General features: G+C 41.4%; 2 protein-coding genes across 2 annotated transcripts; one reads left to right on the top strand and one right to left on the bottom strand.

Moving 5' to 3' along the window:
- The first annotated feature begins 206 nt into the window (after positions 1 to 206).
- Cdv3 (CDV3 homolog) lies at positions 207 to 11,617 on the top strand. The gene is given in 7 exon segments (XM_034484060.2): positions 207 to 661; positions 1,612 to 1,688; positions 6,721 to 6,863; positions 10,038 to 10,197; positions 10,529 to 10,531; positions 11,245 to 11,306; positions 11,309 to 11,617. Coding segments are annotated over 7 exon segments (921 nt in total). The 5' UTR covers positions 207 to 346; the 3' UTR covers positions 11,470 to 11,617.
- Positions 11,618 to 16,449: 4,832 nt separating this feature from the next.
- Topbp1 (DNA topoisomerase II binding protein 1) lies at positions 16,450 to 69,917 on the bottom strand. Its single transcript, XM_076918024.1, has 28 exons — positions 69,729 to 69,917; positions 68,907 to 68,997; positions 65,811 to 65,945; positions 64,671 to 64,814; positions 62,338 to 62,519; positions 61,118 to 61,314; positions 59,291 to 59,473; positions 57,271 to 57,437; positions 54,878 to 55,041; positions 54,482 to 54,732; positions 45,273 to 45,631; positions 44,297 to 44,469; positions 41,988 to 42,199; positions 39,654 to 39,937; positions 35,145 to 35,315; positions 34,946 to 35,055; positions 33,817 to 33,940; positions 32,468 to 32,614; positions 32,259 to 32,361; positions 29,982 to 30,174; positions 26,365 to 26,585; positions 24,656 to 24,804; positions 24,298 to 24,409; positions 23,552 to 23,715; positions 22,815 to 22,952; positions 20,414 to 20,503; positions 20,097 to 20,258; positions 16,450 to 17,164 (listed from the first exon to the last, which is right to left on the bottom strand). The coding sequence occupies exons 2-28, from the start codon at positions 68,988 to 68,990 to the stop codon at positions 17,033 to 17,035; spliced, it is 4,551 nt and encodes a 1,516-aa protein (XP_076774139.1). The 5' UTR covers positions 68,991 to 68,997; positions 69,729 to 69,917; the 3' UTR covers positions 16,450 to 17,032.
- Between the last annotated feature and the right edge of the window lie 2,172 nt (positions 69,918 to 72,089).

The raw sequence follows: 72,089 nt of genomic DNA, 5'->3' as shown, positions 1-72,089 counted from the left end.
TCCTCCCCTCCCTCCCCTCCCCGTCCCCTCTCCCCTCCTCAGGCCCGCGCGTCTTCCTCCCGCACGCGCCGTCGTTAGCCGAGCGCTCGCCGGTGCGCGCCTTCCTTGTCCCTCAGGCAGCGGGGCGGACGCGACCCTGCTCCACGCTCGCGGTCCCGGCGAGGAGCGTACCACCGTTCCCCGGAGCGCGGGGGGAGCCGGCCGCCCTGCCGCCCGCGCCTCGGCGACCCCGCGGGGCTGAGGCGACGCCGCACCCGGCAGCCTGAGCGCACAGCCGGCCTTGACCCAGAGCTCCGAGCCGCGAGCGCCGCGCCCTCCGCCGGCCCCACCCATCCGGGCAGCGGCCATGGCCGAGACCGAGGAGCGGAGCCTGGACAACTTCTTCGCCAAGAGGGACAAGAAGAAGAAGAAGGAACGGAGCAGTCGGGCGGCCAACGCGGCGAGCGGCGCGGGCGGGAGCAGCGCAGCGGCGGGCTCCAGGCCGGGCGACGGCGGGAGCTTGGGCTCCGGTGCCAGGTCGGGCGACGGCGGGAGCTTGGGCTCCGGTGCCAGGTCGGGCGACGGCGGGAGCTCGGGCTCTGGTGCCAGGTCCGGAGACGGCGGGACCTCGAGGTCGGGAGACGGCGGGAGCGCGGGCCCCGCCGGCAAGGCCATAACGAAGGTGAGGGTCGGGAGGCCGGCGGCCCGCCGCATGTGCCCGCCCCCGCCGGCCCGGGAGGCCACGTGATTCGGGCTTCGCACGTCGGGCGGGCTCGCGGCCCCCGGGGCTCGTCTGGCCGCCCCCGTCCGCCGTCCCCCGCGCGCCGCGCCCTCTGGGCCACGGGGGTTGGGGCGGGCCGCGGTCCCCGGGTGACGTGTGCCTTAGTCCTCGTCGTCCCACTTGAGCCTCGTTGGGACCGGATCTCCTTTTCTTTAGTTCTCTAAGTCTCATATGTGCCGCCGGTGTAGCGTGGTTTGCTCTCCCAGCCGCGGCCACATAGAGCTAGGAATTGAGTTGTGGAATTCCTGTCGGTTTGCCCCCGCCGCCCAGCTTGCCCTGTAGTTGGTTTTAAGTAAAAGCGGCGGCACGGAGGGCGTTTGGTAACTCGGCACGTGTCGGGATCTAGCAAGGACGGGCTAAACTCTAAACTTTACAGTCCAGCTACTAGACCTATTCTATTTTTTATATAAGATCTCACTGTGTAGCCCTGGTTGGCCTCCAGTTCACAAAGAACCTCCGGCCTCTGCCTCCCGAGTATTGGGATTAAAGGTCTGTGCCACCGCCTGCAATTTTTTTTTTTTTTTTAAAGATCACATTTATTTGCCTGTTTGTGTGCTCGTACTCATGTGTACATGTGCGGAGAGGTTAGAGGCCGGGGTAAATTCTTTACACCACGTGGGCCTGGAGAGTCAGACTCTGGTCCTCGGTGTTGACTGCCGGTTCTTATAACCGGCTCAAGAATTCTGGCAGCCCCTGGCCGAATTTTTCCTAGTCTGAAATCTGTTTACCAAGATCTCATGTTTTGCAGGTACCTTTCCCAGTTTTGGGAGTCCTGATGGCCCTTGATCCCTTTTTTCTTAGTCTGAAACGTGCTTACCAGATACTCTAATGAGATGTTGTTTCTTCCATAGGATGAAAATGAGTGGAAAGAATTTGAGCAAAAAGAGGTTGATTACAGCGGATTAAGAGTACAGGCAATGCAAATAAGGTAGGATGTGATTATAAGTGGGATTAGATAACCTTGTTGCACATGAAAGTAGTGCACACGGTTACTTTTCTTTAGGCCCTGATCTTGAGCAAAGGCTGCCAACTCTAAAATCCTGTGACCATTTCCCTATTTGCAGCTATGTGGATTTTTATTTGAGTTGACCGAAATGGATTTTTGTCATTTTAAAAAGTTTAACACTCAGTGTTTAAACTTAGATGGTCTTCCCTACCCCCAGTAAGGTCTCCTGTAGCCACACTGCCCTGAGAACTTATTGAGTAGTTCAGGATATGGACCTATTTTTTTTTTTTCAAAAATATTTTAAGTGTTTTGCCTGTGTATGTGTCTGTACTGTCTTCTGGACTTGGAGTTGCAGCTGGGAGTGTGGGTGCTGGGAACTGGACCCTGACCTGTGGAAGAGCACTGTGTGTCCCTGACCTTGAACTCTTCATTCGAAAGTGTCCACCGAAATGCACCATCAGATTGTGCTTGAACTTGTTTTTTTTTTCTATTACTTGTTCTTATTTTAGTAAAGTTGTTTTTTTAGTTCTCTCTATGGTACAAGTTAAAATGTTTTTGCAGTTGCAGAGTAGAATAGTTCTAACACAGATTTGTATTAACCGAGAAGCCACCTTGAACACTCACCAAGAAGTGGAGCATTCTGTTGATGGAGCTGCTCCCCTGAAGCCTTGCATCCCCCCCCCCCCCCCACACACACACCTTTATCCCCAAGAGTAGCTTACCCTCCACTCCATTTGCACAGATCTTAGCTGTGTTTTCCATGCGGAACTTGAGCTGCTGGAATTGCAGGCCCGTGCTACCATTTCAGCCTCTGAAGTGACTAGCTTTCAAAAATTCAGGAAAACAGTCATTTTTCACAATTGGATTGGTTAATTAATTAAGAGACTTTAAATTTGAGAACCTACATTGTCAGGTTTAATCTGTGGTAGTTCATTTTAGATTTGGTTTTAAAAGTGACATGTTTGGAAAGAGTTTTGAGGTAGTAAAGGTAAGTAAGGGAAGACTTCAAAGTACAAAAGTAGAAGTAGGGCTCTATTCAAAATCCTTAACTCATCTTACATGTACAAAATGATCAGAAATTGTCTTTGATTTGAAGCTTGCAATTTGAAGAGAATCCCAGTGACCATATGCGGCCGGTGTTGAGGAAATAACTTTTTGTTTGTTTGTTTGTTTTTGAGACAGGGTTTCTCTATATAGCTCTGGCTGTCCTGGAACTCACTCTGTAGACCAGGCTGGCCTCAAACTCAGAAATCCACCTGCCTCTGCCTCCCAAGTGCTGGGATTAAAGGCACTCGACGTGCCACCACTGCCCGGCGGAAATAATTTTTTTCTTATCTCTAAATTGTCTTTTAAAATCTAGATTATAGTATTTATGATCTAAGGTAACATCTATTGAAAGATCAGCTAATATTTTAATGTATAGTTAATGTCTGTACCACCATTAATGTCCCTAGATGTTCTCACTTGTGAATTTATCAAATTAAACATTGCTTTTTATAGCCAGGAACTTAAAAGGAATCTTCCCTTTTGGTATGGCTTCTTTTGTGTTTTGTTTTGTTCCTTTCTTAACAATTTAATTACGTATTTGTCTCTGGGATATATATGTACATCTGTATGCAGGTGCCTGCGGAGGCCAGAAGGGAGCATCAGGTAGGTCCCTTGAAGCTGGAGTTACAGGTAGTTAAAGTTATGAGCTGTCTGAGTTCTAGGGACTGAATTTGTATCCCCCTGCAAGAGCAATATAGTCTCTGATGAGTAAAGTTTAGAAAATACTCCCACTGGGCTTGGTGGTGAAAGCCATAACTGTCAGCTGTTGAGGAGGCTGAGGTGGGGAGAACAAGGAAAATCAGGACTGCATGGGTTAGAGTGAGTTTGAGGTTACCCTGAGCAATTCAGTGAGACCCTATCTCAAAATTTAAAAGAAAAGGTAGAAAATGTTCTTGTTTTCTTTGTCCTGAGGCTTGATCTATAAATATGGAGAGGGAGTTTATAGGTTCCTTTTATCTGGGGTGGTTGGTAGACTGGATGTGGTCCCTGTTCTGTGGTAAAGTTAGGCTCTTGGTCTGCCCTTGTAATTTTTGGTCATGTCGTCTTGAATTTTAGTGGGTAAAAGTAACACTTTCTGAAGGTGGAGGGGTGGCCTTCAAGTGTTTTGAGTATAAAATTTGATTTTGTATGGAGAACATTTAAATTGAACTGGTTTTCTAGCAGGATATAAAACTCTCGCCTTTTATCTATTTTAGCTTTTTTAGAGTCAGGAAGTTGTTTTAAAGCTCAGGCTGGCCTTGAACTGCTGTGATCCTCCTGCTTTCAGCAGAGCCCTAGGATTATAGGAATCCGCACCACTATGCCCCGATTAGTTTGGCAAACCTCCCCCTTTGTGGAAATGCTGAAAGTCAGACATGGTTTTATACAACATAAGCAAGCACTCTACCACTGAGTCATATTCTCGGCTCTAATTTTATTACCTAACTTTTTCTTTTTTTTGGTTCTGTTTTTGAGGCAGGGTCTTGTGTCAAAGATGGAATTAAACTCCATATACAGTCAAGATTGAACTTAAGCTACTTATTCCCCTTGCTTTGCTTGCTTTGTTTGTTTAAGACATAGGGACAGTCCTACTGGGTTCTTCCAGGTTGACTTCCAGGTCGGAGTGGTGAACTATCTGATCTGCAGTAGACTACTAGCTTTTGTGCTGTGCTTTTCATGTTTTTAGCAGTAGTTTGTCGTTGCTCTTCAGTAGTTATTCTAGAAAATGTCACTTTTTTGTTAATGGTTTATAATCTAGGTGTGTTTAAAATTTGTGGTTATTTTAATTATTCTAAAAAGTCTCTAAGGCTAGGTTAGAAAAAGTGTCCTGGCAGGGTGTGATAGATAGGACAGACATATAATCCCAGAGTTTGAAATTGAGGCAGGAGGATTATGGGTTCAAGGCAAGGCCAGTCTTTAGCTACATTGAGAGAGACATTGTCTTAAAGAAGTGTGACATTTATTTACCTGATGCTATTAAGACAAATTGAAGTTTTTCATTAAATTGTGAACATGAAGTATATGCCTGAATGTTCACTCCTGTACTCTTGGATTTGAAGGCTAGAGGAGTCTGTGGGAGTATCTTCCTGTATCTTTCTGCCTTATTTTCTGAGATAAGGTCTCTGAACCTGAATCTCACCATTTTGGCTAAGCTGGCTAGTTAGTAAACTCTTAGGATCTACTTGTCTCTGGCCTGCAATGCTGTCATGCCTGGCTTTCATGTGGGTGTCAGGGATTTGAACTCCACTCTTCTTACTTTTTTGGTTTTGTTTGGTTTTTCAAGACAGGATTTCTCTGTGTAGCCCTGGCTGTCCTGGAACTTACTCTGTAGACCAGGCTGGTCTCGAACTCAGAAATCCACCTGCCTCTGCCTCCCAAGTGCTGGGAGTGTGCCAAGGCGTGTGCCACCACTGCTCAGCAAACTCTTTTTACTTTTAAAGCAAGTGTTCTTACCATATATACAGCTGAGCACTGAGCAATTGTGACTTAGTGCGTTGGTGAGTACAGAAATTCAAAATGTGAATGACTGACTGAAGGCTACTGCTTCAGTTACGCAGGTGTAAGTGCCATGGAGGTGGGAATCTTTTTCACCCTTTTTGGATGGATTAGATGGATTAAATTAGACATTACCATTAGCCAGATGCATCCAGATGAGTACCTATTTGATCCCTGAAGCAGTTACTATAATGCAACTATATTGACATGCCTCTTTAAAGTTTTAAAAAGGCAAAAAACTCTTGAAAAAATTGTGAAGATTGGATAAGTATAAATGTATTAAATGATTTAAATGGCATGAATATTTGTTACTGACCAGCATCATTTTATCTGGCTGTATAGGTTATATGTTAAAAGGGAAAACTGAGATTTGGCTTGACCATATCCTTTATCTCTTTTTCCTTTGTCTTTTAAAAATTAGTTTATTTTATGTGAGCATGCTATGGCATGCGTATCAGAATAAAACCAGCAGGAGTTAGTTCTCTTCCACCTTGTGGATCCTGGGGATTAAACTCAGGTAGTTAGGCTTGGCGGCAAGGACCAAGTTGTGATGTTTAGTTTTTGGAGAAAGTATCACTGGAGTCACCATTCTTTTGCCCCAGCTTGTGTGCTGAGGTTACCAGCCAGTCTCCAAATGGCGATTACTTCCTATGCTTGTCTTTTTGAGTTATGGGGATCAGCCCAAGACCAAGTGAGCCTTGCCCCTAGCTCTTGAGAGGCAGTCTTAAATACAGATTGAAAATTAGGCTGTTCCTCTTTGTTGGCATAAGTCTGTAAATGCTGGAGTTAATTCCAGCTGGCGGGCAGTGTCTTTAAAGGGTCTTAATAAAGATGGGTGTGGTGGTTTACACACGTTTGATTACAGCACTTGGGAGATAGAGACAGGAAGCTCAGCCAGGATCATCAACTTGCTTGAGCATATAGTGAGTTTAAGACCAGCCTGGGCTACCTGAGACCTTGCCTCAAAATCAAGTTAAAAAGGTCAAGAAATTTGTCTTGGATTCTAGGTATGGCTCAGTTTAGCATGTTTTTGTAGCATACAGGATTATCCAAGTTAGACTCCTCAACCGAAGGGGAGGGAAAACCAAACAAGAACAACACTAAGCCAGAAGAAATTTGGCTTAAAGCTAGGACACATCTTGCTTTTTTATGGGGCCAGCAGGGTGGGTTACTGGGCATTGCTGTTTAAGTTGATGGGCCTGGGTTTATTCCCTAGAACCCACGTGTTGGAAAGAGCTGATTCCCAAGTTTCACCCTAGAAAGTTTAGCTGGGCATGGTGGTGCACTCACACCTTTAGTCATGGCAGAGACAAGCAGTTCTCTGAGATGTCGATCCACGTTGCCTAGGTATCTGAGTCCATGCCAGTCAGGACTATTGGATAATGCGACCAAAGTTCAAGAAAGAAATATTTTTTTGTAGACGTTTCTCATATGGTGGTGGATGCATCTAGTCCCAGTTCTTGTGAAGTTCAGTGTGCTTGTTTTTCAATAGTGAAAAGGAAGATGATGATAATGAAAAGAGAGAAGATCCAGGAGATAATTGGGAAGAAGGCGGAGGTGGCAGTGGAGCAGAAAAATCTTCAGGTCCCTGGAATAAAACCGTTCCGGTACAAGCACCTCCTGCTCCAGTAACAGGTGATCTTGTGTTTTCCCTTCTAAGAGGGGGATGGGGAGAGTGGATCTGGATGTATTGCTTTAGTGGAAGGAATGTAGAAATTGAGTGACATACTTTTTTGCCCTGTAGGCTGTCAAAGTTTTGTTTTTATTTTTGGTGCTATTTTTGGAATGAAGCCACATAGTTTACCTGCTGCCATCATCCTACCACTAAATTACATCCTTGGCACTACACTTAGGTCTTGAAGCTTAAATTCTCAGCAGAAGGCAATGAGTAAAAGTTCTTTGGAACTAAAGAAGTGGTTAGGGGTTTATGTGTGCTGTTGGAGTGTGTTTGCATGTTTGTAGAAGTGCTTGTGAATTGGAGCTGTCATTGTCTGTCCACTCTTATTTTTTGAGAGTAGGTTTTCTCAAGGAACCAGGAATTCAAACCAATTCTAGCTATCTTAGCTAGCCAGGTTGCTTTTAGTATCATGTTTCTGCCTCTCTAGTGAGGTGACTGCCATGCCTGCCTAGGCTTACATGGATCTGATCATCTAGCTCTGGTCGTTGTACTTGTTCAACAGACTATATCCATTGAGTCATTTTCCTAGCTCAAAGCTTTTGTTTGGTTTTGGCTGTGCTAGAAATTGAACTCTTAAGAGCTTTGTGCATGCTAAGTGTGTTATAGCACAGAGCTGCATTTTCAACTCCTAAGTCTAGTGTTACTTATTTTATATAGCTCAGGCTGGCCTTGAGTCCTCCGTGTAATACAGATGACCTTATGCTACCCTATTTCCCTAAAACTGAGATGACGGTGTGAGTTTTCCTGGAAACTGTCTAACTTGAAATTTTTTTTTTTTTAGTTTTTATTTTTTGAGAATGTCATCCATATATTGGTAATATTCATCCCCACTCCACCCAGGCCCACCAACCACTCTTGCTTTTTGAGACAGGGTCCACTATGTAGCCCAGGCTAGCCCTGAATATTGTGTGGGTGTGTTGTGTCATGTTACGTTTTGGTGTGTGGGTGTGGATATCGGCTGTGTCTTTTTCTGTCACTCTAAATGCTTGAGACAAGTTCTCACTGAGTTTAGAGATCATTGAATAGCTGTACTGCACACTCCTGGGATATTATTTTCTCTGTCACCATCCACCCACCCACCCATGCCTGTGCTGTTTATAGGGGCATGTTGCCATCATGCCTGGAGTTGTAGTGCATATGAGTATAAGTTCTAATGGTTAGGGCAAGTGCTGAAACGACGGGTGTGAGTCGCTGTGGTAGTGCTGCTTGATTCCCCCCCCCCCCCAAAAAAAAAAAAAACTTGATGTTCTTTCAAGCTACTTCTGGAATGCCCCAGATACACAGCTTCTACAGGCCCTTAGTTCTTATGCTTTGGGACTGTATCTTTCCTCTTTGTGTCAGGTGCCTGAAAAGCCAGCTGGCAGATAAGCTAGATGAGAGGACTGTGGCCTGCTGTGCTGCTGGCATGGACACTGACATAGATTTTACACTGAGTGTACCTGTGTTCTGCTGTTGGGCCAGATGCAGTTTGTTTGCTTTTTAAGAATTTTATTATTTGTGTAGTGAGTTTGTGGAGCTGGATCTTGCCACCAGGTTTGTATAGAGAGAATCTTTACCTGCCAAACCATCTATTTCACTGGCCTCCAGGTCTTTTCATGTTTGCTTAATTTTACCCTATTACTAAAACCTCCCCAAGCCCTTTTTTTAAAAATGTGGCCTCTTTGGGGCTCAGCAATTAAGAGTGCTAACCTCTACTCGTAACTCTACCAGCACCAGAACCACATGTTAGTAATTCTTATCAGGGTGCTCACAAGTACCTATGACTCCAGTTTCAAGGAATCCACTTTTCCTTCTGGCCACCAGGGGCATCTGTGTATGTACATAATGTGTGCACACATTAAAGTGTAGCTCCTTCTTACTTCTCTGCTGTCATTTTTGGAATGGCACCCGTCTCCCTTTTTGTCTCTTGTAGAGTATACTGCCTGTTAGCATTTTGGGAAGTGATGGATGAGCTCAGTGATATCGATGGCTAGTCACAGTAGTTGTTGAGTACGTAAGACATGGTGGCTAATGTGACTGAGGAGTTGACATCTAGATTTCATTTCACTCATCTAAAATAGCTACATGTGTTGCTTTGAATCCCAGTACTCAGGACACAGGTAGATGGTGTCTTGAGTTGAGGCAGCCAGGGCTACCAAGTGGAGACTGTCTTTAAAATGAATAAGTGAATGAATGAGCGAGCAAGCCAGCAGGCAAGCCTCACAAGTCACACCACCCACAACACAAATAATAATTTTTTTAAAAAAAGCCACACATAGTGGCTGAAATGTAAGGGTCAATAGTTACTTGGGTTTGGCCTGGTTTCTTTAAAGATGGGTCTGAGTTGCCCAGGCTGGCTTTGAACTCAAGATCCTCCTGTCTCAGCCTCCCATATTGCAAGCATGTTCCACTATTCAATGCAGACAGTTTTTCATGTGTGTATCTCAAGTGCAGTTTAGATACTCAGTAAATAAGCATGTGTGCTTTCCCTCTGGTATAATTAAGCCTATAGAAATCAGTCTTTTAAACTATAAGAACATTTTATTTCAGCTAGTAGATGATTACAGTGCTATCATGTTGAGCCTCCCTAGCCTGAAACTTTTGAGTTTTTGAAAAGTAGAGAACAACTCTGCTTGAAAACATCTCAAGGGTCAGTTGGGGAAGACAGGAGATAGGAAAAACCTGAAAGATTGTAGCCCCCAAATTAAGTCACAGTAAATTTTAAGCCGAGGTGCTTGTTCCTCTTATAAGCACATAGAGAAACTTAACATCCAGTGATTTTAAGAGAATGAAATAAAGATAAGTTAGCTATTTTCTTCATTATTTCTATGAATGTAAAATACGGCATGTGCATTTTATTTAATAACTTATATAAGAGACCTTGTTTAGCTTGCCTTTCAAGGAAGGAAAGTGGATGTCACATTTACTGATAGGAACACCAGTGACCACAGTGTTGTATTCCAAAAGGGAACCTCTTGAGACTAAGAGATGGGCAGGTTTCTACTTTGAGATGTTTTCTCACAGACCTTTGCTTTTATTGTCTAGTCCAATCCTTTCTAAATCAGGGTTGCCTTTCTCACAATTGTTAAATGATCAGGAGTGTAGGACCATGTTCTGAGGTTGGACATTTGAATCAATGGTTTATCTATTAGTTACAGAAACCCCGGAGCCAGCAATGCCTAGTGGTGTATATAGGCCTCCTGGGGCAAGGCTAACTACGACAAGAAAAACGCCACAAGGACCACCAGAAATATACAGTGACACACAGTTCCCATCCTTGCAGTCCACTGCCAAGCATGTGGAGAGCCGGAAGTAAGTATGGGAGGCTCTGAGTTAGGCTTTCTGACAGGCAGCTGGGCACCAGGTGGGACTTGGGTATTCAGGAGGGAAGGAGAAGGTGGGGGAAGAGTCCTTTTTGGAAAGGACAAAAGAAAGGATGCTAAAAATAGGTTTTGCTGTCTGCTGTGTTTCTGTCACAGCTCCATTTACATAGTTCTTTTAAGTATATTATTACTGGCTTATGTTCCTTTTAAATATGGAAACTAGAATTGTAGAAGTATTTATCATTGCATTCCCAATAAATGTGAGTAGATGAAAGATGTTAGCATTTACAAATCTAATACTATAAATAATCTTATTTCAGCAGGTACTTAAAATGAATACTACCTGAAGTTAAATGACCACATATGGCACATCTACATCTTATTAGGGACATGAATTTTCAAAAGTAAATAAATTGGGAAGAAATGTAAATGGCATCAGATGGAAAAATTTTTTTGGGTGGTTTTAAAGTAAATCCCAGCCTTTTTGCCTCGCTGAGAGTACAGCTGGCTTGAATTTAGACCTCTACTTCGACATGCTTCTCCGTTCTGTCCTCATGTGTGGGGGACTCTGGGAGAGCAGTGACTTGCCACACACATCTTTCTGTACCTGATCTAATCAGACCACTCCCCCAGAGCAAAAGGGAGGAGAAATCGTTGAATGATGAGAACATTACTTGAATGAGAAAATTGTTGCCCTTATGCATAAAGACGTATTATCTACTAACTGCGAAAACTTAGAAGTGAGTCTTAGAAGGAATGTCATTCTACAGCTTCTTTCTGGTTGTCTTCAAGTTGGTCCCAAAAATATTCTATTCAGAAGATGGGACCTCAGAGCTTCAGTACAGTATTACATGTTTTCTGTTCAATTGAAGCCTTAAAATGGTTTGATAAGGATTTTTGTATTCCCTTCCTGTCTCTCCAGGATTATTCTTAGGGTCTTTTTTTTTTTTTTTTTTTTTTTTTTTTAATTCAAGGAAGAATACTTTGAAAATTCCCTAGTAAAGAAGAACTATTGATTACATTTCTTTTCCCTTAGGGATAAAGAAATGGAGAAGAGCTTTGAAGTAGTAAGACACAAACATAGAGGTAGGGAGGAGCTTTCAAAAACCAGGCCCTTACACTTCAGCTAGACAACCAGGATGCTGTGCTTGAAAATCAGAAGTACAGCCACACACAGTACAGTAAAAGAATGGTCTTTGCTAAGCCTTCCAAGATAACTAGACCACAGCTAACCACCAAGGACAGCCATCCAGCGTTTTGATTTCTGGACCTACAGTGACTGACTGAAGACCTCGAGTCCAGTGACTGTCCCTGTTGCACTATGGAAGTTCAAGAGTCACGACTGATCTTGATGTGTGTTGGATTTAGGGGTGTTTTCATTGTCTTAAATATTTGTGAATTAGGTTCAACGGTGTTTTCCATAGTTGCTCACTCTACGTATAAAACCAAACTTGCAGCCAGTGGTCATTTCAAACATCTTTATGTTCAGATACTGAGCCTTTGCAAGGTTGACTACCTCAGATTTGCTGCACTTAATTGTGGATTTCATGTGGATCACCACTTCTCCGTAAGGTTACAGCTATTAGTGTCTGTGTGAACCTTGAAACCAACTCTACTGGATTCCTGTCAGAAAGCCTTCAGAAGTCAGCATCTGGGTTCTGATCCGCTGTAAAAGATGAAGAGTTAAGTGACCTTAATTAACCTGTTCTGTGCCCCATCCTAAGGAATACTCTATAGGCTGTGGCTATGTTAGACTTCCTGAAACAAGCTGCTGTCAGAAATAATGTGTTTGGATCATCTGTGTGGGGCTTATGATTTGTAATTTAAGTTTAGTTGTATGAGGTAACTATGGATTTAATTCAACCAAACTTGGGTCTACCAAATGGGGTGTGGGTGGGGGGTAGTCTTGTTTCTTTGAATAATTTTTCATTCAGATAGTGCTTGTTCGGTTCCACATTAAGACCTTGCTTTTGGAGTAAGTTCCTTGAGGGCATACTGTGGTGAAATAGAAGCATTGGAATTGTGAAATGCCCTATGAATTTGCCAATCCTTAGGTGGAACCAGATAGCCTTTGATACGTATAAAGGACATCGGATCCGCTCCACTCCAGGTGCTGCTCAAGCCTCCTAATCAGGTCTAAATTGAACTGCTGTGGATGGAGTGTGGTGTCAGAAGGAGAGGGTTTCACTGACCTGGCTTTTAACAGTTCAAAGCAACAGGAGCAAAACACAAAGTTGCTCGTGAATCTTGCATGGTGTCTGATAAATCCTTGTGTGTGCCCCAACTTTGAAGGCTATGGGCTGTTCTGTAGATCCATTCATTGTTTAGCCAGCTCTTGTCATTGACCTTGGGAGTATGTTTGTGGTATTCACTTAGAGAGGCAGGGGAATAGCCAGTAATGTAGCACTTCTGTTGTTAGTAGTTACAGTTTATAGTAATTGGCTCTCAGAAGAGGTTACTGCTAAATTTCTTTCCACCTAATGAAATAGTCTGACAGTTACCTACTTTCATGGTTCAGTACACATACTCTATATTGGCATATGACTATGATGGCAGTGCCTGGGTTTCTCTTTGTAAATGAATCCCTTTGCCAGAGTTCAGACTTGCTCACTACTGACAGGAGTGGAACAGGTAATGGGGGAAGTTTTCCCAGCTTGAGAATGTGTCTTCCAGTTTAGTGGATTAGTGCAGCAGTGTGGGAAGCAGGAGGTGTAGGCCAGTGTCTCCTGACCATACTGCCCACTTCTGGCCAATAATGTTGGCATGATCTGAGCCAGCCAGGAGGAGGTTGGGTGATTAGAGGCTTGAGATTCTTAAACTGAAGACTTAATTTGGGCACCAGAAACCTTAACAAGTAATCTCACACCTTGAGCCACAAACTTCCCTTAAAGTATGCTTTACCCCAGCAACACACATACACACACAGATTCTGTTTGGGGTTATGGTTTAAGAAGTGAACAGAGACATGAGGTTTGTTTAATGGCATACTGTACTGGAATGCTGAAGACCTGCAGCAGATGTAAATTCCAAGTCTTGTTATAATTTTTTAAGATTGTGAAATTATCAAAATGCATATGAATCAAGTTTGAATACACTGTCTGGGTGGATGAGGCTGTCCATTGCAACCATTTCTTTCTTTGGGTTCTCAGGCATGGTTCCGACAGTGTAAGACCTCTGTAACATTTAATATTGAATAAACAGTAAACCTATGGATGGTGGAATGTGATGCTTTCTGTTGAAACTCCTTAGCCTAAACTCTTGAGAATGGAGAACAGTGTCCAGTTCACTTGTGGAGATGACCCCGCTCTCCAAGATTGTACTTAGAAATGTTTGCCAAATTCTGTAGGTGATAAAAGGCATGGGTGAAAATGGCTTCACGTAAGAGATACTCCTTCTGAAAAACATGTTCAGTAGAACATGGGAGCTTCAGTAGGTTTTGTAGCTTTGTTATGATAAAGCAGGAATCTAAAGTCTTTTATCTGGTGAACTGATTTCAAGTCCCTTTTTTTAACTTATCAGAGACAGAAGATGGAAGAAAATGTGAGCCAGAGGTCAAAATCTATTGGGTATATTCCTCAGTCATGGCTCCATCTTTAAAGTGTACGTGTGTGTAGATTGAGTTGAGGGGACAATCTTTTCAGGTGATTCTCTTCCCATAATTGGGTCCCAGGACTTGAACTCAACTTGTCATACTTGAAGCAGTTCATTACAGAGAACGGTCTCTGGAGCTACACCAGTTTTTCCCTCTTGGCTTTCCTTTTGTTTACTTTCTGGGCCATCTCTGGGCTCCTTAGATTAAATGATTTTAGGGTTTTTTTTCCTCTTCTCTCAAATGTGTGTTTTGCCTGTGTATATGTCAGTGGTGCTGGAAGCCAAAGAAGTTACTGGAACTGCAGTTAAGGTTAGGCACTGTGTGTTTGAACACTGGAAATCAAACCTTAGGTCCAGAGCAGCCAATGCTGTTTCTCTAGCCTTTATACATCTTTAAAAGAAATAGCATTTTCCAGTTTCAAGATTTGGTTTATGGTCTTTTAAGTCAGTAAAGGTATATTTTAGGCCATTTTTGGTAATGGAATCTATATTTACTGTTTATTCTTTGTATGTGATTTTGGCTTTAAAATTCATGTATGTTTATGTAAACATAGAGACCAGAAAAAGTATATTGGACCCCCTAGAGCCTATGAGGCATGAACTTTTTACATGGGTGCTGGAAACTCAACTCTGGTTCTCAGCAAAAGCATCAAGCTCTCTTAACCATTGATGTATCTCCAGATCTAAGGGTTGTTTTTTCCTTAACTGCTTATTTAAAATAGAAAATACAAAACTTACTCTCCCTTGGGGCCACAAGCATGCAAGGCAAAGTACTCTACTCAGGCTATATACATCTTTTTTAAAGTGTCTTCCTATATACTACTATCTGTAAACTCAACACTTGTTTTGCAGGGGCAGGAAGATACTATTTTGTGGCCAACCTAATCTACATAGCTTGTTACAAAGCTAGGCAGGGCTATAAAACAACTCAGTTGACAAAATTCTTGGTTTTCTCAAGGGCACATGCCCATTGTAGTTGTTCATTCCCTGACTTCAACACCAAAAAAAAAAAAAAAAAAAGCCTTACCAGTGAATTGTCATTCTGCCTCACCTATTGCCCCTGTCCCACAATCTATGGCCTTTCTCTTAAGAGCATTCACATGAACAGTAGGTGTTTTGTGATTGGCATTTCACAAACATGCTTTTCAGGGCCATCCATGTTGTACTGTTAGTACAATTTGCTAAGTTAACGAGTTGTATAGATGAAACATGCATGTTCCTAAGTGGACATTTGGCTTGTTTCTGCTCTGTTCCTATGAGTTGCCATGACCAAATTTTAGTGTCAGCATGCTTTTGCCTACCTTTGGTATATAATATACCTAAAGATAAAATCACTGAGCCACATGATAATGTCAGAACTGTGGAACTTCAGTGGCTATGTGTATCCTTCCCAGCAAATACGATTCTTCTAACTCTCTGAGAAGCATGAACTATATGTCCTTAGTGGCTTTGGCATCTACATTTCCTGTACTTAATTTTTTAAAAGAACCATTCCTTTTCAGTGTTTACTTTGGGCTATTACTGAACTCTTTATGTATTCTAGGTGTCAGAACTTTACCTTATGTGGTTTGTAACGTGCTTTGTCTCATCATTTACTATATATAGTTTTAAGACAATCTCACATGGCCCAGGCTGGCCTGTCTTCTCCTGGATTATGCAGTGTTGGGGACTGAACCCAGGTTTCCTGAAGACAACAGGAAGTTACTTCTATCGTGGGTTCCCTGGAGAATCAAACTTGGTTGGGTCAGGCTTGGTAGCAGTCACCTTTACCTGCTGAGCCTGAGCCATTTCCTTGGCCATCTACATTTATTAACACATAGAGATGTTTTGCCTACATATTTGGGTGCTGCTGGGAAACCAGAAGACACTGGATCTCCTGGGACTTAAAGATGATTATAAGCTACCACGAACCCCCGTGAAGCCAGAGCTTCCATCCTGAGCCCTCAGCCTTTCTGTGATAAAGTCACTGAACCTAGAGCTGCTCTGCTGCCAGTGAATCCCAGGGACCCTATTAACTGGACTTATGCTCTCTATGCTGGTACTCCCACTCTATCCAGGGAACTAAGCCATCCATCTCCTTTATTCTAAGACATACTCGGTAATCTGGGCCAGTGCAACAAGTTACTTTGAAGCACATCAGATTTCTGTGACTCACCCCCCCGCCCCCAGACACTCAGTTTTTCTGTTATAGCCTTGGCTGTGCTGGAACCCACTCTGTAGACCAGGCTAGCCTCAAAATCCGCTTGCCTCTGCCTCTCAAGTGCTGGGGTTAAAGGCGTGCGCCACCACTGCCTGGCTTCTGTCACCTTTTTAAAAGTACACTCGGAGCATCAGATGCTGGAGTTGTAGTTTATAGGCAATTGTGGGCCACCTTCTAAGGGTGTTGGTAGCTCTTAACCAGTGATGCCTCTTTAGTCTTTGCTTTATTGAACAGTCTCATTCCAACCCAGACTAGGCTGGACTAAAACTCAATGACTCTCCTACACAACCTGATGCTGCTGTGATTACAGCAGCCATCTTGTGTTTGTATATGTTAACACAGCCGAGATTCACACCCAGCCAATTTTTTTTCTTAATTCTGAAAATATCACAATGTAACAATTCAGTTTTTAAGTTTGGCTATATCAACAGTCCTAAATGAACAAAATAATAGTTTGAGTTGCTATTTTTATTCTTTAATCTCACTTTCTTAAAGTTTTGGTGCCCATGTTTGGCAAATGATAGAAGTTTATACATACACACATTTACATATATACACATTTTAAGTCTAAAGCCTCAGCTTCATTATTAAACTCCGCTTAGGCTGTTAAAAAGAGGTTAAATGGTAAGAATACATATATAAAAATCAGGAAAACATGAAATGTATAACTTTTGCTTTTAGCTTTTATGAACTAAGACATCTTGTTAATCTATCTCCTTGTTAAAACTATTACAGCCTCATATATTTACAAGAAAAGTCCTTCTGTACTTAAGTGTGGCTCCACAAGCTAGTTTAGTTCCTTTTTATTAGGAACAGTCAATATCCTGTGATTCATATTCAGGTTAAAGGCATCAGTCCTTCAGATGTATGCCTTTAAACATAGATGTAGATGCTATACAAATGCATCACAGCAGTGTTCGGGTTGTAGCTGAAAATTTTTCATTGTGCACTGCTGGGGATTGAACCCAGGGCCTTGTGCATTTTAGGCAAATGCACTAAACTCAAAAACATTCATTTGGTGGCTAGAAGTACATCAGTATACTCGAGGCCGTTTGATGACGTTCTCTGCAGGCGTTTTCCTCTTCTGTGGTAATCCAGGCCCACCTTCCTTATGGAATAATGCAGCTTCTGATACACGGTAATTATCTGCACAAGGAGGGGATTCCTAGAATAGGAAGAGGAAAATTTCAAATTTGTAGTGCATTTTCTCAGGGGTTTTTTTTCCCCCAAAGTTTGCCAGTGGGTCAAAGATTATATAAAGTGTGGCTAATTCAGATCTCAATGGTTCCATAGAAGTAGCTAGCAGTAGTATGAGTTATCTATATCCCAAGATAGGTGTTTGCAGATAAAAGTGCAGTGGGCTTAAGAACCATCATCATATAACTAGCAGGACATTAAAAAGTGTTTCTACCTGACACCAAACCCTTGCAATGGCTACTTTTGTAATAGCCATTTTTCTATTCTCATAAAAGACATTAAGTAAATCACCATTAAAAAAAAAAAAAGGCAAGGTTGCTTTAAAACAGACAAGCTGGCCTGGAGTGCATTTTGTAGCCTAGGATGATGCTTCAGACTTTTAGTGATCCTCCTACCTTTAACTCAGTGAGTCACCATACCAACCCCACTAGTCACTTGCTGGCCTGGAACAGAGCCGGTGTCCACCTTCCCAGTGTTAAGATCGAAAGCAGGAGTCACCATGCTTGCCTTTTTGGGTTCTGGGAATTGAACTTAAGTCCTTATTGTACTAACTGAACCAGTTCCCAGCCTCACTTTCTGATAGCAATGATAAATTCTGACTAAAATAAAGCAAATAAACGCTAGAAGGTAGTTCATACTTGAGATCAATTTAGCTTTTGTGGGCTTTTGTTTTTGTTTCTTTTATGTGTGCCACAGGCTGGCTAAAATTCTAATAGAAATGGCTTGAAGAACCAGGCAGGAAAGCAGCCATTCCCACGGAAAACAAGGTTGGGAATCCCAAAGCAAAGGCCTAGAAGCCAGAAGTATAGTTTGTGCAGCCTGGCCAAATCTTTGGCCTCTGAGCCATATATAGGAGACAAATTTAGCCTTTATTTAGTAAGGCTAAAATGTGAACTGACAATTCAGCTGCTTCTGTTGTACTTTGTTAAGTAAATGCAAGCAGATAAAGCAAATGCCAGGATCTACTATAGTCTCTGCAAATTATGCACAATATCTAAGACATGACCCCAACAGTATAACCTACTTTCAATCAGAATTGTGCAGAAGAAAAAAGAGTTAAGGCCAATCTGGAGTACCAAGTGAAAAACCTCTGGTGTATACTTTAAAACTAACATAAAGAGTTATTATCTTGACAATCAATGAATGCTGTGAAAAACTGCAGCTCTAATCTGAAGCCATATTCGCCTACGTTCCATAAATCAAAACCAATCACAGTGATGTTAACATCAATACCTACCCTTGTTAGAACTTCAAGCTTTTAGCCTAGATGTATGTACAAGAGCCTTAGAAAAGAAAGACCTTGAAAAAGCACAGAACTTACTGCCCCTTCTGAGCTTCCTAACTATAGTCCCAGAGGGCACAAAATACACCCTGAATACAACCGAATCCTCACAAAGGTACAAAACCAATCTACAGAGAAAATATGGTTCTTCCAACACACAGCTAAACATTTTTAGAGTACTACCTTCAACTTTTGTGATCCAAAAATCATACATCTTACAAAACACTTAAAACTAATTGCAAGCACAAAACTATTCAAAGACTTTCAGGAGGAAAAATGGCTGGCCATGAAGACTAAAGTTTGCTAAGAGCTGACAAAACCAACATTCCATAAAATGTTAAATAAGACCTCATTACAATATGAAATGGTTTCTCTGCCACAGACGGGGAACAACATAAAATGCACACACCCAGCAGAGACATTAGCCAAGACCAAACATTTTTTTTTAAAGGTTCAACAGTAAAAAAGCAACTCAATGAGAAGTGGGAAAATCTGGGCTGGGGTAGTGCTTACCTAATATATAGGGAGCTTTGAGTCTGATCCTAGAATTGCAAACTAGACATAGTGCTATGTACCTGTAATCTTAGCACTGAGAACTTCAAGGTCATCCTCAGCTACATGGTTTGAGGCCATGTAAGAAACCATGTCTTTTCCAAATACTAGTTCATGAAATTTGTAACTTAAAAATAGTATAGTATAAAGAAAATTAAAAGAGGTACTTAGTGAGAAACATTCAGACACTCAAATCCCAGTGAAATGAAAACTCAGTAACAGGGAAAAAACAAAAAACCAAAAAAAAACCCAACAAAATCAAAAACCCTCTACACACGTTAGTGGCCCCCCTCCATAATATACCTAAACAAATCAAAAAATACAGTTTAAAATTCATTCATTTAGGGCGTAGCAGTTAAGAGCACACAGTGCTACTGCAGAGATCTAAGTTCCAGTCTCACACCCGAGTGGGGCACTCAGAACCTCCTACAACCCCAGCTCCAGGGGATATAACTCTCTTTGAACTCCACAGATACCTACAACACACACACACACACACACACACACACACACACACACACACACACACACACACACACACACACTGGGTCTATATTACTGCTAGGAACTGACTCTGAGTCCTATGACAGACAGCGAGCCATCTCTAGCTGGCTCCTCTGGCTTTCTTTAGACCCCAATATTTTAAAGAACTTGTAAAGCATTTATAGCTACCCCGATTTTCACAAACTTGTATTTAAATTTCATGCTTACAAATGTTTGCATGCAAACAATACAGAAATGGAACTAAACTGAAGGACACTGACTAGAGAGGAGCAGACTATTAATCCTATTAGCGGCACGCCAAGATAGGATGTGTGGCTGTGCATCTACAAACGTAAGCGTATCTCTAGAAATAAGGAGGTATGGGACCAGCAAAATGACTCAGCAAGTAAAGGCACTTGCAGCCAGCCTGACAACTTAAGTTTGAACCTACATGGTAGGAGAGAACCAACTCCATCAAGTTATCCTCTGACCAGCACACATGTGCCAACTCCCCACCCTCCTTATACACACAAATAATAAAGCTGATACTGATAAATGGAAATAGGAATCGAATGTGACAAACCAGCACGAGATAATCAGCGATATATTCTGTTTTCAAGCAAGCCATGTTCTGGGCAGCAGCCTCTGCGATGAAAACTCTGTAGTCATCAGGTTTCAGTTTATTGAAGTCACAAAAGAGATGTGTAGCATCCTTAAATAAAGGTTCTGGATGACCAGGTAACACCTGATGAAAACCAGGAAGTATTAATCCCCTCATACTCCAAAGCAGACTGCCCCTCCCCTCAAAAGGCAGAGGGAATAGAGACATCACAGCAACACTGCTGGACAAGTCTGTGCAAACCTGCCCCTAGGATAGTAGTAAATTAATTCAGGACAAACCTTTGCTCCTCCCGCCTGAAGAAGGCGCTTGAACCCAGCTTCTCGGGATCGATCAACACGTAAAATAACTTTCCAGCCACTAAATGCTCCCTATTTAAAAAAAAAAAAAAGTACATGTCATTTTAACATGCTAGACATTCAAAATGCAGAGGTAATTCATGAATTTAATTGCTTGGTGTCAATAAGTGATTTCTTGTCTTCTTTTTTAATGTATATTTGGGTGTTTTGTTTGCATGTATTTATATATATTGAGTATCACTTGCATGCAGGGCCTACAGAGGTCAGAAGAGGGTGCTGGGTTTACAGATGTGAATGATAGGAAGGAAATCTGAGTTCTCTGGAAAAGTAGCAGGTGCCTTTACCCCTAAGCTATCTCTTCAACCCATTAGTTAAAAAAAAAAAAAAAAAAGACAAAGTTTCATATAGCTCAGACTAATTTCCCAATGCAGCTAAGGCTGGTTCTGACCTCTTGATTCTCTTGCCTCCCAAGTGCTAGGATTACAGGAGTACCCTACAGTGGACTTAATGTCAATAAGTAACCTTTTCTCACCCCCATCATTTATTTGGGAAAATAAATGGGTTAGGAAGCTTATGCAGAATGCCCATGGAAGTCTGAGGACAACCTGCACAAATCAGTTCTCTGCTTTCACCTTTCACACCTTTGGGATCATCAGTTTTTCAGAGTTAGCAGCAAGTGGCTTTCTATTTGCTGAGCCATCTGTCTTCAGACACACCAAAAGAGGGCAGCAGATCCCATTACAGATGGTTGTGAACCACTTTGTGGGTGCTGGGAATTGAACTCAGGACCTCTGAAAGAACAGCCAGAGCTCTTAACCACTGAGCCTTCTCACCAGCCCCATAGGTATTATTTTTAAATTTCAAAATAAAAAGACCCATGCTTTAAAAATGATGAAGTATCAAAAGCAAATTTTTGACATGGTAGATAGATGTTATACTAACACACTAACCAAAAGCACAAATAACAGGTCTGATAACTACAGTAATGAGCACAGTAATCAAGAGTTTTAGCCACCAAGAAAATGGAAATCAAAATTGAGATTCCATCTCACCCTAGCCAAAATGGCTGTTATCAGAAAATAACAACACATGCTGACAAAGATGAAGGAAAGAGGAACCCTTATTTACTGCTTAAGGGAATGCTGTCATATAATAAATACATAGGCACACATAATGGGAATCTTATTTAACCATAAAATATGGGATTATGTCATCCACGAGGAAATGGAGAGAACTGGAGATGCCACTTAAGTGAACAGCCAGGTCACGATGGACAGGTAGTAAGTTCTCTCCTGTATGTGTAATCAAAATTTTTAAAATTCAAGGTTAATAAGTGAATCTAAGACATGAAAGCAGAACAAGACTATGTGGGGCAGAGGAAGGCACCAGAAGCCAGGGAGGACAGCCGGGGAAGGGCACAGGATGGGATGGCGCGGAAAGGCTAACAAAACAGGATCTTGTGTGCTAGCTAAAACATAAAATCTGTTTTTTATCAGTAAAGGTAACAAGGATGTGTTGTGATTTGCCTTGATTTGTATAGACTGAATTTAAAATTCTAATCCATATAAGACACACAATCCAGATATTTTATTTATAAGTCTAGATTGGGCAGATCAGAGCTTTATAAACGTATTCCCAGCTATAAGACCCCTTGTTACTTGCCATTTCTCCTGGCCATGGGGCTCTGGTCTATGGTGGCTTTCTCCTCCTCATCTTCCTCATCTTCTCTCTCTCCCTCTACCTACAATGTCCCCTCAAACCTCCAGTCCCACCTTTCTCCCCCACCCCCACCCAATCACAGGCTCTAGCCTTTTATTGACCAGTTAAACTGGGAGAAGGTTCACATGGCATCACTTGAGTGCATGAGGATCCGCTCATCTGGGGCAACCACACCTTGGGGAACCTTAGTATTTATATTTAGCATTAGAATTGAAGCAGCATCAGACCAACTCACTATAGGTTTATAATTAAAGAAAATGTTAGCTTTCAATTAGTGATTAGGAAAGAAAGAAAATTTCCCTACTCAAAAGTATATAGACTCCTTAGGGAGAATTTGCAAATCCAGCTTAGGACTCCTGATGCTATACTCTGAAAAGACAAGCTATCTTTAGAAAACCCTATCTTATTGTATAACACAATACTTTCTGTTTGTTTTCTGAAATAGGATTTCTACATAGCCCCAGATATCCTGGAATTCAGACATGCTCCTGCCTCTGCCTCCCTAGAGCTGCTCCCTAACAGCACCTGCACAGCTACAACAGAAATTTTAGTTCCATGTAGAATGTGTAACTAAATGTATCAATCATGGAATAAAAGACAATTAGAATTACTCAAGCATATTCTCTTTAAAGAAGTCACAATACAGAATCCTATACAATAATACCTCAACAATGCCTGACTCTTGACTTTGCTGGATTCTCTTCCTCCATCTCATTGCTGCAAGTGCGAGCTTCTGCTGGTGCTCAGTGACGTCAGTGAGAGCATCAAGGATGGAGCTACTTCCCCACTCATAGTCTTCCTCCTAGAAGATCCGGCCAGTGAACTTCTGGGTTCCTCTAACACAAAGACTGTGCTAACAGTAAGCATGGGTATCCGGCCCCAAGATGCTTCTAGTCTATTAAGATCAAAGCTGAATGCCCAACTGTTAGGCAACGAGAACACTCAAAGGAGAAACAGGTTCATTCTGGTCATTCAGTTTTAGGTTAAGAGCCAAGTACAGCTGACTTTTAATTAAAACTGGAAACTAATCTGCCAGAAACAAACCTTTTGGCCACACAGCTGTATTTTGGCAACTTAGTAAAATTCAGGATATTTGGCCTCATGGGAGCTCATCGAGAGGAGGTATGAACTAAGACAATTCCCAGGAAACTCAGATTGAAGCTTCAGAGACTACCGGGTGGATACTACTATGATGTGCAGTTTGCGACAATTAGTTTAATATGAAACGAGCTAATAGCAAAGAAAGGGACTTATGAGATCTTCTTTGTTCTGTCACAAAGCTCCTCATACAACAGCTAACTGGCCACATGTGGCCATCTAAATTAACACTGAGAAAGGTATGAGCAAGGATCTCCTAAGATACCAACAAGAGAACAAGTCTCCAGGAGTATGAATACACACCTGCACAAAGCATCCAGCCGTCCTACAAGCGTCCAGGTAGGAGCGGTGAAGCACCCATTTACCAGCTGCCATGGAAGCTAAGTACTTTTCATTGCGCAGTGGGTAGCCCACAACCATGTGTGTGCAGCTGGGGTCCGAGCACTGCCTCTCGATCACCGACCCACCTTGTATGGAGAGAAACGGGCTCTACTAGTACTCAACCTTCTTTCTCATCTGTGCATAAAATTACTTATATAAAACGATCAACTTAAATAAAAAGTTTATATACATAAACATACAAAAGTATGTTTCAATTTATCAATTTATCACCCTTCATCCCTGTCTTTAGCATTCCATGACCTAGTGATTTGAAATGTAAATTGGGGTTTAAAAAAAAAAAAAAAAACAAAATTCCAATGCTGACCCATGTATAAACCTGAAATTCAGGGCTTCATATATGCAAAAAAAGTACTCCACACTGAGCCACACAACCCTCAGTCCCATTCCTGACTTAAAAAAAAAAAAAACCAACTTTATTATTTATATATGGGTATTTTGTCTACACATATATCTATGTACCAGAGTCTGTGAGGCAGAACAGACTCAATGTGTAGGCTTAAATAACTTACCCATGTTTTTTTCTCAACTGCCCTCCCCTTTACACATGAGAGAAATATGATTGTATTTATATTCCAAATAAGTTGAAATAATGATGTTATAAAGTAAAATATTGGAAGAAAATTTTTAAAAAAGGAAAATATTGGTACCTAGGTCTTTAATCAGGCGACAGTAATCAATCCGCTCTTGAGAATTCAGAGATGACATCTGGAACACATACTGTTTTTTAAGTTTTCCATGCTTTTCTTCCAGTGTTTCAATCTAGAACACAACAGTTTTGTTTTAGAAAAAAAGTTAACATTAAAACTATTACCAGGAATAGTTATTTTAGAGTGACATTTTATCTAAGGTATCAAGTATACAAATTCAATTCAAAATTGTAATTCAAAGAAATTCAATTTTCAGTAGTGATGAGCCTACTAATTGTATGCTGATGCAGCAAACAATTCCTACTCCAGCGTAAGAACAATACCAAAGCCACGATCACCACACCAAAGGCCAACAAACCTTGTCCACAGGCTGTGGAGCCATAGGTGGCTTAGCCAGGGGGAAAGCCATGCTGGGGGCTTGGGGCTCGGGGATCAGATGCTTTTCTGCTGCTGTAGTTTCTGGTTCATCAGAGCCTAGGTGCCCTGGGGCTTGATTCACACAGGAGCCTGAGGGTAAGGGAGAAATACAGTGTAGTAGTGTACACATGGAACTTAGAATAAATTCTGGGGAATACTCTCACCTGTCTTGGCCAAAATAAAATGAATCATGAACTCTGCAATCAAAAATATATAAAAAGCCGGGCGGTGGTGGTGCACGTCTTTAATCCCAGCACTTGGGAGGCAGAGGCAGGCAGATTTCTAAGTTCGAGGCCAGCCTGGTCTACAGAGTGAGTTCCAGTACAGCCAGGGCTACACAGAGAAACCCTGTCTCGAAAAACCAAAAACAAACAAACAAAAGTATACAAAAGCTCAGGCATGGTGACATCTGCTTGTAACCCCAGTAACTTGGGAGGCTGAGACAAGAGAATCTCTGGTTTGAGACCTGCATGGGTACAACCCTGCCTCAAAAACAAGTAATACATATAGAAGAGAGTGGTTGATTTCTCCAGCTTATAGATAAAGCCAACTAAATAGCTCTGAAAGGGCAGGTGTGTTACTTGGGTTTTGTGAATTCCTCCTTTCTAAAAATCTTTTCACCAGTATAGCATAACCAAGTTTTTAAATTCTTGGAGAAAATCTGTATATCCAGAATCTAACCTTACTCAGTGTGAAGGGAGAAAGAAAAGAACTCAGGAAAAGCTCACATAAGCCAAAGAACACCAGACACTACCTAACAAACAGAAGAGGCTAGAAAGAAAGAAAAAAAAAAAAAAAAAGGTTAATCCTAAATGTTGCAGGATATTTGATCACACTGTGACCCCGAGATTGTTGTGGTGTGATTGAGTTTTAGCACACACCTTTAATCCCTCTGGCTGGAATACAGACACGCCCTTAGTACATATCTTTAACTCCAAGCAATGAAGGTAATGTTAGTTTGTAGAAGGAAGCACCCATGTTTGAAAGTGATGTATAATTGAGTGGCAGATAAAGCGATGAATCAGAGGAAGATTTGACAGAATAGGATCTGCCCAACTCACAAGGAGAAGAAAAGGAAGCTATAAGAAGAAGCAATAAGAAGCACAGAGAGGAGAAAGGAGACAATTTTACTAGACATTATTATAAAAAGACAGGTTGCAGAGAGAAGAGCTAAACACAGGTGAAAACAGAACGAGCCAGAGAATGAGAAGCCAGAAGGTTAGAACATACTGCCAAATGTAGTATGAGGCCAAGAAGAGCAATTCAGGAGAGGCTAAGAGAGAAGCCAGACTGAATCAGTCACTTTGGAGAGAAGTTTAAACCAGACCAGCTAAGTTGAGCCAGCTAGTCAGAGCTCAGAAAGAACTAGAAAGGGTGAGCTTATTCATCAGTAAGTCTCAAAGGTGAAAATATTCTGGGCCTAGATTAGATTTTCTGGAGGCTAGAAGCTTCCAAAATGACAATTTCTTCAGAAGAATAAAAGATTTACATGTTTACATCTAAATTTCTATATTTAAAAATAAAAAAAACCATTTGTCATTTAATTGATACAATAATAAAAAATTTCATTTTCATTTGCATACAGAAAACCACGGTGTGTTTAAGAGGTCAACATGCATAAAATACAAATAAATAGGTTTTTCTTATTACCCTGCTCAGCAATTTCTGAATGGTATACAGGCTTTCGAGAAGGAGAATCATCCAGTTTTTTTATCTCAACCTGAAGCTCGGAATACTGTGTTGGGTAGCTAGGCCACTGTAAGTTGCTGGCGAGCCTTGCTCTCTCCTCCCTGGCTGTTGGGTCATCCCAAATGATCTGTTCATTCTGGGAGGGCTCTGTGTTGATATCAGGTACTATCTGTCGAGACTGCCTAAGGAATAAAAGAGACAATTTTAAGTAACAGCCACTACTGAATCCTAGTACATTAAAATTGGTAGGTAGTAAAGACACATGGTATTTGTTGAATAAATCAACAGAAGACATCCTTTCCCCCCTCCTCTGTTTTTTGATCTATGGTATCCTTAAGGAGAGTATGGCTTTAAATGAGGTGATTCTCCTGCTTCTGCTCCCAAGTGCTAAGATTATAGGCATGCATCCTAGTTTGGTTTCCACTGCTGTGATAAGACATCATGATCAAAAGCAGCTTAGAGAGGAAAAGATTTATTTCAGTGTAAAGTTGTAGCCCATCACTGAGAGAAGTCAGGGTAGGACCTCAAACAAGAACCTGGAGGCAGGAACTGATGAAGACTGTAGAGGGGAGCTGCTTCCCATGGCTTGCCCACTTTGCTTTCTTAAACAACCCAGGACATTCTGCTTGGAGAAGTTCCTACTCACAGTGGCCTGGACCTTCTGACCTCACTCATTAGCCAAGGTGTTTGACAGACTTACTTACATGCCAGAGTGATAGAGACATTTTCTCAAATGAGGTTTCCTCTTCTTAGATGACCCTAGCTTGTGCCAAGTTTACAAAAACCTACACAGCATAGCATGCACCAATACAGCCAGTTAATTATTTTTAAAACATTTCTTTCTACTGGAAAATTTAAGTGGATGTGTGTATGTATGTGTGTGTGTGTGTGTATATATATATATATTTTTTTTTGGGGGGGGGGGGGAGAGGAGGGTTGAGACAGGGTTTCTCTGTATAGCCTTGGCTGTCCTGGAACTCACTCGGTAGACCAGGCTGGCCTCGAACTCAGAAATCCGCCTGCCTCTGCCTCCCAAGTGCTGGGATTAAAGGCGTGCGCCACCACCGCCTGGCTGATGTCTATATATTTGTATTTCAAAAATTATTATATATTTTTTTAATCCTAAAAATTAGGGAAACGTGGTAATGTTTAGAAAACTGTAGTTATGGGTTTAATAACTGTATTTTAAATTTTCCTTTAAAGATAGGTAGGGTTTATGTATCCCAGGTTGGCCTCCACTTGTTCTGTAGTAAAGGATGACCCTGAACTCCTGATCTTCCCCTCACTAGCTTCCATGTGCTAGGATTACAGGTATGCACCACCATACCTGTCTTAATAATTAAGTTATATTTCGTTGTTGTCTGAGACAGGGTCTCACTATGTAGCTCTGGCTGTCCTGGAATTCACAATGAAGACCAGGTTGGTCTTGAACTCAGAGATCCATTTGCCTCTGCCCCCTGGGTGCCACTATACCCAGCTTTAAATTGTATTTTTAACATGGCGCTGCTGAAGCTACTAATGGGTCTTTCAACCCTTGTTGACTAGAATTTCCAGTCTATGGTAGACCATGAATGCATTAAAAACATTTTCAAGTATTTTATTTGTTTATGTGTGCAGATGTGAGCGCCCATGGAGGCCAGAAAGAGCTGTTAGGTCCTCTCTACCTACGTAGTCACAGGCAGTTATGAGCTGTCCCATGTGTGTACTGGGAACCAAACTTGGGTCCTCTACAAGAGTAACAAGCATTCTTTAAGTGCTATCTTTCTAGTCCCTTAAAAATATTTTTATTACATTTATTTACCTTGTGTGTGTCTGCATATGTGACACAGAGAGCTTATGTGGATGTGGTGGTCAGAGGACAACTTAAAGGAGTTGGCTCTTTTCTTCCACTTTGTGGGTTTCAGGGATGGAATTCAAGTCAGCATGCTTGGCAATAAGCACCGTTACCAACTAAACTATCTCACTGGGGGCCTTGATTATAGGCCTATGCCATCTCCTAAGTACATACACTGTTAAAAAGTCAGTCACTAGGCAGTAGCAGGAGGGTCTCTGTAAATGTGAGGCTGGCTCGGTCCACATACTGAGTTCCAGGACAGCAAGGACTACATCCCAAAGCTGATGGAGGCAGAGGCAGGTAGGTGATCTCTGAGCTCCAGACCAGCTGGAGCTACATATTAAGACCTTGTCTTAAAAACAAACAAACAAATAAACCAACTAACCAAGAAAGCCTTTTAGTCTCAAATGACTTGGCACAGAATAAGGTTCTATAAAACATGACCCGCACTTTGTTGGGGAAAAGCCACTTTTCTCAGAATTCAAAATTACCTCAAGGAAAATACAGAGTCAGATAAATGAAGTCATCAAGCACTCAGAACTCTCACCATACAATTAGAGATTTTTCTTCTAGTAGAAAAATGCTATTGATGAACCCAGTAATCCAACACTTGGTAAACTGAGGTAGAAAGACACCAAATTTAAAGCCCACTTTGGCTACACAGCAATACAGAAAGAGGATGAATGGCAGTACACACATGTAATTCCAACAGTCAGGAGGTTGAAGCAAGAGAATTGGGAGTTTAGGGCTAACACTAGTTAGACGGTATTGCGGGCCAGCCAGGAATAAGACCTTGCCTCAAAAGTATAAAGACAGAAAAATACAGTCATATCACTGAGCTTAAGTTATATTGCACTGCCGGGCAGTGGTGGCGCACGCCTTTAATCCCAGCACTTGGGAGGCAGAGGCAGGTGGATTTCTGAGTTCGAGGCCAGCCTGGTCTACAGAGTGAGTTCCAAGACAACCAGAGCTATACAGAGAAACCCTGTCTCAAAAAGGGGAAAAAAAAAAAGTTATGTTGCACTAAGAACTGTAGTCACCTTTTCTAGAACATAAAGGAAAAAAAAACATACAATTCAAATAAAAAATGAAAAGGGAGGGAAGGGTGACTAGAGACCTATGTCAAGTGTTCAACCTCTAGAAGCCACTAGGGGTGCAAAGAGACGACATCCACAGGCCGTCCTTTGACCTCGACATGGGTACTGTGGCATTGCACATTCAAACACACAATAATAAAAATGTTTAAAATTTAAGTACTATGTACACTCACTGTCTAGTTCAAACACTAAGGAAGAGAGGACTGACTGCTCATGGATTTTACTTCAAATGGAAAAGTGCATCCTAAAATCACATACTTCAAAGTAAGACCTGCACAATGGCTTGCGCAAGAAGACAGAAGACTCAGCAGCAACACCCAAAACCACAGATGACAGTGGGATATAACACATACTGTTTGGAATTAAATAAAGTGACAACATAAACCCCTTCACTGGTCTTAATATTCTAACTTTTGCATTATTTTTAAATTAAAAAGAAAAAAATTAAAATCCTGTGTGGTGGCGCAAACCTTTTACTCCTAGCACTTAGGAGGCAGAGGCAGATGGGTAGATGGATCTCTGAGTTCGAGGTATGCAGAGCAAATTCCAGGACAGCCAGGACTATACAGAGAAACCCTGTCTCGAAAAACAAAACAAAAGAGTCTAACCCACCAGGGGCTTTTATCCAAATAACCCAATACACAAACCTGAGCGCCTCCAGGACTCGGCTTCGTCCACTCCTAGCAGAGCGAGCACTGTCAGGAGTTGAAGAGGCACTGTTACAACTGCTTCTTGACATGCAAGTTTTCTGGGCTGGTGTCTTCACGATGCAGGTTGCTGACATGATCTCCTGCAGTTGCTTCTGGAAGTTCTCTCTCATCTCCAAGGCCTGGGTCAGAGCTTGAAACAGATAGAATGCCAATACTAATCAAGACAAACATGTCCCCCTCATCTCTCCTCCTCCTCCCTCCCTCCTTCTTGCTGGTTTGTGGAAGATGGGGTCTGAGTGTGTGGTCAGCCTGAGCCCCTCCTTGGCAATCCCTGCCTCAGCCTCTAGAGTTCTAGGATTATAGGCATGAATCAATATACAGTTAGACTTCTCTGGTCAATCGTATCTTACACTATTTTGTCCAGATCTAGTTTAACAAAAAACTGTTGCCGTTTACTGAATACTCATATAGGAATACAAGGCTAAATAGTCACAAAACACAAAGGCAGCCATGAAAACTGTCTCTGAAACAATGAAGACTCCCTTGGAGGAAGACTTGATCAGTCCCTCTGAGGTGCTTCCTGCTTGCTTCTGATCCTTTCTCATTGATGCATACTATAGAAATTCATAAAGGCATTTTCAATAGCTCTGTTTGTCTCTTTGCTTTGGGGATGGTCTTGCCACATAGCTCAGGCTGGTCTTGAACGCCCCTCGTGCCTCAGCAGGAGACTTGGGGTTGTTGCTGTAAAGCACTAGCCAAGCTTTCACTAACTTTTGAAAGCACAGATGACACATCTTTGTTTTTCCTTTCCATTTTAGACTGGACACTGAAGTAAATACCGAGTAGGAATTTTTGAAATGAACAGAATGAAACAGTTAAGTTAGAAAGCAAGTTCTAGTAGGCAGGCTGAATAGGAGAAGATAGGGAGTAACCTGTCAGAAGAGAACACAACACATCTAAGTAAGATAATCAGTGCAGCACTATCTGTAATAGCAAGAAATTCAAAATAACTTGTTAATGCCATTGAACAAGAAACAGCAAAATAGAGCAGGGCACAAGCCACATACTATACCACCAAACAAAACCCAAGACAGAAGCACCTCCCGATTCCCAGGGGTTCTATGGCTTGAGTGCACACCCTCCTATGTGTGATGCGCTCCAGAGTAGACTCCTTAAGAGATGAGGCCTAGTCTAAGGTGGCTGGGTCATCAGGAACACTACCCCAGAAGCAATTAATGCAGTTTTCAGAGGGACTCAGGCTAGTTTTGTTGTAGGTTGCTATGACAACAGCAAGCCTGGTCTAACTTGCTTGCAGTCTTTCCTGTGATGACACTCACCCACTTGTACTCTTTCCCTTTCTGATAAATACCCCTGCCATGATAGGATGTAGCCAGAAAGTCTTCATCAGAGTCCAAACCAATCAAGCTTAGACTTTCATTTTCTAAGGCTGCTTGAGCTAAAAAGGTGCCCTTTATCATGTATTACTCAGCTCCAGGCATCATTTGATAGCAACAGAAAACTCTAAAACATTGCTCTTTTTTTAGCACATGGAAGGCTGTGGCAACCATGTATTAACAACTGTCCAACTCCTCCAAATGATTCCGTGTGGTCCCCAGTGACCAGTGACCATTGATGTTGCCACTGTGTGAACCATCCCTCCACAGATGGCACACGTAAAATCTGTATGTGCCAACTGCTTGCTCCCCATCTTTCCTTCCTAGGAGTCCTCAATCCTCAAGTACAACAGTACTAAATTAGCTCAATGAACATCCTACAGTGGCTTAAGTGTTCAAGTGAAAAGGAGAGTCCCACTCCTCTCTCTAGTTCTAAAGGAGAATGAAGAAGGCATGCATGAAAGCCAAGTGAGGTCAAAGACTGTGCCTCTTATGCTGAACAGTCAGCTGTGAATGCAAAGAGAAAATTCTCGTTAGAAATTCAAAGTGCTACTCCAGTGAGTACACAGCTGCCATGAAGACTGGAGGAAGACGCCCCTCTATGGCTATGTGGAGAGAAGTCAGTGGATGGCTTCAAAGCTAGAAGGCCAACCCAGCTCTTCTATTAGTGGCCAAACACAGCTGGGATTGTAAGTCAAAACAAATGTCAAAAGTAAAAAGTGCAGGCTTTTAATCCCAGCACTTGGAAGAAAGAGGAAGGTGGATCTCTGGCTCTGAGGCCAGCCTGGTCTACAGAGTCAGTTCCAGAATCACTCAGAGAAACTCTGTCTTGGGAGGGCATGGCATGAGGGTAAGGGGTAAAAAGTGACAAGTGTCTTACCTCCTTTACAGTCATCTCTGCCATTCCCATTCAACAGGTCTGACTCTTTGTTATTTGTACCCATAGTGTTTGTCTCACTTCCTTCTACAGAAGAATGATCTGGCTATTCAAAGAGAAAAATGACAACTTCTCAAACAAAGTTCACTGCATAAAGTTTCAAAGACATCTACATCCAGCTTGGAGGGGCTCACACTGTCCACACCACGTACCCCATCATTCTTAGATGCAGAAACTGCCAAGGGTGCCCGGCTGTTACAGAGCCGCCCATCTTGCACTGTACTGATGTCCAAGCTCATTTTGGGATTGTAAGTGTGTGGATAAAGAGACTCAGGAAGATGCTTATACTCTTGAGCACACTGAAATACAAATGTTCATTTTAGAAAGAAGTTTACAGTGAAAAACTCTAGCATATAAATAACCAGTTGGGACCTGGGAAATGACTTAGCCAGTAAATGTCCTCGACGTATTAATTTGGTGACACAAGTTCAATCGCTGAAACCATATTAAAAGTGTAAAATGACCTGTATGCATGCCTATGGACACAGTAAACAAATCAATTGGTAACAAATTGCCTTCACTGTTAAAACGTACTGTCTATTAAAGTATAAACTCTAATCCTGCCTCTGCATTTAGCAAGGCACCAGCTACTCCAAAGCACCAAGAAAAGCATGGCTAAAGTGTATCAGGATGCTAAATCAACTCTCCTCAAAAAAATTATATAACTTTTTATATAATTTAAATTACATTTCTATTTATTTACATTAGGGGGAGCAGGTAGGGATGATGCGTCCATGGAGTGTGGATGTCAGGGACACCTTGTGGGAGTTGGCTATCTCTTTCCACTGTATGGGTCCCAGGAACCAAACTCAAGTAGTGGGGCTTGGTACCTTCCACGCCTTTTATTTCATGCATTCTTCATGTAATAGTTAATGAGGGAAAGGAATCGGAATAAAAGTATTAATTTACAATTTAGTAAATATTCAAGCAATAAAAATTTTAAGTTCTGGGGCTAGAGAGATGGCCCAAATGGTTAAGAGCACTGGCTGCTCTTCCAGAGGACCTAAGTTGAATTCCCAGAAACCACATGGTGGCTCACAACCATCTATAATGGGATCTGATGCCCTCTTCTGGGCAAAAGAGTGTACAAGCAGATAGAGCACTCATGCATAAAAATAATGAATGAATGAATGAATGAATAAATAAATACATAAATCTTAAAAAAACCAAAAACTTGAGTTCTGATGCTAAAACAATACAATGCCCAGAGCATGACCTACATAAAGCTCAGACTTGGGGGTCCCAAAGGCCCTTATGTTATAAGCACTGTCCACATGGTGTCCAGCAAATCCCCTCAGTATGCCCTGGAAAGCAGTAGAACCGGAACCCTTTCCACCATGTCTCTCATGTCCCAGCCATGAACAGACAGTTACTGGCATGACAAGTCACCACACAGTTAGCCAACATTGGCAAATTTATTTGCAGTCAATGAAACTGGCTTGTGGTCTGAAATATTTGTACATTTTCAACCAACCAGGGAGGGAGGGAAAACACTGCTTACCTCTAACAGCCAGTGCTCAGACACGATGTGCACCCCTCTTTCTTTGGCGGATTTATATTCTCGATTACTGTCATTTGCCCGACCCTGATAAATGAAATGAGTAACTGTCTCATCAAAACTCCACCTGAAACAACCAAATATGCAAGAGGAATAACTAAGGGAAACAGCAGTCTACTCTGAACAGAATATTCTGACACACAAAACTCAAAGAACTAGAGGATGGGCAAGACTAGTAAAATGGCAGGGTTCGTGTCTTGACAAATGTAGTGACTCCATTTCCAGGTATAGTGGAAAATGTCAGAAGAATACTTTTAAAATATTACTACCTTCTTTATATTTTAAAAAATCCTTCCATTTTGTCTTATAATGTATATCACATTTTAATTACAATAAAAAGTATTTTCAAGTTAATAAGCTTAAGGCAGTCAAATCCACTGTCCAGTCACTGGCTACCACCCTGTTTGTTTATTCTAGTTAGTCCCTATCACAAACTGTATGTGTTGAGAACTGAGCTCAGGCCTCTGTGTATGCTAGGCAAGCATTCTAGCACAGCCTGAGACTTTGTCTCTTAAGAAAACATTAAAGACAGGATCTCACTAGGTAGCCCTGGCTATCCTAGAACTATGCAGACCCTCAAGAGATCCACCTCCTCTGCCTCAAGCACTGGAATTAATGGAGTGCCCCACCATGCCCTGCCAAGATATATATATATATAATGTAAAGCAAACTAAAATGTCTTTAATGGCCATTTTAATAGAGGAAGGCTTGCTACAGTGGTCAATACTATCCACAGGAAATCACTAAGATAGATAATAAATGCAGCCAGTCCCAGATGTACTGACTATAAACTCCATGAAGGGAACTCCTTTAAACTATGCTGATCACTCCTGGATCACAAGTTTCCAGAACAGTAGCACAAACCAGCTTCCCAAGTGTGTGTTGGTTGTGTAAAACAGAAGAATGAATTGTTCCATGGGGTATTTTCAAAGGCTTTAATAAACTAAATTGGAGAGGTTTTATTAGATAACGCACACAAGCAGGCAAAACCAAGTCTTCCTTATAAATGGACACTAGGCTGTGGTTCCCTCTGAGTTGTGGCTGCTGTTGCCCAACATACAGGAGCACCTACCTGTACTCTGCTCCCAGGGAGGCTGCAACCCCGTTTAGCTCACTCTGCTTCTTACTGAGTTTTTTACTCACACACACCACAACTTTGTCAAGTGGTTTTGGAATCTCTTCCTGTACATGGAGAGTAAAGAAACCGATCAGCCACAGTTCTTGGACATGCATTAGGGACACCTTCCATTTAATAAGAAAACCATATCTACCTCCTCCAAATGGGCACTCTTCAGCTGAGGGCTGGCAGAAAGACTGCCAGTGTTTCGGGAACTGTTTGCCAAAGCAACTGTCAGGTTTCTGACAATGACTTCAGAGAGTGGTGAGCTCAGTTTCCGCTTCTGGCTGGCAGCATTTGGGGTTTCCAAGGCTGCAAGTGCATCCTGTGTTTAAGAACAAGAAAAAGGGAGAAACATGGAGAGGAAGAGGGGGCATAAGAAGGAAAGAGAGAGTAAGGGGGAAAAGAAAAAAAAGATTATATCTATGACCTCCTTTTCTCTGAAATAACTATAATTTTTATTTTTATACTATAAAGAAAAGATTCCGTATTTTTCACCAAGCATTAAATAAGGAGTTCGAGAGATGGCTCAGCAATAAGAGCACTGGCTGCTTTTCTAGAGGACTCAGGGAATCAATCCCCAGCTCCCACATGGTGATTCAGAACTATATGTAATCCTAGTTCCAGAGGATCTGACACCCTCTGGTCCTCAGGTATGCACACGACACACAGATATACATGTAGGGAAAACAACCATGCACATAAAAAATAGATTTCAAAACAGATAATTTCTGAGTTCAAGGCCAGCCTGGTCTACTGAGTGAGTACCAGGATAGCCAGGGCTATACCGAGAAACCCTGTCTCGAAAAACCAAAAGAATTGAAATTGCAACTATAGAAAAGACCCCAAAGTAAAGTGAATGCAGAAGGAAAGAAATAAGAAAGGATGGGTACAAGAAATTAATTTTAATAGGTAGTAAAGAGTTAGAATGAGCCAAGAGCCAACAAAATCTTCAAAGGTATAAAATATAGGCTCAAAGGGAGGGGAGGCTGAGAACTGGACATGGCATTCCATGCAGGCTCCTTCCCAACCAGTCAACAGAGCTCAGAGCTAACCAGGACTGCACTGGAGGCTGAAAGTGGGCAAGTATCTGACACCTTTATAGACAGGTAGGTCCATAAAGCACCGAGGAAAGTTCTAATAGCACTTCATAATAGGTGGTGACAGTTCTACAACAGACAGACAGATGCTTCTCTCCCATCTGGGATCTCTGTAGACTACAGTGGAAGAAGCCATGCTTTTATCCAGCCTCATGATGATACCAAGAAATGCATGATCACAAAGAGATAAGTGTTCAACACAAAGTTCTTGAGAACAGATTCTTCTACTGTTGATTCGGATAACAAAAAGTGACACACCTCAAGAAGGAAAGATCACAAATGATGTGAATGAATATGTTCAGGAATCCAAGTGCATAAACTTTGTAATACCTAGACCAAGTAAAAGAAGCCAGCAGGAGAAGTAGACAGTCAGCGGAAAGGATGCACTACCTGTCATATCAAGTCTAGGCTTCCACAGTCCCATACACCTCTAACACTATATCTCCCAAGATCCAGAGGCCAGAAAGGAGAGACAGAAACAAGTGGAAAAGCCTCAATTACAGTTGGGACTTAGCGAAGAATAGGGATTTACTAGCTAGTTACCACAATGGCAAATGATCAACACACATTTATGGTTTGTGCTGGGATACAGCTCAGCTGGGAGAGTACTATATCACATGCACAAAGCCCTAGACACATTCTCCAGCATCAGACACAACAAACATAGTGACCAACACCTGGCTCTATGTATCAAGCCAGTTAGCATTTTGTCTAAACTCCACCTCCACAGTTACCTGGCAACAGCCAGGTATGCTCCTCCCCACAGCTACCTGGCAACATCCAGGTAGGCCTGGCCCACTATAAAAGGGGCTGCTTGCCTCTTCCTCTCTCTCTTGCAATTTCTTGATCTCCTGCTCTCTTGCCTTCTTGCTCTCTCTGTCCCTTCACACCTTCTCTTCCCCATCTCTCCATGTGGTCATGGCTGGCCTCTACCTACCTACCTCTCCCCCCACCCCTGCCTCTACTACCCTCTTAACCCAACTCCCCATGCCCTGAATTAACTATTCTATACTATACCATCCTGTGGCTGGTCCCTCAGGGGGAAGGGATGCCTCAGCATGGGCCCACTGAGACATCCATCCCATTCCCCCATACCATACCCACACCCATAAAATATATCCCATATCTCTTTATCTTTTTATAAACACATCAAAGCCAACCAGGGCTATCTATCTATACAGTAAAACTGTTTAAAAAATCTTAAAAAAAAAAAAAAAAAAAAAAAGCTAGGCATAGTGATACATGCCTTTAACTCCAGTAGCTACCAGGCAGAGGCAGGTGGATCTCTGAATTCAAGGCCAGTCTGTGTTACATACTAGACCTTGTCTCAGAAGTGAAGTAGGAATTCTATATTACAAACAAAAAGGAAACAAGAAAAAGAAAAAAAAAAAAAAAAAGAACACCAAGCAAACACATAATATAAAGGTATATAAATCAAGTGTAAGTTAATTACAAAATAATATATGACAGAACTGAGATAAAGATAAGACAGCAGACTGAAATCCTAGAACCAGAGCAGACAGCCCTCAAGCCAAAATGCATTATACAAAACAGGACCTTTCATAATATCAAAAGCCACATTTTACATTCTAACTAATGCAAAGTCATGCACATCAGTGTGCTGTCTAACAAAGCAACTACTTACTAAAAACAAAAACCATGTGAGATTTCAGAAGAAAAAGAATTTCCAACACCGCTGGGCAAGGTGGGACAAGTCTTTAATCCCAGCACTTAGGAGGTAGACACAGGTAGATCCCAGAGTTCAAGACCAGCCTGTTCTATAGTGAGGGCTACACAGAGAAACCCTGTCTCAAAAACCAAAACCAAAACAAAACAAGAATTACCAATACAAGAAACTTGCAAACATCACTTACTATATATAGGCTTGGTAAACACACGTTGGAAAAGATAACTACAGTTATATAGAACATGGGCCAATATCCACAGCAGAGGCTAAACAAATCCAACAAGAGATGCAAAAAGACCTTATTTAACACTGCCTATGTAAGTGCCCAAACCAAGCACAACACACGTCTGACAAGCTGTGGGGAGAAACAGAAGTGACAAGCAGCAGCACAAGAAGAGCACACAGAATGAGTAATGTCTGAGCACGGACAGTGGCTGCCCAATGGTTGGCACACTGTTTCATTTAGCAGTGCATCCTTTTTCTTTGTTTATTACTTAAGGGTCTATGAACTCTGCAACCTAACAAGTTGTTGGGAGCTACTCCATGACTTCAACATGATGCCACAACAAGAATGGTGAACCTCAAGGGAGTTCCCATGTGTCATGAGTCAGCCCCAAGCAGGGTCATCCTGACTCCAGAAGTCATAGCACCAAGACAGTGCTTTTTCTCTGTTTAAGACTCACAGGGCAGAGCACTAATCACAGGAAGAAATTTTATGTAAAACTGTAGGACTCTGTCATTGTAGAATACTGAAGGAGCCCTTCTGATTTTCATAAGAGACACCAGAATTAGTAATGTTAAGGTTATACATTAGCCTAGAATAAAATGGTACTAGGTATCAATATTTATTTTCAAAATAATTTGTCCCTAAACACAGTAGTAAAAAAATGCCTAAAATGCACTTGGATTTCTTGTGGATTGAACCCATGTTCTTCTCATATCTTCCAGGCCACTATTCTATTAGAGACCTCCACAACCTTCTTTTTTTAAAAAACAAAATAAACAACAACAAACAGAAAACAAAGAATTGCCAAGCAGTGGTAGCACACACCTTTGATCCCAGCACTAGGGAGTCAGAGACAGGCAGATCTCTGAATTCAAGGCTAGCCTGGTCTACAGATCGAGTTCCAGAACAGAGAAATGCTATCTCAGAAAAACAAAACAAAAACAAAAAACCAAACAAAACCTAAGCAAACAAAAGTCCTTTTTGTTTGAGGCAGGCCTTGAACTCACTGTGTAACCTAGACAAGTCTTGAATGTCACTACTAGGCCCAGCTTAAATGTCATTTCTTAATATTCTGTATGTAAACTACCAAAAGATAAATGGGCTCAAGGATACAGGAATCCCAGGCAAAGACTTTCAGCTACTTGGAAGGCCAAACGCTCCCTCCCCCAAAAAAGGTGGGGGAAAAAATCTTGAGGATCTGAAAGACTATCTGAATAGCCTTTGACTTGTGAATAAATTTCCTAAGGTGTCAGACCCCACTGCTCAGATCATACAGAGAAATACCACTCATCCCCTTTAAGAGGAGTGATTGGAAAGGTAAGGTGACACTAGGGCTTTCAGCAAGCTCTTTTCATCCAGAAAAGGTAGCAGCAACACATTGCTATTTTAAAGATTACAAAACCATTACATAAGACTATTTCATTTCAAAGTGATATACTCGAACTGGGTTCATGAGTAACACAGAATTTGAACCCCAAGTCCTAATGTCATGTTATATAGCCACAGCTGTTACCTCAGCTCTGAGCACCCATTTATCAACATCTTTGGACAACTTTCTCTTACAAACTTTAGTAGCAATGCACAATTTGGGGCTCTACCTTTATAAACCGTAAAACCATTAGCACTAGTAACATTTCCCTCAAGCCTTACCGTCACATCAAAGGATGGCTTGAAAAGCTTGTCCTTGGACAGAAACTTTGATGGTGTGTCCAGGTGTAAGGAAGGTTCCTTCTTAAGCGGCTGTTCTACTGGTGGACAGGCTGAGTCCTGCCTATTGTGCTGTGAGATGACAGCATGGAAAGCTTTACTCTGAAAACGGTTCATGTCTAAAGGTGTAACAGTCTTTTTTCTGTGACTTCCCAAGGCATCAGGATGTGCTGGAGAATCTGGATTTGGATTCACTCCATTTAGTATCCTAGGTTCTAAGACTTGTTCTACAGATTGAAAATGAAAAGAAACAAATGAGCCACTAATATGAGCTTTTCCTCTCATATGAGGCAAAGGGACATTTTAGTATTTTGTTAGGTTTTACATATTGTCTCGGTAAACTTTAAACTATAAAGTTATATGCCTACTTTCCAAGAAGCAAACCAGATAAACTTATGTTCTGAGACAGGTCTCACAGACCCTTGAAGGTACACAAACCCTGTTGACTGACATTGCAACATAACAGTCTTCTACAAAGAAAACCCCGCAATCATGGTTAAAAAAAAAAAAAAAAAAACAAACCAGTTAATTTATGATTTTTATATTGGGCTGTAGTCGAAGCTATCTTTGTATGAATGCATCCCACAGGCCATAGGCTAGACACACCTGTAAGTGACTCTCCTGCCTCAGTCTCCTAAGTGTTGGGCTGCGGAGATGTGAATAAGTCCCTGATTCCAGAACGTATATTACAGTATACACTGAGGAGTGGAGAGGCGGCTCGGCGAGTAAAGCGCTTACTTTGTAAGAATGAAGACCTGTTGGGTACAGTGGTGTAGGCAGGTATCCCTGGAGTGCACTTAATCAGTGAGTTCCAGGTTTAGTGAGAGACCCTGTCTCTAAAAACAAGATGGAACAGGACAGAGAAAACCCATGATGTTGACCTCTGGTTACACAGACATGTACACTCATACATCACATACACAAATAAATATACTCACACATACAGATATGTGTGTGCATGAATGTATATATTGAATCAGACACACATTAACTGAAACAAATAATTATACTCATTCACAAAAGTGACTGACCTTGTCAAAACACAGTAAGAAAAAAATTCCAAAAACATGTACTTAGAGTTAAGTGTGTTCAAAGTTTTGGAAAGCCTAGTGAGGTAGTGTCGTGGCAACGGAGCATGTCTAGTCTGCCTAGGTAGCAGATAACAGCTCTCAGGTGCTCCCAAGATGCTGACTGGCCTCTGCAGTCTGCCTAGCAACACTACCTTTCAGAGGCTACTTATATCCTCCATCTCTGCCTTCTCTACTTTTATTAAACATTAAAGAAAGCACTTTTGACTACTTCATGCCAAGCCCATTGCCAGACAGTAAAAGTAAAGAATTCACAGGACTTGCACAGTCCTTCCTTGCCTGTACAGTTTATCGTCTGGCAGAGACAAGAAAGCCAACCAGCCTCTCTAAGCAAGAAGAATCCCGCCTAAAAGAGAAGAGTGCGAAGATAAGACAAGGCCGTAACTGATAAGTCAAAGAAGTCATCTATCCCAGAGAAGGGACATTCAAACTCAAGACAAAGGAAAATAGCTGTCCTGGCTGGTTTTATGTCAACAAGGCACAGACTAGAGTCATTGGGAAGAAGGAACCTCAACAGACTATGCCCACCAGACTGACTTGTGGTGTGTTTTCTTTGATTGATGACTGATTTGGGAGGACCCAGTTCACTGTGGTCCATCTCTGGGCATGTGGTCCCTGGATAGTGTAAGAAGGCAAGCTGAGCAAGCCCTGAGGAATAATAAGCCAGAAAGCAGCACTCCTCTGTGGCCTCTGCATTGGTTCCTGGACTTCCCTGGATGACAGACTACAAGTTGTAAAATGAAATAAATGCTTTCCTCCCCAAGCTGCTTTTGGTCATGGCATCTTATCATAGCAACAGAAAAGTAACTAAGACAGTAGCCAAGTATTAAGTTACCTTGTGGGAACATATGAGAAAGCCCAGATAAGGAGCAAGAGCACATTAGCTTCAGCATGCTGAGTGCACGCCATAAAAGGAATTAACACTAACTGCAATAGAGGTTCACACCTTTCACAACATTGAAAGGAGGCTGAGTGTGTACTTTACTAACTTTCAGGGAGTACTGACAACACATGGTTAGAACAAACTAAGCATCTGTGATGAGATGCCACCATTGACAAACACCCAACAAAGATTCCCAGGACCCACCACAAACAGCAGAAATAAATGAATGTTCCAAAGCAAGTCCTGGAACATTTCTATTTCAGAAACCATCAAATTGTAAGATACATAAAAACAAAGAGTTCTAACCTTGTTTAGGTGCACTGTCAACCAGAAAATGGTTTTCATTTGCTCTCTTTCCCATTCTAGCAGTTTCTAAGAGCCATGAAATATTAACTGCCGGCAAATTCCATTTCTTTGCAGCTTCATATTTAGAACCAGTCGGTTCTTTCACTATAAGATGTGTACTGGCGAGCATGCCTTTCTTTGCACTGGATTTTCGAACAAAGAATTCTTGAACACTAAAATTTACATGGAAATAAAGCAAATGATCACACACAATTAGCCCATTTTTAAAAAATAATAGCAGTTACTGTCACAAAAAAAACCATACTCTGGGTAGTAGCAATGCACTCCTTTGATCCCAGGACTCCAGAGGCAAAAGTGAACAGACCTCTGAGTTGGATCAAAGTCAAACTGGTCTACAGATCAAGTTCCAAAACAGCCAAGGCTACACAGAGAAACCCTGTTGTGACACTACCCCCACCAGAGAGAGAGAGAGAGAGACAGAGAAACAGAGAGACTGAGACTGAAAAGGAAAACACACTTATTAACAGGTGATAGTTTAGGTTTTGGTTTTTTTTTTTTTTTTTTGTGGTGGTGGGTTGGGGGGTTCGAGGCAGGGTTTCTCTGTGTAGTCCTGGCTGTCCTCCAACTCAGAAATCCACCTGCCTCTGCCTCCCAAGTGCTGAGATTAAAGGCGGGCGCCACCACTGAGCGGCTTTTTTTGTTTTGTTTTTTAATGTGTGCGCACATGCCTGTGGAGTCCAGAAGAGGACATTAGATCCCTTAGAACTAGAGTCCTCTCTGAGAGTAGCACATAACTTAACCACCAAGCCATCTCTCCAGTCCCAGTACAGACTGCCTTAGACTAAGCTACTCCTTTACAACTGCTTACTCTAGGATAAAAACATGCCGCCACAGCTTTTCATAAGACAGAAAGGAAAAAAAAAAAAAAAAAAAAAAAAAAAAAAAACACCCTTGACTATACTTATTACATCCACCTGACCTTTCCTACCAAAAGGAGGTATGGAACAGTTACAGTTATGTATTAAAATACATTATCTTTTTACTCACTATAACTTCCCAAAACACTTTCATACATAATCTGAATCGATTATCTCAGTTTTATAAATCTCAGTATTTTATAGTCAAGGGGAAGAAGGGAACCAAGCAACTTCCTCAAGTAAAGGGCATTAAAGGAACAACAGGCAGACACAGCCCGACACTGAGACTAAAACAGTTCTTTCCTAATCTGGGTTTTATGGCCGGTTTATCTCCCAATAGTTTTTCTGGCTCATACTGAACATTAACACACTGATTGAGGAGGTACAGTGAGAGCTTATCTTGGTTACCAACCCGATAGGATTCGTAATCACTAATGACACACATACAGAGTGTCTGTGAGGAGTTTCAGGGAGGTTTGGGGAAACATTAAAAGATCCACCCTAAATGTATGCGGCATTATTCTAAGTGTCTGTTGATTCCTCTCCCTGCTGGTCTCCTAGGACAGAGGTTTTCAACCTATGGGCCAAGACCCCTTGGCAAACCTCTAGCTCCAAAATTATTTACATTACAATCTATAACAGTAGCAAAATGACAGCTTTTATCTCAATTTATTTCTACCGTAGCCATCATTTCCCCTGTAATGTTTTGAGTCCATTGCTTGAAAGCATTATGCTCTTTATGCTCTTAATCTAAAAGTATTTCCCATTAAATATGAAGTTGGTTAACTGAAATGTTCTGATACAGCTGATTTCTACTCTTTTTCAAATGCTACTATAAAATGATCAATTAAAGGAGGCTGAGCTACTGAAGGATTTTACAGGTAACTTAATTCCTTTATCTCCAAAGTGTTCCTAGCATTCCTTGCAAAGGGGTAAAGGGCTCCATTTGCATTCCTGGTTAAAAACAAGAGGCAATGGATATACATTTAAAAGAAGAAAAAGAAAGGAGGAGGGGGAGAAGGAAGAGGGAGAAGGAAGAGGAGGCACAGAAAGGCACAGTGCTTAGAGAAGCACAATTCAGTAACAGCCCACATATCACCACCTTTCTTGGTGATTAGGCCAATGGGAAAAAAACCGATGCCTGCCCACAGCCTTGCAAGTTTGCCAGATATCCATCTAGTTGTGTATGATTTAGTACTTACCCATCAATCACACATACAAACAAAATCCTAGTAAAATGTAATTACATACTTCCCAGTAAGTCAAAACAAACAAAACATGATGTGGTTAAGGATGCCATAGGAGAGCCCTTGATTAGCATGTACAAAGCCCTTGGCTTAATGCTCTGTGTGTGTGCTCATGTGCAGCAGATATACTGAAAACATCACATACCTTGCTCCAAGGTGATTTGCTAAGAATACCAAGGAATCTCTTTCTGCTCCCACACACTGACTGAAGGAAATCACACAGTCCTCTAAAGGAGTCATTCCCGACATTACTGAGACTGGTGTGAAGAGGGGATTCGACTTAGGATCAATTAATGTCTGGTTGTCTATACACATACCCTTTGAAGACAAAAGCAACAAAGCTATTATAAGAAACAAGTGGTTAAGAAAAGCTCAAGTTATAATAGCAATTTTAGTTAAAGAAAAAGAAATTTTACATAGACTTGAGTATGCTCATTCTTGGCACATTCCAAATGATATTCGAAGAAGCATACAAGATGCCAATTCTTCACATTTGCATATTAAATCAGTAAGATGGATTACTATAGCAACTGGAAATTACTTTGATGAACACCGGTGCCATAGCCCTGTGATAGCAACTTCTGGATATCAGTGTTAGGATCAAGAAGTACAGACTTTTAAATTCTTTAAAAGATATATTTTTAATATGTGACAGTGTGGGTTTGTGCATGTGAGGTGAGTGTAGTGCCTACACAGGCTAGAAGTGTCAAATCACCTGAAGCTAATTACAGGATTAAGATCAAGAAGCTGAAGATCTTCAATTTTTTTTTAAAATTATGATTACTGTATGTGCATGCAAATACACACATTAGAAAGTATACACGGTGCATGTGAAAAGGCACACAGCAAAGGGAAAAAGAGGGAAAGAGTGTCTGCATGGAAGTCAGAGGACTTCTGGGAGTTCTCTCTTCCACCATGGGTGGTTCTAGGGCTCAAAATGTGGTCAGGCTCCACAGCTAGTGCCTTTATCCACTGGGCCATCTTGCTGGTCTCCCATTCCTATATTTTTTAATTGCCTTTGCCCAAACCAAATGCCAATTTCAGTAAACTGAACAGCTTCAAGAGTAAGCAAAGACTCTGGCAGCCAACACTGCTTCCTTCAACACTGGGATGTTTCTTACCAGCCACGTGTTTGTAACAACGTCTCCCACAGTCGCTTCTACCTCACATCCCAGCAGTGGAACCACAGCATAGTCAGCAACGATTCTGCTGGGAAGGGACACAATCTTGCCAGCATGCTCTCTTATGATGTTTACAATATTACATTTGTTTTCAATACTAAAACCCAAAACAAGGAAACTCTTTTGGCTAAATAAGCCTTCCTCAGGAACTGTAGAGCCATCAAGGAGGCAATGACTGACAGATGACTTGTTCTCCTCTTGCACAGAAATATGAGTGGAATCATCACAGGGCTCAATGTGAGTAGAACCACTGCAAGGCTCGACTTCAGGCTCCACAGCTTCAGACAGCTTAGCTTCAACTGGAAAAGAAAAAGGCAAGTTTTCTATTTGACAATTACTAGACTTAAGAGTCTATTTCCCACCAGCCAAAAAGCTAACACAGGCTGGACCCCCAAACACATGTAGATGTGCAATTTGATCCTCATGCAAGTCCCCTAACTGGACTTGCATGAGGATCAACTGGAGTCAAGGCTGGCCCTGAATCTGTTGCCTTGTCTGTGGATCCCATCCCCCTAGGTGGGCCACCTTTCTGGCCTCAGTGGGAGAAGATGCACCAAGTCCTGCAAAGAGTTGATGTGTCATTGGTGGGGTCATACGGGGAGGGGGACGGGGGACGACGACAACACACACTCCCCCATCTCAGGGGGGAAATGGGGATGGGCACTATGAAGGGGACTGGGAAGAAGGGAGTGGATACTGAGATGTACAGTGAATAATAAAAAGAAAAGAGAGTTTATTTCCAGAGGGTGTGGTGATGCACAGGTCTAATCTCAACACTCAGGAGACAGAAGCAGGTGGATCTCTGTGAGTTCCAGGCCAAACTGTTTTACACAGCAATATCCAAACCAAGCAAAGCTACATGGTGATTTCCTAGCAAAGACAAGAATGTAAGAGTCTGATAATTTTAATACTTATAAAACTTAGGTTTAGCCTGGCAGTGGTGGCGCACGCCTTTAATCCCAGCACTTGGGAGGCAGAGGCAGGCAGATTTCTGAGTTCGAAGCCAGCCTGGTCTACAGAGTGAGTTCCAGGACAGCCAGGGCTACACAGAGAAACCCTGTCTCGAAAAAAAAAAAAAAAAAAAAAAAAACCAAAAAAAAAACCAAAAAAAAAAAAAACCAAAAAAAAAAAAAAAACCCAAAAACCAACTTAGGTTTAGGTATTCAGTAAAAGGAGACTGTATTCATCCCATCTTCAGGTTTATTCCAAATGTTAAGTATCACCATCTTCAATCAGAGAACTGTTATGTTGATTCTAAGTATGAAACTAGTGCAGAAAACCAAATTTCTTGAAAATTACAGTTTAGTAAACATAATGGGTTTGTGTGTGTGTGTGTGTGTTTGTTTTTGTGACAGGGTCTCTCTAGTCCTGGCTGGCTGGTCTAGAGCCTGTTATGTAGCCCAGGTTGGCCTCAAGCTCCTTCTGCGTCTCTCTGCTTCACAAGTACTGAAACTAAAATGTATATTGCTGAGTAAAATTAGAAAAATAATAAAAATTTATTTCCCAAAATTAAACAACTACAATTCAATAAAAGAACTGAAAACCATGTTCTTACAACTACAAAGTATGTATGTTAGTTCAACTTTATGTAAGTTGAACTAAATAGAGCCAGCCCTAATGAAAGAGGCCTGAAAAACCAACTACTCAGAAGGCTAAGGCAGGAGGATTCAAGTTCAAAATCTACCCGCCTTATTATGGAGGAAGTCCAAGATCAGACTAAGCCTTAAAACTAAAAAGAGGGTAACAGCTCAGTGATAGAGCCTATGCCTGCGTCATGCCTCAGCACTGCAATAAAGAAACAAGTACGCAACCTAGATATAAAGTTCAAAGACTCACCTATAAACACATCTATACATGACACAAACTAGAAAAAAGAAAAAGAAAAAAAAAAAAAAAAAAAAAAAAAAAAGGACTTCACAGGATGCTCTTGACATAGGGGTAATGCTCCACTTTCATAAATAGACAATATGTGATTATTCACCACAGAATTCTTTTGATATATCAAATATTTCACAATACCCTCTAAAAAGGTTAGTTCTAACTCTCTGTTGGTAATTTAACTTACTACACTGATAAAACTACATGCTAAGACAGCAGTGCCAATAACAGTACCACATACAGAAAAGACTTCCCACAGCCCAGAGGGCCATTGTTACAAGCCTATGCTATTACAGTTCACACACAGGTGCCAGAGAGATAGCTCAGTGATTAAGGGCATGTACAGCTCTTACAAATGGACCCAAGTTCTATTCCTAGCACCCACATTAGACACAAATGCCTGTAACTCTAGCTCCACGAGGGTCTCACCTCTGACCTCAGGCACCAGTACATGTGTGTGCATGCGAGCGTGCATACACACACAGACACACATATTCTCACACACACAAACACAATTAATAAACAAAAAAAGCTCATACTCAAGCCTAGAGCTACTGAGAGCATGAGTCAATGATTTGGAGCCTGATGGCCTTGCTTAGCTAGAAAGTTACAAATTTCAAAACTTTTTAGAAATAAAAAAAGTTCACAAAAATGTGGTAGAGATAAATTTCCAGTTTGGGCCCAAGCACTGAGCGGACCACCAGCAGCAGCTCTGCACCCAACCTCACAAAACCTAGATGAAGCGGGGCTACCAGGAGCTCTAACCAGGGCAGTATCTCAGGTAAGGAATCATCAACACTCACCCCAAACAGGGAGTATCAGGGGCACACAGGGACCCAGGAATTCACTCCTGGCCAGGAGCACTGGTACCTTCCGGTCTGGGCCTGAGCGCTCATCGGATCCCGGGAGATAGCTCTGCACCCAATCTCACAGAACCCAGAGGAAGCCGGCTCTCAAGAGCTCTAAACCGGGCAGTATCTTAGGTAAGAAGGCAGCAACACTCACACCAAATAGAAAGTAACTGGGACCCACTGGGACCCAGGAATTCACTCCTGGGTGGGCGTCCAGTTCCTTCCTGTCTGGGCCCGAGCATAGAGCAGATCCCAGGAGGCAGCTCTGTACCCAACCTCACAAAACCCAGAGGTGGCAGGGCTCTCAGGAGTTCTAACCTGGGCAGTATCTCAGGTCAGGAGACAGCAATACTCTACCCAAAAAGGGAGTAACCAAGACCCACAGGGACCCAGGAATTCACTCCTGGCCCAGAGCACTGGTTCCTTCCTGTTTCAACCTGAACACTGAGCAGAGCTTGGACCTCAGCTCTAACCCCAGCAGCAACACTCATCCCAAACAGTTCTGACACAACCAAGATAATAGGAAAGACAAGGCTCCAGTCAGAGACAGCTCAGGTAGCACCAAGGAGATCCAGATGGGGAAAGGCAAGCGCAAGAATACAAGCACCAGCAGCTCAGTGTACTCGGCTTCATCAGAACCTAGTTCTCCCCGAATTACGCATATCACCAGGAAAGCAAGAGTCAGATCTAAAATCACTTCTAATGATGATGATAGAAAACTTTAAGAAGGACATAAATAACACCCTCAAAGAAATTGAGAACACAGATAAACAGGTGAAAGCCCTTAAAGAGGAAACACAAAAATCCCTTAAAGAATTACAAGAGAACACAACTAAACAGGTGAAGTAATTGAACAAAAACATCCAGGACATAAAAATGGAAGTAGAGACAATTAAGAAATCACAAAGGGAGACTACCAGGGATATAGAAAAGCTGGGAAAGAAATCAGGAGTCGCCAGGCGGCGGTGGTGGCGCACGCCTTTAATCCCAGCACTTGGGAGGCAGAGGCAGGCAGATTTCTGAGTTCGAAGCCAGCCTGGTCTACAGGGTGAGTTCCAGGACAGCGAAACCCTGTCTCGAAAAATGAAAAAAAAAAAAAAAAAGAAAGAAATCAGGAGTCATAGATGCAAGCATCACCAACAGAATACAAGAGATACAAGAGAGAATCTCAGGTGCAAAAGATACCTTAGAAAATATTAACACAACTATCAAAGAAAACACAAACTGCAAAAAGTTCTTAACACAAAACATCCAGGAAATTCAGGACACAATGAGAAGACAGAACTTAAAGATAATAGGTATAGAAGAAAATGAGGATTCCCATCTTAAAGGGCCAATAAATATTTTCAACAAAATTATAGAAGAAAACTTCCCTAACCTAAAAAATAAGATGCCCATAATCATCCAAGAAGCCTAGAGAACGCCAAATAGACTAGACCAGAAAAGAAATAACTCCCGTCACATAATAATCAAAACACAAAATGCACAAAACAAAGAAAGAATTTTAAAAGCAGTAAGGGAAAAAGGCCAAGTAACATATAAAAGCAGACCTATCAGAATTACACCAGACTTCTCACCAGAGACTATAAAAGCTAGAAGATCCTGGACGGATGTCATACAGACCCTAAGAGAACATAAATGCCAGCCCAGGATATTATACCCAGCAAAACTTTCAATTACCATAGATGGAGTAACCAAGATATTCCATGACAAAACCAAATTTACACAATATCTTTCCACAAACCCAGCACTACAAAGAATAATAGCAGGAAAGCACCAATATAAGGAGGGCAATTATACCCTAGAAAGAGCACGAAAGTAAGCCTCTTCCAACAAACTCAAAAGAAGATAAACACACAAACAATGCCTCCGCTGTTAACAAAAATAACAGGAAGCAACAATCTCCTCTCCTTAATATCTCTTAACGTTAATGGACTCAATTCCCCAATAAAAAGACATAGGCTAACGGGCTGGATACACAAACAGGAAGACAAGGGAAAGCCCACACTCACATGGAAATTGAACAATACTCTACTCAATGATAATGTGGTCAGGGAAGAAGTAAGGAAAGAAATTAAAAACTTTTTAGAATTTAATGAAAATGAAGACACATCATACCAAAACCTATGGGACACAATGAAAGTGGTGCTAAGAGGAAAACTCACAGTGCTTACAAAAAGAAATTGGGGAGGGTGTACACTAGCAGTTTGACAACACACCTGAAAGCTCTAGGACAAAATGAAGCAAATACACCCAAGAGGAGTAGACAGGAGGAAACAATTAAACTCAGGACTGAAATCAACTAAATAGTAACAAAAAAACAAAAACAAAAAACAAACAAACAAAAACTATACAAAGAATCAATAAAACTAGGAGTTGGTTCTTTGAGAAAATCAACAAGATAGATAAACTCTTAGCCAGACTAATCAAAGGGCAGAGAGACAGTATTCAAGTTAATAAAATCAGAACTGAAATGGGGGACATACTAACAGAAACTGCGGAAATCCAAAAAATCAGATCCTACTACAAAAGCCTATACTCAACAAAATTGGAAAATCTGGACGAAATGGACAATTTTCTAGACAATTACCAGTTACCAATGTTAAATTAGGAGCAGATAAACCATCTAAACAGTCCCATAATCCTGAAAGAAATAGAAGCAGTCATTAAAAATCTAGTCACCAAAAAAAAGTCTAGGACCAGATGGTTTCAGTGCAGAATTCTATCAGACCTTCAAGGAAGATCTAATACCAATTCTTTTCAAACTGTTCCACAAAGTAGAAATAGAAGGAACACTGCCCAATTCATTCTATGAAGCCACAATCACGCTCATATCTAAACCACACAAAGACCCAACAAAGAAAGAGAACTTCAGACCAATTTCCCTAATGAATAGCGATGCAAAAATACTCAATAAAATTCTCGAAAACTGAATCTAAGAACACATCAAAACAATCATCCATCATGATCAAGTAGGCTTTATCCCAGGAAGGCAGGGTTGGTTCAATATACAGAAGTCCATCAATGTAATTCACTATATAAACAAATTCTCAATTGAGGAATCCCGAATAGTTGAGAAGCACCAAAAGAAGTGTTCAACATTCCTAGTCATCAGAGAAATGCAAATGAAAACAACATTGAGATTCCACCTCACACCAGTCAGAATGGCTAAGATCGAAAACACAGGTGACAGCAGATGCTGGCGAGGATGTGGACAAAGAGGAACACTTCTCCATTGTTGGTGGGATTGTTAGCTGGTACAACCACTATGGAAATCAGTCTGGTGGTATCTTAGAAAATTGAACATAGTATTATCTGAGGACCCAGCTATACCACTCCTTGGCATATACCCAAAAGATGTTTCAAAATAAAACAGGGACACATGCTCCACTATGTTCATAGCAGCCTTATTTATAATAGCCAGAAGTTGGAAAGAACCCTGATGTCCTTCAACAGAGGAATGGATACAGAAAATATGGTATATTTACACAATGGAGTACTACTCAGCTATTAAAAACAATGAGTTCATGAAATTCTTAGGCAAATGGATGGAGCTTGAGAATATCATCCTGAGTGAGGTAACCCAATCATAAAAGAACATACATGGCATATGATCACTGATAAGTGGATATTAGCCCAAAAGCTCACAATACCTAAGACACAATGCATAGACCACATGAAACTCAAGAGGAGGAAGGAAGACCAAAATGTGGGTGCTTTTTTTTTTTTTTTTTTTAAAGGAGTAGCAAAATACTCAACCAGAGCTCCCAGGTCTAAACCTCCAGCCTGAGAACAGAAAGGGAGGGACTCATGGCTCCATTTGTATAGGTAACTGAGGGTGGCCTCCTTAGGCAATAGTGGAAGTGGAGGGCCATGTTCCCCGAGAGACTGGATCCATAGTGTTGGGGAATTCGAGAGCAGGGAGGTGGGATTGGGAGAATGTTGGGAGCACACCCTCATAAAAGTTGGAAGAGGGGGTATGAGATAAGGGGTTTTGGGGGAGAAAGGAAGTGGAGATAACAGTGAAAGGTAAATATGTAAAATATCCAAAAAAAAAAACAAAAAACAAAAACAAAAAACCAGATAATGGGTCTGGGGAAAAAAAAAAAAAAAAAAGATAGTTTACTTATTTCAAATGATTTTCAAAGGTTTCTAGGAGATACTTATTGGCTAAGATCTTATTTTAAGCTCTTCACAAAAGAATTTATGTCTCTGTTTAATATTCCCAAGAGAGATGCAAATCCTAATTTCTCTCAACAATTAATTGACAAAAGAGGAGTAATTTTACAAAAAGTAGAAGAAGCTCTCATTAATTTATATATTATATAGATTGATATAGATTGATTAATTGTTGGCTGTTTTATAATAGTCCTTTGATAAAAGAAATTATTAATAAAGAATTATATTTCTTTAAATAGTGTCTTCATGACTCTCTGAGGGTGGAAGGGGCATGCCTTGTTTACTCTTAACTTTCTAAAACTGAAAGTGCATGGCAAATCTGCTGCTGATTGCCTCTGGCATCACTGAGACCAATAAAAACTAAACCACAACTATATGGAAGGACCCTTTTACTCTTAAATGGAATGGCCAGGACCCAGTTCCTACATGGGGCCGAGGATTGATATGCATGTTTGATACCACACAAGGCACAGCTAAATGGCCACCAAAAAGATTAATGAACTAAATAGATACCCCCACAAAACCAGGTCCAATTATAAATAAGATGAATAACAATTGACATCCAGGGAAGAGAAATTTCCCTGAGAATTCCTTTCTTTTTTCCTTTCCAGATAAAAAATTAATCACTGGTGATGTCTGCTGTTAGGAGTTCTAATCCTGACGCTGGCTTCTGGACTTATACTACTCAGACCTCCAATGGGCCTTTGACAAGGACGTCAAACAGCTATAGACTGACATCACTAATCTGAAGAAATCCCCCGTTTCGCTGTCTGATGCAATCCCCCCAAATTGCAAAGGACTTTATTGGACTTAATTTTCTCTTTTACAATAGAAAAGACTGTGTACAGCCCTTAAAGAAGAATGCTGCTTTTACATAGACAAAACAGGGATGATTAAAGAGAGCATGAAATAGGCCAGAGAAGGTCTTGAGAAAAGACAGAGAGAAAGAGAAAAATGAGAGCTTGTACAAGAATTGGTCTTCATACATATGCATAAAAAAAAAAAAAAAAGAATTGGTCTTCAACCTCTCCATGATTGTTAACCCTACTTCCTTCCATCTTGGGGACATTAATTAGGTTATTTTTGTTTATTTCCTTTGGTCCCGGGGCCTTAACTAGGCTAACTTTGTGAAACAACAGATAGATAATCCGATAGCAAAATCTATTCAGATACATTATCATAAATTAGCTATGGAGGACCACAAGACTCTAGATGAGGATGTTACTCTATCCAGGGTGCTCCCAAGTCCCATCTCCATTAAACCTAAAAGAGGGGACTTCTGCCCCTAGACCAAGCAGTGAGGGGCCACTCAGAACCCCCTCTGTCTGGCGATCTGAATTCTTGCTTAGGCTGCGAGGCTAAGCACTGCAAGGGAATAGAAATAAAAGTTAAAAATATGTTTCTGGGTTCCCTGAGGGACAAGCCTGACTGCATATGGGTTGATGTCAAAAGTATCCCCTCTCCAGGAAAAAGACATCGGGACGGGTATGGCCCTCATGCCTCACTGGACGACAGGAGGACTGGAGCCATTACAAGGTCCCCTTTAATTACTGGAGGTCAGGCCTCTATCCCCGCCTTGGCAAGATTAGAATCGCCACAGCCCTTCTATAATTGGAGAAGGGAGATGTCAGGGGCAGCCCTGCTTATACACTGCAGGCCTAAAATCAGCCATAAGCCTAAAATCAGCAATAGGCCTGACATACATGCCTGCTAACACAAAGTCTTGGGTCTCTATGGAAAAACACTGAAACAGACGTCTATAAACTATTGTAAACAGGCAGCCTTTGTGGAAATCTACCAGCTTGAGTAGTTATAGACCTTGTAAATAGGCAGCCTTGGCGGATAGTACCAACTTAGATAAGGACAAGTGAAGCATAGGCAGAGTCATAGTGACCTGACCCCTGAACCTTCACCCAGCTGATACCCTGTTCTGAAAGATATCTGTACTCCCCCTGAACATCTATGCTCCTGTGTCATCCCCTTTCCCACATCCTGCATTTTCGTGTTTATAACCCCTGTGTTAAAAAGTAAAAATTATGATTTGATAATTAAAAAAAAGAAATGAAAAGAAAAACACACACAGTGTCCTCCGGCTCTGCTGACTTAGCTTCTGACAATCCATTTTCTTGTTCTCAGAAATACTTTATATCTTATTGAATTATTGTTCAAAAAAATGTGGTAGATATCATGAATTTATATATTGCTTTAGTTATATATAAATGCCAATCAACTATTTCTTACCTATTGTGGACTCATCGTTTACATACTGAGCAAGCAGATCCTCATCCGCTTGCTGAAGCGTCTCTTTGGGAACAAAGGCTTTCTTAGAGAACGTGCCGCTCTTTTCTAAGATGGCTGCTGTCTGGTTTCTGGGCTGATCTGAAACTGGAACTGCAGCTGGCTGGTAGTTAGTGTGGATATATGACTCTTCAGGAATTATATATCCTCTACTAAAACACTCCAGCAGCCACTGTGCTCCCACGACATGAGGCCTACAAAAAGAGCACTCCATTAGTCTCTGGCGAGGGTGAGGAAGATCATGATTCCATGCATTTCCACAGCTACACAGACATGCAAATCTAACCCAAACCATCCCAATCCCTGTTCAAAGTGCTCTGAAGTAAAAACTGACAGGACCTGTGGGATGATTTGCTCCAAAACTGCCTCACATCGTCCTCATAATCTCCCACAATGACGTGAGTTACATCTTCATTTAGTTGATTGAATCGCACTCCACCTCCACTGTTAATAAGCCTTCTCAGCTTATCGAGCTTTCTGCCACTAAAACCGCAAAGATAGATCTGCAAAGAAAAGATTGGCTTTGGATTAACATACTCAAGAAGCTTTTTTTTTTCTCAACAGAAACAAATTTAAAACTGTATCCACTGTGTATGAATAAGACACTTCATATACATCTTGAGATACACATGGAGTGAAATCTATTCTAAATCTAATGTGTACACACATGCTGGCAGCTAGCTCCCTTTCATCCCCCAGTGCTGGACACCATCACTTACAGCTTTTACATAGGTGCTAGGAATCAAAATCCAGCCCCCATGTTTTCACAGCAAGGCCTGACCTACTCATCCATCTCCTCAGCCTAAAACTGGTATTCGTTTTAACAGCCTCATAGCATTGTCACCTCTCAGTAGAAACCTAGAGGAGGGCTGAGGCCACAGATAAATTATAGCACAGACTTCAACATCTTCTAAACGATGGTGCACAACTTGTTCAAAGATTTTCAGTGTGTGTGTGTGTGTGTGTACATACACGTACACACATGTACATGTGTCATAATACATATACGGAGGCCAGAAGACAGCAAGAGGGACTCAGTTCTCTCCTCCTACCTTATGGTCCCAGGAATGGAACTCGGGTCATTAGGCTTGGTTGGTGGCAGAGCTATTTCTAACATGCAAACAGCCCCTTAAGTTGTAAAGAATGACTTCTTGTAAATGAGTAATTACAAAGAAACACTGTAGTTTGCTATAAACTCAAGAGCACCCAGGCTTGAACGTTTTCAGTTGGTGCTGATCAACCATATGACCTGAGCAAATTCCTTAAGGCTCTGAGCCAACTCTTTCCTATATATTTATCTTTCCTGAAATTTCTTTTCGACTTGAATTAACCAAAACAGCAAATCCAAGAGCTGAGCAAATGCTTTGAAGAAACAAGTATACAGGGATTTTAGATGTGAGGGTATATGTTTAAGCCAATTTAACTAACATAATTTTTCACCTCTTTCAAGGATTTCAAAAAGAACAATCTATTTCCACATGTCCCAAACCAACACCATTACGAGAATACATCCTAACAAAAATTAGGAATCAAATACTTCCTACATAGAAAGAAAAATTCAAAGTTACACCTAGAATTAGTATGCCCCAAGATGAAAGAAGATTACACAAAGTGTCTTTCTATCCCATCAGTAAGTTGATAAATATTAGGAGGGATAATGGATAACTGGTCTTCACAATAAAACGTAACTGCCTACTCTGAGGAAGCGTGCAGTTCATCACCCCAGCACTTTGTGAGGTGTGCAGATCTAAGATACAAGACGCTTCCACCACGGAGCTTACATGCACACACTGAAAAAAATCTCACAAATCAAATCTCTCTCTTTCTCTGCCTCTCTCTCTCTTTTTTTGTTTTGTTTTGTTTTTTGTTTTTGTTTTTCGAGACAGGGTTTCTCTGTGTAGTCCTGGCTGTCCTGGAACTCACTCTGTAGACCAGGCTGGCCTCGAACTCAGAAATCCGACTGCCTCTGCCTCCCAAGTGCTGGGATTAAAGGCGTTTGCCACCACCGCCCGGCTCTTTTTCTCTTTTTATTTCTAATCACTGACCCCAAAGCCTTGTACACAATTAAGAAGGCAGACTTTAAGGCCACAGTATTGTCTGTCTAGCACTCTGAGAAAGCATTTTATTATATTTTAAATTTACATTTATGTCTGTGTGTACATGTGTGGGCAGGCCACAGGCACACGTCACAAGACAGGATTAGGCTCACTCCTTCCACCACATGGAGTGCTAAGGACTGAGCACAGGCTGTCAAGCTTAGCAACAAGCACTTTAGCCACACTGCCCTAAAAAAGGATTTTAATCTTCTAAGTATTATCTTCAAGATAATAACCACTTTATTCATAGGAATTAAGTTATATTTTAAATAACATAATGCAACATGAAATGATTATTGGAATTAATGAATTATAAACAAATGATAAATATGAATATTTTTCAGGTAAGTGGTTAAGATTTCAGAATAAAAATGAGAAGTTAGCCGAACTCAGAAGTAGAACAGGTGAAGCTCTAGCTCAGGAGACTCACAAACACATCCTGAATATGGCAGCAGCAGCTTAACTTAGTGCAGGGTTTGCTTATGCACATAAGGAGCAAGTCTTGCTATGAGGGGGTCTTGAAGTCAGGCTGAGGATGTGTGGGTGTCTGGACCTTACCGTGCAGACCAAACTAGCCCTAAACTCAGGTCTGAAGATTATCTGTCCCTCTGAAGTTGTTACATGATAAAGACATACCCGACAGCCATCTAATAAATCTTCAGGAGCTTGAAACATACTGATGTCCAGATTTTCTAGGTTTTCAAGTGTACATTCAAGTTTGCTCGTAGTTGACCCAAACATTGTTTCATTCACACAGCTGCCATTTATGTTGGATATATGGCTGACATTTGCGAGCGTGTGACCTACAAATGTAAAAGGAAACGATAAATTCCTTAGGTGAAAGAGTCATTACATGCTTCCTTATAAATTAACTTCCTATAAAGGGGTGAAGGGGTAAACCTGCCTGCAAAGATTCAGAGGTTTTTTACTGAAAAAATAAAGTTTCATTCTTAAGGTGAAATTATATTTAATATTTCTTTAAAGTGGCTTATAGCCCATAAAAACATACAGTTGCTGACTTTAAGGTCCAAGAAGGAGGATTTTGCTAAATGGCACTTCCAAAATAACAGCGATCAGTATTGACTGAATATGCTAGCCTAGCTGACACAGCAGAATGACCATCACAAAGGGAGCCCTATGTATGTAAGTACTCTTGTTTGTGTGTGTGGCGTGTGCTTGTCAGGGCATGGCTGTCTCAGAACTCCTATGGAGGTCAAAGAACAAGACTGTAGTTGTTTCTCTCCTTCACCATTCCATGGATTCTGGGGCTTTAGGTTGTTGGGTTTACATGTCAAAGCATTTTAGCTGCTATACAATGAGATTTTTGGTTTGGTTTTGTTTTTGAAGCAAAGTCTCTCTATGGTCTATACCAGTAGTTCTCAATCTGTGGATCGAGGTCCTGTGGGGGTCAATCTTTTCACAGAGGTCACCTAAGACCATTAGAAAATGGATATTTACATTACAATCCATAACAGTAGCAAAAATTATAGTTATAGAGTAACAACAAAATAATTTTATGGTTGGGGTCACCACAACATGAGGAACTATATTAAAGGGGCCTAGCATCAGGAAGGCTGAGAACCAGCTCTGCCCAGATCAGGATCACATTGAACTCAGAGCTCTACCTGCCTCTGCCCCCCCAGAGCTGGCACTGAGGTTATGTGGCACCGTGCTTGGTCTTTCTTTTGTTTTCTGAAGCAGTCTCACCGAATTCAGGTTGGCTCTGAACTTTTTGTAACCAAAGAAGATGGTTATTGCATCCTTGTATTTTAGGATAGTTGAAAAATTCTCTCACATAGCCTTAAGGGCTGTCCTGAAGGTCCCAGTGTCCACCATTTTACCAACACAGCCATACTCTCTCCTGGACTCTGCTGTTTCTAATTATCATAGAGTCATTAACATTAACAGGTAGAGCATTCCTCAGAAGGAAAGAGCCCTCCACTGCTGGTAGGTCCAGAAAATCTGTACATTTATACAAACAAGCCTTACACCTACAGCAGCCATCAACATTTGTGGAGGCTCACACCAGGCCTTGCCCCAGAGGCAGATACTATATCACTCTATCCCCACCAGGGCCAGCCTGGGCTCAGCAATCTACAGAGGGAGTTTCAGGACAGCTAGGGCTACAGAGAAACCTGTCTTGAAAACCAATTAACCAACCAAACAAATGGGGGGGGGACCTACTTCACTTAAGGCCACCAACTAGTTAATCCCCTCTTGTACTAATTAGGATGTGAAAGAAAGCACTCACTCATTCTAAAAGGAATACAAAAGAAGTTCTGGAAAGCTTTCTACACAGGGCTATTTTGTTATTTAGTTCTACCCAGAGGTACAGGGAGAAAGTAAGTCATATATATATGACTTGTTGTTTTTTTGTTTTTCGAGACAGGGTTTCTCTGTGTAGTCCTGGCTGTCCTGGAACTCACTCTGTAGACCAGGCTGGCCTCTGCCTCCCAAGTGCTGGGATTAAAGGCGTGCGCCACCACTGCCCAGCTCCCCTACTAACGAATCAACTCCTTCACTTTATTCTTGGTGTTTAAGACTGAGTTCCTGGGCCTGCAAGACAAAAGCTTTCCCACTAAGCTACATCCCTAGTCCAATACATCAATTATCATGTGAACAAATAATTGCTTATTTTAATCTCAAAGAGACTTACTTTCAGCTGCAGCACTGCTCTGAGCAGTGGGAGTTGAAGTATCAGGCACTGTCTTTACTTCTGCTCTGGGTTCAGCCTTGTATATAGATTCGTCCTGACAAAAGCCTTTCTCGATACTGTCATGAAACCATTGCAGGGTCACACAGTGCACATTCCATCTCCTGGCACATTCGTATTTTTGTCCTGTGTTCATTACAAGAGAAATAAGAAATATTTAGATTATATATGTTAGTTCATAGTAAATTATTTTTTCAAACTCCAAACAAAAGTAATGTTTAAAGCTTACCAGTAATTACATTTACCTTTAAAAATTAATTGTTTATTACTTATTTATTTAATGTGTCTGGATGTTTTGTCCGTGTACTACTTGTATGTCTGGTGCCTGAGAAGGTTAGAGAGTATTGGATACCCTGGAACTACAGACAGTTGTGAGCTGCTATATGAATGTTGGGAATCAAAATAGGGTCCTTTGAAAGAGCACTGCTCTTAACCAGTGAGCCACGTTTCCAGCCAACTCCCTTTGGAAATAGGGTCGCATTATGTAGGCTTGGTTAGCCTGGGTAGACCAGGTTGAACTTGTACTTACATAGATCTGCCTGCCTCTGCCCCCCAAATGCTGGGATTGAAGACACCATCATGCTCAACATTATTAATGTGGTTTAATAAGAACATATAATACAATTGCAGACACCATAAATGTATGTAATATAATAAATACTATCTTTGGCTAGGCAGAGACATGTAGCCCTAAATTCTTGATCTTCCTGCCTCCACCTCCTTTGACACCCGGCTCTATCTTGGTATTCCATAAAGTCAATGGAGCAGGGCCTGGTGGTACAAGTCTATCCCCAGCTACTTAGGTCTGTAAGACAGGAAAATCACAAATCTCGAGACAGCGTGGTAAACCTGACGAGCTCCTGTCTCCAACAGAGAGCAACAAAAAGACTAGGGACATAGCTCTGTGGAAAGCACTTGCTAGCATAAGCCTAGGCTAGATCCCTTGCACCTGCCTTTGCACTGAGAAAAGGCCCAGCAGCCATCCCTCCATAGTGATTATACCCATCTCCTGAGCAAATGCAATTATCCAGTAACTAACAATTATCCTCAAATGCTTCTTATCAAGGTATCTTAGTAAAAACAGTAAAAACACAAAAGGAGTTACTAAAGAGTCCAGTAAGACTCTTCTCGTATGTTTGTATAAATTTTAGAGTATTAGCAAAACTATTCCCTAGAGCAAAGTTCTTGAAAAATCAAAAACAGTAATAATTTTTAAAGAGTTTCTCAATAGTAACACTTTTTATATTTTGACTTATCTCATAATTTGCAAAGTACATCTCGAAGTTAGAAACTCTAGTTTATAGACTAGTTGGAAAATGTGGTCCAGTGATGGAGCACTGGCCTAACATTCGGGAACGCTATCCTTACCACCCCACCCGGACCCCAATCTTCACGCAGTAATACAAACCAATTCGTCCCACTTAAGTCCTTAATCAAGCTTCTGACGTTAGTCATGAAAAAGAAATACCACTCAGCTATACATATTTGTTTTCTTGTTGTGAAGAGTTTTGTTTTTCTGTTAAGGTCTAAAAGTCAGGAGGTAAAACATGATCGGCAACTTTTGATATTTTATATTTATTTTATATCCTGGACTAACACAAGGACAGTCCCTTAATTGTTCTAGACTGACCCAAACTATCTTTGCAAGAATTTAAAAGGTAAAAAACCCAGATAAACTAGGGCAATGACATGTCAGAGCACAAGGTGGCCTACTGAGAATCAGTGTTCAAACAGGACGTACACACTCAACTACATCTAAGGCATGTTTACCTTTTGGTTCTTGCACAATGAGGTGTGTACACTCATTCATCTTCAACTGCCCCATGTACTGGCCTCCGTGCTTAGCCGTGAGCTGCTGGACTGTCTTTCTGTGTATACCATTTAAGCCAGTCACACAAATAATGCAACCAAGAAAAATAGGACACTTAAAGTCTTCCATGTTTACATCAGTGTATTTGGTTATTTTTCTGGAGAAAATAAGTGGTAAAAAGAAGAGACAATTGAGCACGAGTTCTCAGACTTGTTAGATCCCACTGCTCTGCCTGTCTGCTCAGCTTTTTATTCTTTGTGATTCATAAACATCGAGAAAGGAAAACTGACATTGAGGATTATACTAACTTGTATTTCAGCAACAGTCTGAAGACTCTTAAAGAAAGCACTATTAACTCTTAAGTCCTTGCTAATAAGTGGGGAACATTTGGCAGAATTATAAGACTGGATCTGTACTTAAAAACCTAATGTTCATTGGTTGTCTAGTATAAAATAGACACATTCTTCCATTATTCTTGATAAGTAAAAGTAATGATTTTTGGCAGAGCACCAACAATATCACTGTTATTTTGTTGCCACAATAAACAGACTTCATCAAGCTGGTACTAACTAGGGAACATGCTGAGTACATGCTGATTAGTGTTGAAATAAGTGTAGAAAAATGCCATAAAATGCTGATATAATTCAGATACTTGGATTTATGACTATAAACCCAATTTTAGGGAAAACATAACTGTCTCTCCAAACTCTGTAAGGTAAACTGGTATCCTTTTCTGATTGCTACATACATCTAATGTCCAGCCCAGTGCATAAAATAGGTTCAATTTACACTGAATGATCACCTCTCAGCTGATGGCTTCCATATATGTATATTTAATCTTACCTCTACTCCTCTCTGTACCTCCTCTGTACCTACCCAGGAGGGAATAGAGCTGCCAATATTATTCTCCATCTTAATACTGGGGCACAGTATTACATAGTGCAACACAAAAGCCAAACTGAATTATTTTAGATGTATTTGATGCAGAAAAGAATTTCATTATCAAACCATTTGCCCTCTAGGCACTGCTGAATCTATGGCCCATCTTCCCCACTGTCACTGGAGAAATGTTTCAGTAACAAATCAAGAGATATAAAGCCTCCCCGTGAAAACCCAACAATGTCAAATTAATCCAATGCATCATTTTTTCAAATACACAAAGCATATGAATGTGTCTTACTTTTCTTGTGACTTCTCCCAAAGTGTTTTTATCCAAGAAGGAAGCAAAATAGGTTTCTTCAGATTAGCAGCAACTAAGTATTTTTTGCTCCCAACTTCTCCTGCAATAAGGTGAGTGACTGATACATTAAGGTCTCTGTATACTCGTCCACCCATCATTTGTACATATTTATGGACTTCTTCCTATAGACCCAAAAGAAAATATGTTAATGCTAGAGAAAACAACAACTCTTCTATTTAAAAAAAAAAAAATCCCCTAATTAAAAAAAAAAAAAAATTTATGTGTGTGAGTGTTTTGCCTGAGTTTATGTCTATACACTACGCATGTAGTGTAGCCTTGGAGATCAGAAGGGGCATCAGATAGATCCCCTGAATCTGGAGTTTCAAATGGTTGGGCGCTATCTAGCAGGTGCTGGGAACCAAACCCAGGTCCTCTATAAGAGCAGTAAGTGCTCTTAACCGCTGAGCCATCTCTCCAGCCCCCAATAAATATCATTTACTGTTGCTAGCCTGAACACACAAATGTTTTTACCACTAAAAAATTAAGTAATTAATTACTTTCGGAAAGATGTGTATCAATTTTAAATTTAAAAATCACTAATTGTAGGCTGGTGATGTAGCTCAGTCGTAGAATGCTTCCTACCATGCACAAGGCTCTGGGCTCAATCCACAGCCTTCCCCCTAAAAAACAAAAAACAAAAAACCTGAAAATAACTGTTTTCTTGAACAGTCGCATACTTTTTAACAATACTTTCTAATCAACCACATTTATAACAATGTGGTCTTGTGACTGTGGATTAATACTGCTAATGACATCATAGCCTTCTTAAGTTTAAGCACTCAGTGACAGTCACTTACAGAAATATTTTCGGATAGAATTATTATCATTAATAAGTGACCGAACTTATTCTTTTAAATTCCACAATTTAAATTTCTGTTGCTTCTGATTACATCTTTTTTAGTTGAGACAGATATCTGTAGCCTTAGCTATCCTGGAACTCGCTCCTTAGACCATGCCAATCTTGAATTTAGAGATATGCTTGCCTCTGTCTCTTCCATGCTGATATTAAAGGCATGAGCCACTTTGCTTTGCTTTTTTTTTTTTTTTTTTTTTTGAGACAGGTCTTACTATTATGTAGCCCTAGTTGACTTGCCTTTCTCTGCCTTTCTTGAGTTGGGGATTAAAGGCATGCACTATGACACCCAGAATATAATCCTTTCTTTAAAGGTTTTCTGTTCTGGAAAAATTAAATGATTCAAAACCAAGCTTACTGACTGTAGAAAAAAAAAAAAAGTAACTTTTCTTTTAAATCAAAACACTTAACCAGTGTTTCTACAAATCATACTCCATTTTTCCCAGGGAAGACCCCACCAACTGATTATCCAATACCAAATGGTCAGTTCTGAGATCATATATAATTAACATATGCGGACTAAGCGGGTTGTATTTATCTAAGATTATATATGTATATACATATATGCATATAACAATAAAAGTGTTGGGGTCCACACTAGCCCCACGTTGGGGGGGGCCAAAAAATGTCACAGCCCAGACAAAATGTTGAGGCCCGGGCCGACCCACATTTGGGCAGCCACTGTATCCTGGCCTAAGCTGCCGCTCCAGTCTGCGGGTCAGGGTGAGGGTCAGCAAGAGCAAGGGTGAGGGCAGACTCAAAGAATGGAGACCAGACAGGGTGTCATTCAATCCCGTTTATTCTTCAGTCTCTCTTCCTCTAAGTGTCTCCTTCTCTGTCTCCTCTATCTGCAGCCAAGTGTCTTCTACCTAATGTCTGATGTGTCTGATTCTCTGATCTCAGTCTGATTCTGATCTGTTCTGTCTCTGCCTTTTATATGTCTCACTTCTAAGCCACACCTTTTGGTCACACCTTTAATCATGCCCTTAGGTCTTGTCTCTAACTCTGATCTCTATACTTCTAAGTCATACTCTTAAATCACACACCTTTAATCTCAAGGTATCTAAACCAAGATTATCGGAGTGTGCTCAGCTGTTGTAGGCTATTGTAATCCAAGTCTCATGTCAGGGTATATGGCTCAAGATGGCTGCAAAGCTGATAGCCGCCTTCTGCTAAAAGTCGGCCCCCAACAAAAAAGGTGTTATAAATTTAAAAAATTGAAAGAGCAAGGAGTGGTGTATGAGAGAATTTGGAGGAAGGAAAAGGAATAAAGAAATGATGTAATCTTAAAAAAAAAAAAAAATAGCACTGGAGCCATGCACAAAGTCTGTTAACTGTGAAGGCCATGTGTCAGGTCTGTAAGATGTGAGCCCCAGGGAAAGTCAGGTGCGGAGTCAGCCCTGCTGCTTTCAGTGCTTACCCTTTTGTCTTTGTCCAGGCTTGTACAAGATATAGTTATGTCAGACATAATCATATTGTAGACTGGATGCTCAGCTCTTGGGACACACTGCTGGTGGCGCATACAAAATGTGACTACTTGAGGACCAACAATCCTGCAGCCAAGCTAGAAAAAACATTTGGGAAAAGATCACAGCTACTGCAGGAAACCATGAAATGTTAGAAGAAAAAGACTATCACATAATTTCTCAAGCAAGCATTAAATAAACATGCACCCTCAAAAGCAAAACCACAAGAGCCTTCATAATTGCCACCAAAATTTCAATCACTTAAAACAAACTAAGTCTTTATTATTTTTTTAAATTATATTTTAAAAGGTTGAGAGCACTTGTTACCCTTACAAAGGACCTGGGTTTGGTTCCCAGCACCTAGTCTGTAGGGCACGACCTGTAACTTCAATTCCAGGGGATCCAATGGCCTCTTCTGGCCCCCAAGGGCATCAGGTGTGCACATGGTGCACCAACATACATGCAGGTAAAAACCCTTACAACATAAAATAATAAATGTATTTTAAAGAATTATTTTAAAATGTATGTATGTATGTATGTATATCCTTATATAGGTATATACACATTTTGTACAGGTAAACCTGGAGGTTGGAGGTACTGGATCCCCTGGAGCTGGCATTGTAAGCAGTTATTCGACACCTGGCATGGGTGCTGGGAATCAAATTCAGATCCCTTGAAGAGCAGTATGTGCCCTTAACCACTAGGGCATCTTTCCCAAGAAATATAATCTTAATTCAATAATCTTATGCTATAACAACTGAGAAACATTCAAGTATGCTTTTCAAACAAAGCACCAGCTAATAAGGCAGCTCAGATGTCTGGGAACCACAAGTACAAAGAATCCCAAGTTACTCATAGTACTCATGAGAATGAGACCCTACACACATGCACACATATGTGAGAGTGTACACGTGCACACATGTGCGCGCGTGCATGCGCGCGCACACACACACACACCGTGCACACATGCGCGCATACGCATACGCATACGCGCATACGCATACACACATACACACACACACACACACACACACACAAGAGAGAGAGGAAAAAGCAAAACCCACTACCAAATAAGAGTCTTAGAAACAACAAACCTGTTTAAGGTGATCAAAAACAGTGCCACTGAAACGGTCACAGATATAAAGCGATTTGTCATTCTCTTTTATCTTCAATGCTTCCTCATCTGTAATAATCTGAAGATAATCTTCTGATTGTAATTCCTTTATTGACTGAAAGAAAGAAAAAAAAAAGTAAGAATGTAATAGAAGTTAGTTCCCTAAATTTAAGTCCTACCAAGTGCTAAGAGCCCATTTCAAACCTAGCCCTTTCCTTATTAAATAAAGCACTGCTTCTCACCTAGACTACTACAGAAGCCTCTGAACTGGTCTCCTCTCTTAAATCTATTCTTCACAAAGTTAGTAAACCTTTTAAAGAAACCAACCAGGAGCTGAGAAGAGGGGTCAGTGGATAAAATGCTTGCAGTATAAGCATGGGTATCTGAGTTTGGATCCCAGCACCCATGTAATAAGCCTAATATAGAGGAATGTACTCATAATCCCAACAATGTGGGATGGGGTACTGAAGACCAGATTCCAGGGAATCCCTAGCCAACCAGTCTAGTAAACTCTACAACAGTGAGAAATTTATCTCAAAAGGACAAAAGAAAGGATGCATGGATCAGTCCCAAATCTCCCCACCCCACCCTCCATACAGGGTTTCTCTGTGTAACCTTGGCTGTCCCGGAACTCTATAGTCCAGGCTGGCCTCAATTTCATAGAGATCTATCTGCCTTCCGAGTACTGGGATTAAAGATGCATCACCATCACACAACTTCATTTCTTCTGAAAGTCTACAAAACCAAAAAACTTAGCCCTCACTTATCTCCCAAGTCTTATCTTTTACATCTACTTCCCTGGTAATTCCAGTCATCCCCATACCCTATACCCTATACCTGGAAGAAACTAATGAGCTCACTAAGAGGTTCTGCTTTTATGGTCCTACTATAGGGAATACTCTTAAGTTTTCATTTGAAATGATTCTTCACATTAATAAAATCTGCTTAAATGCCACTTCCTAGAGATACCTTTCTTGACCAAGGTGGGTTTGTTTTGCAGCATTGAGAACTAAAACCAGGTTTTTATGCACACTATACAACTACCACTAAGCAACATTCCCATGGCCATCCTACTTTCTAAACTGCACTTCCTCTACCACTTGAATACATTTTTATGAAGGAAAAAATTGTTTCTTTTGTAAATATAAGTAGTTTTATTTCTTCCCTGTGAGGAGGAATGTTTTGGGTCTTTTAGATGGCTCATCAGGTAAAGTGTGCATGTGTACATGCACCCACATAAACATCCATGCATACCACTCACACCCACCTACACGAATTTCATGATGTATTTTGTTTAAGTATATCCTAATACCTAGTACCTTATGCAAGGCCCTGGAAACAGTTAATTCTGGGTAAAAGTCAGAGTTGCTAAGAGGATCACTGAAATGGAGTAGGACTTTCTCCTGTCTTCCTAGGCCTCCAGGTATTAACTAATAATAAAATAGCCAGGTTGTATAGAAAGCTGTCCAGAATTTCTCTTGTAGTCCTTTTAGAGTGAGTAATTGCTTTCTTCAACATCCCAGTTCATACAAGAGGGGATTAAGAACACTAGTGCATACACTTAAGAGAAATTCCTTGTATTATTGTATATATGTGCATGCATTTCTAATAGACTCCCAGGCTACATACAGGACATGTGTGGAGATTAACAAGCAATGCTCCACCTTTATGGTCGTCTGATTAAAATCCACTTCATTGAAGTCAGTCTTCACGGGGCTCATAAGGACCTACAATGACCTCTCTAGCATTCCATACATAATATTCTTACCCACCTGTGATTCTGTACATTACCATATTGACCTTGACTAGACGTGTGTGTGCATGAGTACACTCGAGTGAACACACGAACGAACGAACACACACACACACACACACACACACACACACACACACACACACCATTCCAGGGCCCTGCATATTAATGTCTCCTCTCACTGAACCATCTTCACCTAGATACTCACCTACAGTTACTTAAATATCCCCAGCATAAGGCCTACCTTGACCACACTCGGTTTTAAGTTGTAACCTTTCCATTTCTTTCTCCTCCAACAAACATGCACTAGAAAACCTTAAATTGTTTTGGCTTTTTCTTTTTCATTTTCCCACAGTACTAGACCTCTTATAACACATTACATAGGTACTAGGTGTGGTGGCACACAACTGTAATCTCAGCATGCAGGAGACTGAGGCAGGAAGGACAGAGTTCCAGATCAGCCTGGGCTACACAGTAAGACTCAGTCTCAACTCTTTCACTGGTCCCCATACTATGTTGTTTCTTGCTTATCACCTGATTAAGACCAATTTCCTGTTCTATGAATGCTGAATGAGGAGAGATATATTTGCTTGTTCTGATCATTAGTAGACCCCAAGTATTATGCTAGAGGAAAATCTGTCAGATGACGGATACTCAATTGATGGTTGCCAACTGAGTGAACTTAAAAAAAAAAAACAAACAAACAAACAAAAACTAGCTAACGTCTCAAAACTGAATATGCACTGGGGTTTTTGCTTAAAATGCATGTTTAATCGTCAAATGTGAGTTGGGTCCCCAAGGCTCTGCATTTCTAATAGATTCCCAAGCTACAAAGACATTACTAGGGATTATAATTGGCAAAGCTCAAAACTACCCCATCATTCATTATACACACACATATGTATGTGTATATGTGTCTGTGTGTGTGTGCAATGAACCAAAATTACTGCACTGTGACTTGAAGTCTTTCAATGCTCAAAGGATCAAAGGAGTTACTAGACAAAACAACTTGTCAAGAACTCCAAGTCAGAGGATTGGGAAGATGGCTTAGTCACACACAGACACAGACACACGACGCCTGATATTGAACCGTGGGTCAACATTCAATTGTCCTAATAGATTTCAATCCTCTCAAAAAACCATAATGGTCTACTTACTTGAACTAAAAATTATATACCAGTGATTTATCTGTATCAAGCACATGCTGTGGCAAAATTCCATTAAAATATCTACTTCTAAGACATAAAATCCAACAAATCAAAAAACATTTACAACATGAAAATGAGCTCAAGTATCAAATAAGACATATTCAATTATTCTTACCTCAAGAGCTTTAAAAAAACATTCTGAATTGTCCGAAGACTTTAAAAACTTCACCAAAAACGGCTCTTGGTCATTTCCGGACATTGCTGAACTGTGAGAATAAGGCAGTCAATAAGAACAAAAGTAAATCAGGTAGGGAATTAAATGTTCAAATTAAATATTTTTTTGTGGCCTTTTTCCTTTTTTTTTTTTTCGACAAGCCCCGGCTGTCCTGGAATTTGCTCTGTAGACTAGGTCAGCTTGGAACTCAAGAGATCCGCCGGCCTCTGCCTTACTCCCTTACTCGTGCTGGGCTGAAAGGCGTGCTCCACTACCGCCCGGCCTGCAAATCAACTATTTTCTTATGCAGACGAGAGTACCCAAGAAATAGACGTCTGGCTTGGTTCATCAATTCATTCAAGATGTTTACAAAGACCCCAGAAGGTGGGCAAAGTCGAAGGAGAAAAAAAAAGGGAAAGACACGAATCCTTGCAAATGTGAGAACAAAATTAACGTCCCTGAATGAATACCCTGAGTCCCTTGGTTTGGTCCTCAATGGACATTCACTTGCACAAGGCTTAAAGACAACGCTGAGGGCGGCTGGTAGCCACAGCCCGCAAGATTTGCTCCTAAGTTAACGGACTTTGAACGCAAGCAGCCACTGTGCAAGGTCGTGCACGCTCGTCCGAAAGGCCCATGCGACTGCCCCAGCTCCCAGGGAAAGGAACATCCAGGCCAAGGCTCTCAGAGTATCTGAGGCCCACCCGCCGGTTAGGAGAGCCGCGAAGGCCGCAAGAGGCGCCGGGCGGCCTCGCCGGCCCGGAGGAGCTGGCGCTCGCTCACCTAAGTGGAGCCCGAGGGCCCACGGGCACCAAGTCGGGGGGCGCGCGGCCGGCAGGACGGCGGCTGGGGTCGGGCGCCAGCCCGGCGCGCAGCCCCCGCCCTCGGCGGCGCCCCCAACCCGAAGCTAACGCTGCAGAACCCGGAAGGGCCCAGACGGGGAACCGACTTTCGCGCCAACCGAGCGGACGCGACGTCACTTCCGCCGGAAGTGGCGTCATCGAGACCGACTCTGGGAAGTGGAGCCGTCGGAAGGGGGCGTTCCTTGTTCCCTCTTTCCGGAGATGCTCTGTATTCTATGGGTTGGGTTCGCAGCAGTTTCAGCCGGTCGGAACTCATGGTTCAGGCCATGGCCTGCAGGACCGATCAGCAGAAGTCCAGAACGTGCAGAAGTGGGGCAGGGAGTCCAGCGGCGAATTCTCCCCACGGTGCAGGGCAGTGCACGAGCAAGACACTCCATGAAACTAATAGCGGCTTATAGATGGGAGAATGATTAAATCAAGGTTTTTCTGACTCCCCTGAGTAGGTGAATAATCACTCCTTAACAAGACTGAAAACAGTAACGGAAAGAAGGCAAGACGATGAAAGGCAGGCTAATTTATTGATTGGGTTATTTTCACGTTCAGACCTTTAAAATTTGTATTTCTGGATAACCTCTATCAGGTGTGTAGCTGGCAAAGATTTTCTCCCATCTGTCTGCTTCGTCATTTGATTAACTTTTCTTTGCCAAGCACAGCCTTTTAACTTCACGTGATCCCGTTTCATTTGTCTGTTGTTCGTATTATATCCTGAGCAACTAAGGCCCTATTCAGAAAGTTCTTGCCTATTTTGGTTTCAGAATTTCAGGTCTGACGTTAAGGTCTTTAATCCATTTGGAGTTGATTTTTGTGCAAGGCGAGAGAAATTAGGATCTAGTTTCATTCTTCTACATATGGCCATCCAGTTTTCCCGGCACCGTTTGTTAAAGAAGTGTTTGGGGTTTATTTTATTTTACTTTATTTTATTTATTTTGCATCTTGTGACAAGGAATCTTTACATAGCCAAACTGTAATCTGACTACTGGTCGTTCTCCTAGGCACACCTGTGTAGTTCCTTATACAATCCAGTTAGATCCTTCCACCTTTGATAGCTCATGCCGTCCCAGGTGATAGCTGACATTCTGACCTGTCTACAATAAGAACACTCTTAAATTCTAACCAAAGCCCTCTTCTTATATTACCTCTTAAAAGTTGCTAAGGGTAAATTACTGATAAAATGCTGAATTATTAGCCACCCCTAGCTCTTTTCTTTTTCTTTTTTCTTTCTTTTTTTTTTTTTTTCTTTTTTGAGACAGGGTCTCTGCATGGCCCTGGCTGTCCAAGAACTCACTATGTAGACCAGGCTGGCCTTGAACTCAAGAGATCTTGCCTCCCGGAAGTGCTGGGATTAAAGGCATACCACCATGCCCAACCCTAATTCTACTCTTTTTTTTTTTTTTTTTTTTTTTTTTTTTTTTTTTTTTTTTTGGTTTTTCGAAACAGGGTTTCTCTGTGTAGCTCTGGCTGTCCTGGAACTCACTCTGTAGACCAGGCTGGCCTCGAACTCAGAAATCCACCTCTAATTCTACTCTTTTAAATACAATATATTCAGGGTTGCTGGTCACTGCAGTGATTATAATGGTCCTGCTTTAAAGCTATCATTAATTTTTTTCATTAATAAAGATGAATAGCAACAACACAGGCTCAGAGGTAAATGCCTATTAGGGAGTTAGGGAGAAGAAGGGAAATACTTAGTATTGGGGGTGAGGGGCTGAAGATGTAGCTCAGTTGATAGAGCGCTTGCCGAGCATACACGAGTCCCTGGGTTTCATCTCCAGCACCATATAACACTGGCTGTGTCCTAGCTAAGCAGGAGCTATCCTGGGATACATGAGACCCTGCAGTGCCTCAAAGAAATTATTAGAACTGAGAAAAAGAAGCCACAGTTCAGAGCTAAAATGCACTTCTGTCCTGAAGCTGTCATCATATCTGTCGGACACTTGATAGGACACCAAGGACTGAGGAGAGTCAGGGCAGGAGCTAAAGCAGAGGCTGAGGACAACCAGGCTTACACCCATGGCTTGCCCAGCCTGCTTTCTTAGATCTCTTAGGACCACTTTCCCAGGACTGGCACCACCCCGAATGGGCTGGACCCTCCCACATTAATCACCAATCAAGAAAATGCCCTTCAGAGCAGTTTACAGGCAATCTGATAAATGACAATGATATATGTTTATGCATTTAACACTATATTTTTAATTATGTTTGTGCATATGAATGTAATGCCTATAGAAGCCAGGAGGTGGAGCTGGAGTTAACAGGCAGTTAGGCGCTGCCTAACATGGGT

The sequence above is a fragment of the Arvicanthis niloticus genome, chromosome 21 (genome assembly GCF_011762505.2).
Source record: "Arvicanthis niloticus isolate mArvNil1 chromosome 21, mArvNil1.pat.X, whole genome shotgun sequence".
Taxonomy (NCBI): domain Eukaryota; kingdom Metazoa; phylum Chordata; class Mammalia; order Rodentia; family Muridae; genus Arvicanthis; species Arvicanthis niloticus.
The sequence above is the reverse complement of the archived record's forward strand: the minus strand, read 5'-3'. Positions and strand labels throughout refer to the sequence as shown.

Bases quoted from the DNA above. Each gene is read 5' to 3' on its own strand.
- Topbp1 (XM_076918024.1), bottom strand. From the start codon at position 68,990: ATGTCCGGAAATGACCAAGAGCCGTTTTTGGTGAAGTTTTTAAAGTCT. The intron at 61,315-62,337 runs GTAAGACACATT...TATTTTCTCCAG, and splicing joins TGGGAGAAGTCACAAGAAAA to AAAAATAACCAAATACACTG. The intron at 44,470-45,272 runs GTAAGAAACATC...TTGTCTTCAAAG, and splicing joins TTGTTACAAACACGTGGCTG to GGTATGTGTATAGACAACCA.